Source organism: Onychostoma macrolepis, chromosome 13 (genome assembly GCF_012432095.1).
Source record: "Onychostoma macrolepis isolate SWU-2019 chromosome 13, ASM1243209v1, whole genome shotgun sequence".
Lineage (NCBI taxonomy): Eukaryota > Metazoa > Chordata > Actinopteri > Cypriniformes > Cyprinidae > Onychostoma > Onychostoma macrolepis.
In genome coordinates, this window is record NC_081167.1 from 26,674,610 (window position 1) to 26,732,708 (window position 58,099).

The following is a 58,099-nucleotide window of genomic DNA, read 5'->3' on the forward strand; positions in this document are numbered from 1 at the left end:
TAAAATCAGTCTTTATGCAGACGACATATTACTATATTTACAAGATCCCTCATCATCATTACAAGAAACAATTAAACTTATTGATTCATTTTCTCACATTTCTGAATATTCAGTCAACTGGAGTAAATCTTCTATTCTTTCATTAAATCACAATAGCTTGGATGTGACATCCCAGACATCACCTATCCCTCTATGCACCAATCACATCACATATTTAGGCATTAATATTTCCCCCAGGCTGTCAGAGCTGGTTAGTCTAAATTTCACCCCATTACTTAAAACAATAAATGATGATCTTCAACGCTGGATGAAATTACCATTATCCATTATGGGCAGAATATCAGTAATCAAAATGACTATACTCCCTAAACTAAACTATTTATTCTCAATGATCCCAACACAACCCACCCTCGCCTGGTTTAAATCTTTAGACTCAATTATTATCAATTATCATAGTGACTCCCCGCCGTCTCCCTGAGCTATCGCTTCCACTGCCACTTGCCCTGGCTGGTTCTGACTTGCATACCACACTTTTTTTAATGCACGACATATCAGCTGAAACACACACACACACACACACACACACACAAATAAATAAATAAACATAAACATATACAGGGTAAGTGTGGCGTATGGGTAGGCTGGGTCTCTGGCCTAGGCTGCACCATACGTCTCACTGTTTTAATGCATTACAAAATAGCTGAGACATATACATGATTAAAAAAAGGAAAAGGAAAGGAAGATTAAGGGAGAAAAAAAAAAAAAAAAAAAAAAAACAACATACAGGGCAAGTGGGCTGTGTGGGTGGGCCGGGTCCCTGACCTGGGCTGCACTACACATCTCACTTTTTTAATGCATCTCAAACTAGCTGAGACATATACACATCCACACATTTAAAACATAATTAATTAGAAATTAAATAAATAGACGGCTAATGGCTGATGTTTGGGGAGACGGGGGGGGGGGGATATGTCGTAGCCACGGTGGGATCGGAGGCACCCCCCAATTATTAAACATTTATTAATTTATAATCCAATATTAATATTATTATTTATACCTGCCCTCTTCGTTGTACTCCACCCCTCCCCAATTTTGATGAAATCATTATTTTTATTATTATTATTATCATTATGATTAACATTATTATAGTTATCATTGTTGCTAATAACATTTGTTGTCTCTATTATTATTATTATTATTATTATTAGTCTTTATTTATATATTCATTTGTTTTGGTTATTTTTGTTTTTTATTACTCTACTCATACCTGTTATCAATCAATTATGATGCAATCTCAGTTGTATGCTTCCATCCCCAACCCTAGATACAATGACACACACGCAGGCACGGGCGCACGCACTCACACATACATGCTCACAGACATATGAATGCAAATACAGGAGTTAATCAGAACGGACTTGTAATGTTGGCCATCAGTATGTTTGTTTGTCCAATTGGTTCTACATTTTGGCACATGCAAATATTGTCACCTTATAAACTCTATGTTTTTTTTTTTTTCCTCAGTTTTGTTTTGTTTATTTTTTCTTCTCTTTGTCTTATATGTTATATGTTTGGTATATTATGTATTTGGTACATGTAAACATTGTCACATTCTTTACTTGCATAATAAAAAAAAAAAAAAAATTAAAAAAAATTAATGTTAAATTAATTAAATATTTTATCCAGTATATTAAGACGCATTGCATAGGCTAGTCCATAAAAACTACTATAGGCCTACATGTTACCATTGCACAAAATAAAAGCTTACAATATCGCTGAGTAATAAAATACGGGATTTATGGTTTCCAACCATGGAGAAGAAAATATGAAAAATAATTAAAAATATATGGAAATATCTTCGTGAATTTATTTAGGCTGTTTCTTCATGCATGCAGTCTCAGTAAAATATTTAAAAGATGGAAAGAATTGAAACTGGAAATTCATTACGGGGACATTTTGATTGATAAACATTGACAGCCACTCCAGTCAATTAGACCTAATTACATGAATATGTATGTGATGAAAAGAGAGAGAGAAGCAGATTAAGTAAATGCAATTTATTTTCCCCAGTTTTATTGAAACCTGTCAATGTAGTTATCATGGTGTTTAATGAGAATGTTTTCATCTGAATTGATTGATTTGGTCCAGCTAATAATTCATTGCATGAGCTTCATAGCAAGTCCAGTGTGCATGAAGAAATACGATCCAATAATACATCTGATTTAATGAAGATGAAATAAAAAACAGCTGTAGACTACAGCTCTTATAGAGCCCGTTCTCTTGTAATGCCTTTGGTTTTTACTGAGTTGCACAGAGACATCTTCCTTTACTCAGAAATACAATTGAAATACAATAAATTGGCAGTGTGAGTATCTTTAAAAAAACAAACAACAAAAAAAACAAAACAAATGCAGTTAATTTTTACTTTACCTTTGTATACTATTATTTAAATATACTAGGGACATCAGCATTGATTCAATAAAGTATCAGAAAGCGTAAAGGTGAAGTGTGTCACTTCTGAACAATTAGTGGTACCAAATGGAAAAATTACCAGTTTAACCGATGATGTGGGTTTGACTGATGAAAGATGGACATGTGTTTGACAGCGATCAATATTTTTTCAATTCTGTTTAGTGCTGCCGTTGTCACAGAAATGAAACACTTGACCTTTAATTGACAGATGTTAACTGTGGAGTATGGTAGCCTACAGTAGCAAAGGGTGAATACATGGATATGTGCTAGTATGGATTAAGTCTCTTTATATGCATTACATGAACACCTGACAACAAAGACACAGACACCCAAACAGTGTAGCATCTACAATCCCTCCCTGAACCAAAAGTGATGCAAACGGAGGAGTCTTTACTGGAACAGTGAATTAAAAGGATTATAACTGCAAATTTACAAAGGTTTGGATAATCAGACCTGCATGAACATGATTTACAAAGATATGCAAGAAGAACAAAGAACAAAAAGAGGAAGACTCATTTCTGGAAGAGAGGAAATTAAAGCGACAGAGACAAAAAAAAAAAAATATATAGATTTGAGAATTTGTAGATACAGCTGAAATGTTAAGACCTTCTGTTCTTTACAGACCGACATCAAATTGCAGCATGGAGCTTCCTTCTGGCTATAATTTTAGCAAGAAATAACAGAAGAGGAGTAAACCGCTGGATGACACATCATGTGAGTGTGTGCAGATGTTGTAGATCATGGTTAGAAGAGTCTGGCTTTCTTCTTCAGTTCATTGCGTTTCCACAGAGGTAACCTGCCGAATTCCTGAATTTCCATCCCAAAGATTTCAAAGAACATCTCCGGAGCCAGATGGCGCTAGAAATGCAGGTGAAAAAGAAGAAAAACGTAATCAATCTTGTTATGATTATTAACTTGTTAACCATTCAATACAAATTCATTAAGGGTAAAATGAGAAGGGCATAGCCTCATAAAAAAAAAGAAAAGAAAAAAAAGAAGTGAACATGGTTCACGGTTGCTTGTCATACTCAGTATTGCGATATTACAATATTGCGGTTATCACGACAGCCATAATTCTGACTTCTTTTCTCGCAATTCAGAATTCTGACTTTTTGTTACATCTCCCTATTCTGACTTTTTTTCAAAACTCTCGTATTTTTCATTGCTACTTTATTACACAATTCAGATTTTTCCACTCAAAATTGTGTTTATAGAATTTACATCTCGCAATTCTGTTTTGTTTTTAAGTCAGAATTGTGAATGTAAACTCTTTTCATTTTATTATTTAAATTCACTTTTTAATTTTATTACTATTATTATTTTTTTAATCATGTGGTGGAAACAGGGTTCCATATAAAATTCATAAATGAAACAGGTAAGATTTCTGCACTAAAAAAAAAAAAAAAATCATGGCGTAGTTTATTATTAACTGTTTGTGTCTATTTGATTTTATTTAGATTAAAAAATCATATTTTCAAAATGCAATTATTGAAATTGCTTAGAATCAGCATAAATACATTTAAATTTAATTAAAATGCATGGACATCTTAAATATTTGTTTAATTATTGGGTTAAGTACTATTCCAGAGATCTTACCCCTTTGCTATCGATTTCATTTATGTATTATGTTTATTAGTTTGCTAATACTGTGTTAAAACTGTGTAATCCAAATGGGTGGAAATTTAATATGCAATTTAAATCTTAATATCTTTAGGCCAAAATATTTTTCTGGTTACATCACAATACAGTGTCTTGTTGCACAAATACTGTGAGAAATTACCTCTAATCTGGTTCTGTCCACATCTCTGGGCAGTTTTGCGCGACTGCGGCTTGTTATCATAAGCATTTCATATGGATATACCTTCAAACGACACATATCAATCAGTAAAAAAATGCTAACTCTTCACAAACTCTTTTTCATGTTTGAATTGTAGGGTCTAATAAATCAGGCCGCATAGTCACATTACATCCAAGTAATTCGCTGAATGCTGAACAGCCTAATAATTGAACTCATATTCAACATCAGATAATGTTATGCTAGTTTAATATGTTACACTTGCTTTCGGTTCCAGCATATTAGGCATAGACACTCCTCTGTCCATTCTGGTGGCTGTACGGTGGCCATCATTCATGGGCTAGAAACAAATCATTAATAAAGAGAGAACATGAAGCCAGTACTTTAAAGAGATGTCAACTGTATCTTTCAATCTGATTTCACATCATGAACAATGAATATGTATGAAGATGTATTTTAAAGAATATTACATAGTAGTTACAATAAGGATAGATGGAAACACACATCGAGTGATTTAAACAGGTAATCGTATCTACATACCTGAAACTCTGTTAAAAAGAAAATAAAAAAAGATTTTTATTTTTATATTCATACATTAAAATGGACAGTTTGAAAAAATGACGTCTCAATTTTTGCACTATATGATGCTTTAAAATTGAAAAATGCTTTATCATCTATATGCATTATACTACTCCCACAATATATATGCCTACACGTGATTACTGTTGCTCTCATTACAAATTAATATATGTAATTAAAATGCAATTAAATTAAAAACAGATAAACTAACCTCTCATCCCACCACACACGTCTCCATAACTGTTATACTGAGTGAAATCAGTCGACTGAGGCTGAAGCAAAATATACAACAGACAAAATGGGTTCAATAACATATCTTTTATTATTATATTATATTAGATTATAAGTAATATTAAATACTGAGTGACAATAATAAAGGCATCTTACCCGATGCAGTCCACTACGCCCATATCCAGGCAGTGAGCCTGTTTTAGAGGGTGAATTTCGATCTGCAAATTTTAATAACATAGTACACATTCACTATGAAAAAAATGGATTCAATAATGCACATACATAAGTAAGTGTAAAAATGTTACCATTATTCATTTTTAATGTACTTTTACAATTTATTAGACATACTGTATCATTTCATATATCTGAGAAATTATATATATATATATATATATATATATATAAATATTTAATATTTATTTAATTAAATTATGTCATCATTTACTCCCCCTCATGTATAACACAAAAGAAGATATCTTGAAGAAGTTTGTAGTCTAACAACAAAGGCAAATTTTTATCCAAACGTAAAATAAAATTCATTTATAAAACACTTTAGAGTCCCATTCTTCAAAGTATCTTCTTTTGTGTTCCACAGAAGAACAAAATGCATACAGGTTTGGAACAACATGAGAGTGAGTAAATGATGACAAATGTTTCATTTTTGGGGTGAACTACCCCTTCAAATTCAAATTACAATTGTGCATCATATTTGCTGCCTCAATTGAAATTCAGGAATTCAGCTAGTATTGTAAATTCTTAATTCTATTCTGAATGGCTCACAGCCCTGTTTCTTAATCTTGAAGAAAGTCAAGATCTAGAACATGAACGTCTAATATGCAATCTATTGTACTGAGGAGCATTACTGCTTCCGTGTTCGTAGCGCTGTGCTGACAGGCTCCGTGCGTGACGCTCTCGGATCATCTCTTTCTCAATCTCCTCTTTAAGAATCATTTTCCCCAAACCAGATTGGATCTGGAATCAGAAACAGGAATCATTTTAGCTATCATGTTGCATTGTTAAGCAGGTTGCATCATTCTTTTAGTAACAGATGTCTCCTGACCTTGTTGAGATGTTCCTCCTGGATCTGTCTGCGTTTCTGGAGCTCTTCCTCATCCTCCTCTCTTGATCTTCTCCTCCCATCTGCTCCTGAGCAGCACGACAACAGCAACAAAAACCCATTAACACACACAAACGCATGAATCAAGGATGGAGGAGGAGAGCTAATGCAAAAGCCAGTCTATGATTTTCTACCCCCTGATACTTACAGAGCTAGAGTTTACAGAATAGAAATGAAATAATCACGCGTATTAGCTACATCAAGAAAAATGATTACACAGTAACACATGGACAGAAAGACAGAAAGAAACACAAATGTTTGAAGTCAATCTCGGTATTCGCCCAGCTAACAAAATATGTTCTAAGAGCATTTTGCAACAGTAGCTTTCTCATTAACTTATGAAAACTATATTTCTGAATGGTATCTGAATCCAGTTTTTGAAACGTTTTTCTTGGTAATTTGAATGTTAAAGGAACATTCCATTTTACAGTTTTGCAAATATGGGAATGTTAGTTTTGAATGTTCTCTGAATGTTCTGAAACAAGTAGTAACATTAAAAAATGTTTGATGAACGTCCAACTAAAATGTTTCAGAAAACGTTCCATGAGTGATGTATAAATAATGTTTTTGTGCTAATGTTTTGAGAACATTATTAAAGACCAGGTAACTTTGAACAAATGTTCTATTTACATTACTGGAAGAATGTTTGGTCATAACTTTGAGAGCACCTTGCCAGAATGTTCTGAGAAGATTCTCTGTTAGCTGGGCGATTTCAACCTTTTTTAATGTTAAACTATTTTTTGTTTTTATTTAATTTTTATTTCAATTCAGCATTAGAAAGACGCTGTGTGTGTGTATTTAATGGAAAGAACAGCATAATTTAAAATAAAAGAAAAATCAATAAACAAACTCTTACAGCACTGTGAGAAAAACTACTGTATATAAGAATTTAATTTTATATTGGATATTAAACTATTAATACCTAAATCACAAATACTGTATATATACTGTATATATATATATATATATATATAAAAACATTACAGATTTACTACATAGAATCTTTGTAATTAATTGTAAAAAGTACTAGTGATTTCTGAGTGCAAATGTTTTTAGACCACATTTTTTTGTTTCAGAGCAGAAGCAGCTTAATTAACACTAGCACAAATCTGTTAATACAACTGCTTTAAATCCTCAGATCAAGGTTATAGTAATGTAAAATTAATTTTTTTTTTTTTTGGTGAAACACCTCAATTGTGTAGTAATAAAACAGAGCCTAAAAAACATGTGGGTGAGTAAATGATGGGAAATTTTTGCTTTTGGGTAAACTTGAACAAGGCAGAAGCAACGAGACTGTGGGAACAGATGCATCATGGGTGACCACAGTACCTAGGGTAGCATGGGAGATCGGGAAGGACCAGCAGTCTGTCTCTATCTTTGCTGGGTAGTCTGGACCAGGGGCGAACGCTGCGGGGAATTTGGCCGATTTGATGATGTCATCAGCAGACTTGCTCTGGGCTGCAAAGGCAGCTGAATCTAGATCAATAAACCGGGGGGAGGCTGTGGACCATCAGTGTGGCTAGACCAACATCTAACCAACAGATAGCAGAAAAAGCCTGCTACAAGCCATATGTGGCACATGGTCATGGGTTTACGGCCTTTGATAACCCACATTCACAATGAAAATGCAATATTTACTACTGGAGGCTATTGGCTGTCTGCTTGCATGCTAAACATGCATAGCTATATCATTAGCCATAGCTCATCACTCAGCCAAAATAAGCCATGCAGCAATATGACAAACCATCACTGGCGTTAGAACACACTGCGAGTGTTAATACGCAGACAGTGGGCTCCGACCTGCTGAATTCATCTACGAATAAATATAGCAACATTTAATTATCATGAAGAATCCAATTTCTCTTTGAGGTAAAAGAGTTTAATGTACTATGAAATCGCACAGTAACAGTCAGAAGAAAAATGTCCTTCATAATGAAAAAGACAATTGAAACTAAGCTGAAATAAATAAATTTACTGACATCAGACTGATTATAGACTGATATTTACATTATTTTCAGTAGTATGGATGAAGACACATTCGGCCAAACATTGTGCTGTTCCTGGCGGTGTGTAGCAGTGTTATTTTTTAATTATTTTTATATATTTTTCACATTTTGTGTTTTCTTTTTTTTCCCTTTTCTTTTTTGCATTTTCATTTTAGTAATTTTGTTGCATGTTTGTTTTTTTATATGTCTAAATAATTATTCATAACATTTTATTTAAGGTAAAACTAAATGAAAAATTTTGCTTTGGGAACAGCTAACACACACACACACACACACACACACACACACAGTTTCATTTGAGTTAACGTTTATATAATTTAATTCTTTTTTAAGTTAACTATTGCAACCCTGGTGTGTAGCACCAACAGCTCTGCAACAAGATCCCATCATTTTTATGCTGATTTTAACAGATTTAGCTGCACATGCAGATTCAGCGGAGATTATTTAGGGATGGAGTAGAACAATATGAAATCAACAGCAAACCTGCAGCTCATAAGCAAGAGCAAAAGCGTTGTATCTCATTTCACATGCGAAGAAGGCATTTACATACAAGGAACAGCAGCACAATAAATTAAAACAACAACAAAAAAATAAGAACAAAAAACAACCAATTTGATTCTAAGGGTAAGAGAGGCAGTGGAAAACTGTCAACTTATAATGTCTTGACATAGATATAATATACTAACATTACAAATAGACCCCTGGGGAAAAAATTTATAATAATACAAAATTATATGATAATGACCCCTTTAAATGTCAACAAATGTAAGATTTAGTCCATTTTATTTATTTTTTTTGAATGCTTGTTGACAAACAATAATACTAGGGTGTAATTTCTAATTATAAAATAAATAAATAAATAAATAAATATATATATATATATATATATATATATTTTTTTTTTTTTTTTTTTAAATAGCAAATATGATATTACCAGTTTTGGAAATAAGGGGTCTAAATATATTAGCAGATACTATGCATATCTAACTTTAAAAAATCTTGCAATTTTTTTGCAAGTTTTGTTATTTATGAATATGAATGAAAGCTCATAAGGCACTCATCAGGATAAGATGCTTTAATGATGATTGACTGATCAGTTTATTAATATTTATAGTGAAATGAGCTCAGTTGAGAAGACTTCAAACAATACTTACATGTTTACATTGAGGTGGTGTTTAATGGCACACAAGCAGATATTAATGAGGTGGAGGGACTCACAGTTTCCAAATAAAAACAAACAAACAAAACACAGAAATATGGTAAAATGACATACAAACCATACACAGTCATGACGTGAAATATTCTGACATACTTGACATTGACATTCATTTTCTCTCAATAAAAATCTTCTGGCTGCTAGTTTGGTAAGGTAACTTTAAAAAACCTTGGCTGTTAACTAGGTTACCAATGAACTGTTAAGTTCAATTTGTAGAAATGGTCTGTTGTTGTGAACCAAGCAGCATTAAAGAAAACATGCAGTCTTTGCACAGTATAAATTTAAAAATTTAGTGTTTTAAAAGTGATGCAGATGCTGAATAAAACTGTGCTAACTGACTTTAACAGTAAACAGAGCAGCTAGTTGTTCAACATGAGTGCTTTAATGATTGCAATGATCAATCTATATAACATTTTAAACACAACCAATAAAAAGTAATAAGTAAATACAGGCAATGATCTTAAGAACTCAATCAGATGCAGTCTTCACAATGCAATACTTATAGGAATAGTTCGCACTATGCAGATTGGTTTGTTTCTTCATCAGAACCGATTTGAAGAAATTTAGCACATCACTTGCTCACCAGTGGATCATCTGCAGTGAATGGGTGCCGTCAGAATGAGAGTCCAAACAGCTGATAAAGAAACATCACAATAATCCACAAGTAATCCACACCACTCCAAGTCCATCAATTAACATCTTGTGAAAAGCTGTTTGTTTGCAAAAAATAAATCCAATGTTAAGATGTTTTTAACTTTGAAACTGTTGCTCCCAGCTAAAATATGAATCCTCTATCGATAATATTGCTTTCTCCAGTGAAAAACTTCTCTCGTCTGTATCAGGAGAGAAATATGCACAGATCAAGCACCGTTTACATGCAAAAACAGTTCTAAACAAATATACCGGTGGATTTTGATAGATGGACACTGGAGGAAGTATTATTATGGATTATGTACTCGTATTTTGGCCAGAAGTGACAGTTTAAAGTTAAAACATCTTAATGATGGATTTGTTTCTTACAAACACAGTTATTTGCTTCATAAGACATTAACTGATGGACTGGTGTGGTGGTGTGGATTACTGTCTGGACTCTCATTCTGACGGCACCCATTCACTGCAGCGGATGAAGAAACAAACTTATCTACATCTTGGATGGCCTGAGGTTGAGTGAATTTTCAGCAAGTTTTCATTTCTAAGTGAACTATTCCTTTAAAAACAGCCATTCCCAACCAGGTGTGCATGTACCTCAGGACGTGCTTAAAAAAATTAGATTTTGCATTGTTAAAAAAAGGTGGAGTTTCTCATTAAAATTTGTATCACTGACAATGCATTTGCTGTTGTGTGATACTTCATACTTGAACCTCTATGGCATTTCAATTTCACCATACACAGAGTGAAAGTTACTTTAATTTTGACAAATGTTCTATACAGTCATCATTTTTTAAATTCAGTTACATAAAAGAGTAGACTGGTCTAATTTGAATCTGAAAATTAAGACTTGACTAACTCCAATAGGTTTTAACATAGTGCCTGGACCCAGGAGTCTCACTGAAGACAGAGGAAGCAACCTAGTTACAATGTGAATCATAATAATGAGCATTTAAAGAACTAATGATAATGCTAAATGATATCCAGTATAATTTGAGTAATACGTTTTGGTGTTAGTGACTTAATACTGAGCTGTGTAGGTACATAAGACAAAAATGGCTGGGAAACACTGCTTGTACATTATAAATCAACAGGCATGTGTCAAAATTCTAATCATCTCTTTATTGTGAAAGATAAAGCATTGAATTCAAAGATTCTGAATGACTGTACCATGCTGTTTGTAGATAGGGGGTTTTCTGTAGATGTTTACACCTTGATCTGAAAGAAAGGAAAAGTCCAATTAGTTCATTTTAGTTCTTAATATAAGAGATATTGGGTTTAAAATAGGTAAACAAAGTCGATAACACATACAAAATGCACTGATAAACAATCAAATCTGAGAAACTGACAACTGGACCACATACAGTTTGGATATACTATTACCATAGAAAATGAAAAGTGAAAGAAAATGTTAGTGGTGTTTGCTCGTGCAGCCTTTTCATTTCTGTGTGAACTGTTGCTTTAAGACAGAGAGATAACCAGACACAGAAAGTGCTATGAATGGTGAACATGTGCTTAGACACAGGGGCATGCTGGGATTGACACACAGTGGGCCGCTGGAAGACTCCAAAACAGTACCTGGCAGGTGAAAATGTTTAGGAGTCAGAAGGAGAGGAGGGGTGCTGGCCCCTGGGGAACTCCGACCACTGGACGGCTCAGTGCCTCCAATCACAAACACGGTCAAAGGTCAATAGGGAGAATAATTCAAATTAGGGCTGGGCCAAATATATATTTATTTTGGTATAAGCCATGTTTACACACTGTTTTTAATAAATGAAAATATACGGGTGCACGTTATTTTAAGGTGTCCTTGTTACAAAGTAAGAATACTGAGTAATATTAATTAACTACATGTATTTACTATATGGTTAAGGTTAGGATTAGGGTTACTTGCATGTAATTATGCATAATTTATTGTTGTTAAAATAGTAAGAACATGTAACTTGTGTAACAAGAACACCTTAAACTTTTACCAAATTAACTAAAGGCATTAATCTTAAAAAAAAAAAAAAAAATCTTAATTTTAACCAAAATCAAAAAGACAGAAGTTAGAATTTAGAAAAATTAGAATGAGAAAAAAAAACAACAACAATCTAATCTTGTATGTATGTACGTATATATATATATATATGTACACACAAACAATTTTTTTTTTTTTTAATTAATTTTTGTTTTAAATAAATAAATACAAGAAAGGCATATATATATATGCACTGATCTGGTTATTTATTACTAGGCACTGTTACATTTATCTACATATATCTTTTACTAAAACCATTTAATACATGAAAATGTCATATATGAGTGAACATTAAGTTCACAATTAATTATCACGAAAATTAAAATGAGAATACTTGCTATAACACCCAGCCCTTTTTAAAGTTTTTAGAAAAGATTTGGACCAGCTTTCTCTATTTTAAAACTAAATTTGACACTGTGGGAGCACAAAGCCATATTAGATAACTGTAAATAATCCATGGAAGGAAAAGAGAAATTGATCTGATGAAATTTTAATATTAGTATTTCGAGCACAGCAGACTGATGGACACAGCAGACAGGGCTCATAGCTCACCGGGTCTGTGGAAGTGCTGTGGTGAGCGTGACAGGGTCGGAGTGTAGTTGTGGCGGCTGTAAATGGGCGAGCCAATGGAGCCTTGACTTGTCGACCGATGGAGGATTCGTTCTCTCATCTCATAGTAACCCTGGTAAACATGGAAACATGCACCGTTAAAAAAACACTACTGTTTCATCTGAAAATATAAATGTGACCCACTTACAATACATCTTTGAATAAATTCTTGAATATTTGGAATGAAAATTAAACTGCATTTTTCCAATAAAGCACATAATAATAAATAAATAATAATATTAAATAAATAAAACTGTAAATCTGACTCACCTCAGCAGTTGGTGTGGGTGACCTGGTCTGAGACAAGAGGGGAAAAAAAATTAAATTCATATACAAAGAAAACTTTATATATATATATATATATATATATATATATATATATATTTTTTTTTTTTTTTTTTTTTTAATGTATTTATTTATTTTTATTTATGGCGGTGAACCCAAAATCAAATTTGAGAAATTATACTTTGAGAAATGAGAAATAATATTTAATATTTTTATTTATTTATGCAATGCTTTATGCATTAATTTATGCATTTTGGTCTATATATTAATGGAAATTAAATACATTATTATCATATTGAAAGCAGTGCTGCATAATATTTTTTATGGAAATGGTGATACTTTTTTTCAGAATTCTTTGATGAACAGCATTTATTTGAAACAGAAATCTTTTGTAACATTCGAAATATTTCTACTGTCACTCTTTACAAATTTAATGCATCGTTGCATGCAAATGTATTAATTTTATTATAAAAAATCAAGTATGTTGCCCAAAAATATGTACACTGCCTCAAAAAAGACTGCTTTTTAAAAATAAAGTATTTATCATTGTAGCATTATATGTGTTGTGTTGTCTTGAATTTATGATTATTTATGTATTTTCTTTATTTATTTATTAGAAACCAATGCATTACAATAATGAAACACAAAAGCATGATTGTTTTACTTTAAAAATAATCTAATGAGAGTCATCAGTGAAAATTATAGGACTTATAAAAAGTAAAGAAAAACATCTGGATGCCCTGCAGATAATTTGTGTGGCCTTAGCGTTACAAAAGAGCACTCTTGAGCATCCATCTGAATCATAAAATCAGAAATAGGACACAATACAATCTCCTAGAGTGGACTACTTCAAGACTGCTAGTCCACATCGAGTGTGGGATTTAGGACAGCACCAATAACATGAGAAAGACTGAGTGGAACAGCCTATCAGCAGACAGGTGAAAGGTCATGTGACTAACTTACTCTGTCCTCTGGCATAGGCGAACACTCTCTCCTGGAGCTCTGCAGCTGTCAACACAAAGGTGTAGCCAGGTGAACGTGAAATAAAGTACTACTGTAAGTGAATAAACATCACTTTTATACAAGCAGAAAAAAATGTATTAGTCTGTGTTCAATACCATAATGAAATCAAGAGCTCTGTTTCAAACCCTAGTTTGCAGCATTCCTGTTTAAGTGCCTTCTAAAGCAGCATCCTATAATATCATATAATAATTTCATCTGATGAATTCAATTTAAGTGCATATATGCAATGCCGCTATAGAATTTGCCTAGAATGTGGCATAATTTTGCTACCTACAGAACCAGTCTTCACATCAGGAGCATGTGACCTATAATTCTGTCTAGATAGAGAGGTCACTAGGGCTTGGAACAGAGCTTCAGTTTGACTTATTTTTACCTCTCCCACACTCTCTCTCTCCTCTGACTCATCCAGTGAGGTGGTGTAAAGTGGCTCATAGTTGATTAGATCTGGACGCTCAATGTCATAAATGGCTTTGACCTTGGGAATGGCTGCTAAATCCCTGTAATCAAGGATCTCATTGTCTACTTTTGCCTAGTGAACACAAACACACACAGGGAGTCACACAGACATCCACATTTCTACATGACAGCAGTGAAAATATAAAGTTTTATAAAAAGCCTCTTCCAGGCCAATGTAAGGGTTTGAGCAGGAGCATTTAAATATGTGACCCTAGACCACAAAACCAGTCATAAGGGTCAATTTTCTGAAATTGAGATTTGTACAGCATCTGAAAGCTTTCCATTGATGTATGGTTTGTCAGGATTAGGACGATATTTGGCTGAGATACAACTATTTGAAAATAGTAATGGAATCCGAGAGTCCAAAAAAATCGAAATATTGAGAAAGTTCTTAGCAATGCATATTACTAATCAAAAATTAAGTTTTGATATATTTACAGTAGGAAATTTACAAAATATCTTCATGGAACATAATCTTCACTTAATGTCCTAAAGATTTTTGCCATAAAAGAAAAATCTATAATTTTGACCCATACAATGTATTTTTGGCTATTGCTACAAATTTACCCCAGCAGCTTAAGACTGGTTTTGTGATCCAGGGTCACATATATAAAGAAAGCAAAAAGCGACTTGCATTACAGTGATTTTACCACAGTTATTGCTTCACAAAGCTAACATTTATATTTCAACACTGCTGTCAGGATTCACAGTGACGGGAAAGAGAGCCATCTATCAGATAGAGGACTTCTATATGTTTTAACAGCCAGAAAACTAGAAGATGTCTCGGCTAAGCCAATTTATAGCACTGTAAAGTTCAATAAAATGTATGATGGTTATAGATATTTGAGTCATTAGCTGTAAAAGCACTTACACTACCGTCAAAAAGCTTGTTTTTTACAATGCTTTTTGAAAGAAGTCTCTTGTGCTCACCAAGAGTGCTTTTATTTGATCAAAAATACAATAAAAACAGTAATATTGTGAAATGCTATTACAATTTAAAATAACTCTTTTCTATTTGAATATATTGTAAAATGTAATTTATTTCTGTGATCCAAAGCTGAATTTTCAGCATCATTACTTTCAGAAATCATTCTAATATGCTGATTTGCTGCTCAAGAAACATTTATAATCTTTATCAATGTTGAAAACAGCTGTGCTGCTTAATATGTTTGTGTAAATATATTTACACTATGATGAAGTGATGCACTTACATATATGGTGTGACCCGGTGAGCTAGGTATGCTTGAACCAGGTCTGGAACATATACTCTCGGACGACGAGCGTGTCGGCTGCGGAACAAGCAGAGGTTTAGAACCAACAACCTATGCACGACATAAGCAATAAATAAAAAACATCTGCATTTGCATGTTCAGCTAAACTGTATGTTCACCACTCACGTGATTTTTCAGTAAACCTGATAAATATTGCATTAGCCTTTACCAGAAGAGTTGCTTTACTGCGCATCACATGAGCCTAATGTTGTCTAACTTTTATACGTCAACACATTTTGTGACTGCTTGCACATGGCTGTAAAGAGATACATTATGATGTATTAAAATATTCATAGCCTACTGGCCAATCATGCTGCAGAAATTCAATCAGCTGATTAAGGCTAAGACTCATCATAAACAACAAAGAATGCACAACAAATCTGAAATGAGTGTGACAAAAATATATTATAAATAAATAAATCCTTCTTAGCATCAAAATATACATTTTGTAATATATATGTATATATATATATTCAAATATAAATGTAAGAAAACTTTAACCTGTAAACTGATATATTGTGAAGGATAGGACTAAATGATGATAGCATCCTGGAAACAAAGCTAAAAGAAATCATTCATTTGCTTTCCACATAATGAATGAGACTCGTCGATGGCAATTTCATGTTTCCGATGGCAGGAAATGCTTGAGGATCAAAATGCAAGTGCATCTGATATTACTCAGCATATTGAAATGCTGAAATGCTGAAATGCACCATGCGTGATTACAGCAGCTTAGCTTGATTTGAGGCCTGTTTGGCACAATAACAGAGGAACTGGGCTAAACTATCTGTTCTGTAGCACTAGCGTCTGTGAGATGGAATAAACCAGATATTAATGATGGTTTATGGCTAAAACTGAGAGCAGGCGGATAGAGTGCTGCAGTGTAGCTGCCAGTGAGGAGCACTGCAGCCTGCCGCCTCCAGGGGGCAGCACATGGTCATGCGATGCCATGGCGCAGCTAACAGCGAGTACAGTACCTGCCTTTCTGTTTTGCTGAGGAGAGCTAGAGACGCAGGCAATAGCTGTGGAGGAAGACACAGGGGTTTGGTTGGACATCACACAAGATTGTGAACCGCCTAGTCTATAGCGGTGTTCTGGGATGATTGAGCGACATGTCTACTAAAAACAGCCAGAGGGAGAAAGTGCAACCTCTTAGCTAACAGTATTATCTGTTTACTTTCAGAAAAGTGTTAGCAGAGAAGAACATACAGACAGCAACAACACAGGACACACATGCAAACACAGAATGACACGGAAAGGACCGTACCCGCTGTCTCTCCTCGCCTCTGGGTGAATGTTTACAGCTTGGATGCCAAACTGTTGATCCTGCATAAACAATGAAACAGATGGTAAAAAATAAGTCATGTCAATTGGGTCTTTTTTTGACAACGCATCGAAAACAGAACTGTGAACTTTTTGTTTGTTTTGTTAAGCAAGGATGCATTAAATGGAACAAAAGTGGCAGGGAAGACATCATTTGTATTAGTTCACAAAATATTTATATTTCAAATGCACTTCTTTTATCATTTCTATTCATAAAAGAATGCTGAAAATAATGTAACAAAAATATTAAGCAGCACAACTGTTTTTTAACATCGATAATAATAAGAAATGTTTCTTTAGCATCAAGTCAGCATATTAGAATGATTTCTGAAGGATCATGTGACACTGCAGACTGGAGTAATGATGCTGAAAATTCAGCTTTGCATCACAGGAATAAATTGCATTTTATAATATATTTAAAATTCTAATAATATTTTACAATATTATAGTTTTAACAGTGTTTTTGATCAAATAAATGCAGCCTAAAGGTCATTTGCACACCGAGTCCGAAATTTTCGTCCAAATTTTTTTCACGTTAAAAAAAAAAAAAAAATGACCTCACGTTGTGTCAATCACGTTTACACACTGCCTCCGAAACTTTCGGCCGTCATAAAAAAAATTCGGACCAGGTTTGATTTTATGCGTTTACGCATCCGTAACAAGCATTTTGATAGGAAAGGATGATGAATCCGAAAAAAAAAAAACGCATTTGAAAATTTCAGACTCGGTGTGCAATGACCTTAAGATAGCATAAGATACTTCTTGCAAAAACATTTTAAAAAACTTTTAAATGCTAGTGTATACATAAGACAATATAAATACATACATCATCTAAATTAAAAACAACTCTTTAGTCCCAGGCATTCAAGATTTATTTTTCAAAATCCATGTGCTCAGCTAAAACGATCCAGTGAAACTAGACAACAGAAACCTCACTGCAAACCAAAAGAATAAATACTATTTTAATTTATCTGTCAGAATATTATTTGAATTCTAAGAAATTTATTTAGTTAAACATAGTCCAGCAATTAAATAGCATTTAAAAAATATATAAATACATATTTATGACATTGACATTAATTAAATATTGACATCACAAAGATAAAATTCATGTGTTAAAAAAGTTCAGTCCACCTTAACAAACTCGGACCAGTCAAATCCAGAGCCATATGTCAAGCACAGCTGTGATGAAATTGTCTACAATTATTTACAGTGAATTTACATGATTAAACTTCATTATAGTGCTGGTCACAATAGTTGACCAGGCCTGTTAAATCATAAAAAAAGGGTTTTGACGTTCTGTTTAAGTAAAATTACAAAGGTTCAAGCATTCTGCAGAATAATTATTGTATATTATATGCGACCCTGGACCACAAAACCAGTCTTAAGTGTCAATTTTTTTTGTTGTTGTTGTTAGGATCGGACAATATTTGGCCGAGATACGACTATTTGAATATCTGGAATCTGAGGGTGCAAAAAAATCAAAATATTGAGAAAATCGCCTTTAAAGTTATCCAAATGAAGTTCTTAGCAATGCATTTTACTAATCAAAAATTAAGTTTTTATACATTTACGGTAAGACATTTACAAAATATCTTCATGGAACATGATCTTTACTTAATATCCTAATGATTTTTGGCATAAAAGAAAAATGTATAATTTTGACCCATACAATGTATTTTTGCCTATTGCTACAAATATACCCCAGCGACTTAAGACTGGATTTGTGGTCCAGGGTCACATATGTGGTGTCTGTAAAGGCTGAGACTCACCTTGCAGGTACATCTCTTCTCCTTCAGTAAACATCTGGTTACACCTGCTACAGCGAGCACAGCTGGGGTGGTAGTGCTTGTCCCCAGCCTGTGGAGAAACACACACTCAAAAGTTAAACTGTATAACAGCTATTACAGATAACACAAACAGACTGTTACAGAGAAGCTGATGTTTTGCATGTGTATCATGTGAAACCACACACATTTTATTCAAATGACCAGAACCAACGAGCTTATCAAATATAATACAGAAATGTTCTGTGTTCGCAGAGTCTCTTTAAATAACTGTAAATAAAACAAAGATTACTGGAGTACATTTTACAAAAAATTACTATTTTAGTTTTTCTACTTCAAAATTTCACATTTAAATCAATGCTTAACAATTTAATGATTAATGCACAATCGATGATTATTTCATGTTTAATTCACTTGCTGCTTCTGTAATTATTTCTGAAATTTACTAGTATTTTTTAACACAATTGTATGATTTATTTTATATTCATTAACAAAAACCAGTCTTGAGAGAGACTTACAGGTCCTGTGCAGTATCTTGTGACCTGAAACTACTCAAAGTAATTCATACAGGGTCCATTTCACTCCTGAGCAGCGATGCACAAACACATTCCATTATAACAAACAGGAAAACAGTCACAAGTGTGATAAGAAAGGGCAACTGTCTCTCTCACAGCCAATCAGATTCAATTAGCTGGATGAAACTTCCTGTTGCAATACTGTGGAGTCTGCTGTGAGCCTGTTGTGAAACTCTAGAGACAGTTATCTGTGAGAGATCAGAAGTGTGTAACATGCTTTTGTGCTGCAGGTCTGTGTCACAATCAGTGTGTTCTGTTGTGGGACATACAGGAGTATGATTTCATTGTGCTATCATAAATATACTGTTAATCTAAAAACAGCGATTCGTAAATGGTGGGTTAGGATTCCAAAATGGGTCACATGTCTGTTCTGAAAAATCTTAAAAAAGAAAAATAAGGAAATATGACCCAGACTACATTAAATGCATAGATAAACATAGTTTGTACTGACCAGAACGTTTAATGCAGGGAACGTTTTAAGCAACTGAATATGATATAAACAAAACCTTTCAGTACTGTGTTGGGTTGTGACTTGATGGCTCATTCGATGAATGCAATGTTCTTTCCCGTGTTGACATATTTCCTATTCAAACAGGAAGTTGGACATATTCTGACAGGGTGCTAAAGTGTCTAAATGTTAGGCTATCAAATTATTTGCTTAAGATTTTACGCTACTTTCTGCTTAATGTTAATGCATTAGATTGGATGCAGGTCAGGGTCAGAAATAAACTTTTCTATTAAGAAAATAACCTCTATGATGTTGACAGATGTACATTCTGATTTAAGTGAATTGCATTTAGTTACTCAACACTGCAAAAATGCATTAAAAGACATCTGATGCAACATGAGATCAATGTCGACACTTTGCATTTCATTTTCATTTTTGACTTTATTTGCAACAGCTGAAATAGATTTGCTTTAATTGTGAAGGATCATTTTTTAAAAAAAAAAATTTTTTATTTCTGGAGCATTTTTTCCTCAAGCCTCTGTTAATGTCCCCCTTTTTATTGTAATAGATACTCCAGTAATGTTTCATTTATAACTTCAAAGCTGTTTTTTTTTTTTTACACTGTAGATGACCTCAAAGCCAGTGTTATTTTAATATTATTTATATAATATTATAAGACTTATTTAATTAGCTTTTATTTGCAAAGTGCATTTCCAGTTTTAGTTTTAGTAATGCATTTTCAGAACTTCAACTTACTTATTTCAGTTAGCTGCCAAGTTTTTCATTTAACATTTATATTTTATTTTATTTCAATTCTAAAAACTTTTTTAATAGTTTTAACTTTAACACTGCTCAAAACTAGACACGAACTAAAAGCCACAAAAAAAGTATTTCAAGGTGTCAGTTTGTTATCAGTCCAGAACTCTCTCTGTGTGTGTGTGTGTGTGTGTGTGTGTGTGTGTGTGTTTCTGTACCTCCAGGACTTTCCCGGTGATGAACTGCTGACATGCTTCACACTGCACTCCAAACAAGACCTGATAATCGTGCTCACAGTAGGGGGCGCCATCTCTGCACACATACAGAAAACAAACCAATGCATACCGTCATCCGTCATTTTGGATGGAATGCATGGATTTTGTGTATAAATGTGTCTTACTTGCTGATGTATTCTCCAGTCAATACTTTGGCACAGGCCTTACATTTAAAACAGCCCAAATGCCACTGACTCTCTAGAGCCAACAGAGCCTGACCGTTCTTAATATCTCTGCCACAGCCCGCGCAACCTGAAATACACACACACACAGAAAAACTCGATTGATGCTTTTTCCTGTAAAAAAAAAAAAACATCTTTGAATTCTGAGGTTTCGCACAAACAACTCAGTTTGGGCTATTATTTTTGTGCAAAGACATTCAAACCATTTTTTAGACTTGATCAGTATTTTGTGAACACAACTTTGGGATCTAAGGGTCTTGATCTATTACATCAGGACACTATTGACTCACACAGTGGCATGTATCAACAACATTGCTGTATTAACTCCATTAGTGATATCTGCCTGGTGTTTTTTCTTCACATTTTACTTTATACCTTTAGTAGTCAAGCTTAAAGGTTTAAGTGGAAATTAATATTAATTATTTATTATAGTAGGTGGATCCTGGCCAAAAAGCCCCAAATGCACGGAAAAGGGAACAAAGGGAGATGGAGGGTCTGAATAATTTACCGTTTCACATGTATATCCATGCCAGAGGATCTCTAAGTGGCTTTACAGGATTTTATACAATCACTTTCTTTCCCATTAAGTTACTGTGTGGATGTGGCAGTTTGTACTTTAACTAAAGTTAATGTACGCTGACAGTATGTTTTATTTCTTTAATAGTTTAAATGTGCATTAAGGAAGTTGTGATTAAATAATCTGATTTATAATGCTTATGCATCAAAATTAAATAATGAGAAATGTTAGTATGATGAAATGTGGAAACTACTTCTTTATTCCTTCTGGCTAGACACTTTTGGTTTTAAATTGAGTAAGATTTTGCCTAAATAAAATAAATAAAAAAAAAAGTGAAAAAAATGTTTGTGTGAAAAATAAATCTTTTTTGCATTGTGATATTTTTGAGTTCATATTCTTTACGTTTGATTTTTGGTGATGGTGATTTACGGTAACATTATTTCTACTTAAATATCGCTAAATGTTGGTGCTAATGAATTCAAAAATAATGCAACAATTCAAGGTAGCATAGCAAAATCTACCATGATGTGTAAATATTTTAAATAATATGACATTTTCTCATATTTCACTAATGGAAATGAGCTTTTTGTTGATTTGGCTGGAAATGTGTTTAATTTATTACTGATTTTCTGTCTTTTTGATCAAATAAACGCAGCATATATGGTTATATAATTATATAAAATACACACACACACACACACACACATATATATATATATATATATATATAAAAATGATTTAAAAATGTAAAATATAAATACAATATCAAATAATTATATTCAATATAAATATATCAATAAATGTAACGTATTCAAAAAGTCATAAATGGTGCAAAAATCAAATGTATAAATACTTATTTACATATTTCAGTAATGGGAATAAGCTTTTTTATTAATCTGGTTGGAAATGTTTTTAACTGTCATGAATAAAACTAGTTATTTTATCTAGATTTTGGGTTGAAATATGACCCTGAATATGAACTTGACCGGTTATGTGACATTCACTCATATGGAGGTTTAGATGTGCACTCACTGCTGGGTCCAACAACATCTTTGGTGGGTCCTGGAGACATGGGCTCTGCGCAGAACTGACACAGACAGTCCTTGCCATTGAACGTCACTCTGTCTCCAGCAGGAAATGGTCTCCTTTAGGTCATAAAATATACAATCACTGTTAAAACTCCTCTCAGTGTTGAACTTACCATAAACCACAATGACAATGTCCTGTGTGTGTGTCTATAGGCTCTTACTTGAAGATTGGTGTATGTGTGTGTGTGTCCATAAGCTCTTACTTGCAGATTGTGCACACAAAGCATGTTGGGTGGTAGGTCTTGCCGAGCGCAGTCACCACCTCCCCCTCCACAAACTCCCCACAGATGTTACAGCGGGTGCCGTGGATGTGCTGGTAGTCCAGAGTGCACAGATATTCTCCATTCTTCATGAAGAATCCTCCCTGAGCCAGATCGCATCCACATACTAAAGCAAAACACAAACAAATGCATGATGATCAAAATGTTACAAGGGTGTAGAATTTAGTAGGGATGCTAGGGACATCCTACCAATATCCAGCGACTATAGTCACACTTTATTTGCATTTCTGGTTTAAACTTCAGTAGCCAAATTGGCAGAGGAAATAAATGTGAATTTGAATAGTGTGCAGTATTGATGAAAATTGTTTACTAAAGTTCCGGTGTGGCATTTTTTGTTGCAATAAAATGTTTAATTAAAATACATGTAAGTAAATACTGCTGTTTATTACTATATACTGATATACTGAACTATATACTGAAATTTGGTAAAATATAGGTAAAATATTCAGGGCATACAGAGTATTTTAGTTCTTACATGAAAACTTTTAAACGCAATTGCTGTTTAGCCAAAATTATGGTTTCTATAAATTTATAAAAAGCACGCTTTGAAGCTGGTTCAGTGCACAAATATCAAACTACATAAATATAGAGATACAGCTTAATGATACCTACTGTATCTCTCTCTCTCTCTCTCTCTCTCTCTATATATATATATATATATATATATATTTATTTATATATTTTAGCTATATAGCCCAGTCGTGTTGGAGCTCAATATAGCCCCAGTCCTAATTCATTTTTCAAAAATATTTTGTAAAAAAGTCACAAAGACTTGAAACAAAAGCCGGTGAACAAATTATGACAAAAATCTGGGGGTGAACCTTGATTTTGCAAAGAATATAATGGTTTCTTTATCATGTATTTCTGTTCTTGTAACAGGATAATGCAGCATAATTGGCGCACTAGAAATAGCAACTGTAAAAATAAACCTCGGTGGAGGACAATCGCCAAACCATGATCTTGAGAAAACATAATAGTCAGTAAACCTTGACATGTCTAATCTGAAACATATTTAGAGCTCATTGTGTTTCATTTTAAGCCACTTTCTGTTTGGAGTCTGGTTTTACAAAACACAAACACAAAAACAATACTGACAAGGTAACCATCTTTCATGGCTTTCCGCACCTCATTCTGGGTCCCTGTGGGGAGACTCGAGGCCGTGACTAATGCAGCGTGTGAGATTTACAGAGAGAACGAGCAGGTTGAAGTATAATAGACGTGTACAATGTGTACGTAGTATGCAGGAGAGCTCTGCAGTGCTGTTATGTAACTCACTCCAGTGTTTCTCATAGCCTTCTACACCATCCGCTCCGATCAAATGAGTTTATGCACTGAGAAACTTCTGCAGGGGCCGTATGAGGACAACTCAACCCCATGGTAGTTTCACAGATCATGTGAGAGAATTATGAATTGAAATATGCAAATTAAATGTATTATTTTAATACTAAAATTGAATAACATACTATTTACTATGGAAAAGTAAATTTTTTATGCAGCTTTAACACAAGTAAAAGGGTCTAAGAGCAAAAAAAGACACAAAAATATTAATCCCAGCATCCCTAAATTAACCTGAACCAAAAAAAGCACCACATCAGTCTATTAGGGAATAAACAATATGACAGCATGTCCTTTGAAAATGTGGAAATCATCACTAAATCATTTGATCTGATGAATAAATGAATAAGTAATAGACTTGGTAACAACGCCCTCTGACACATTTCCTACAAGCTGACTTTCATCTCTGGACGACCCAGACACAAAAGAATTCATTAACTCCAAGATCCAGATTTTAAACTTTTATTCATTCTGAGCTGATAGGTTTAGTATTAACTTTAAAATTACATGCATTTGCATGTGTTTAAGAGATTTAAGAATGATGTAAAAAATTATCTAAATATATACTTTTAAAAATAGATATGCAATTGGAAAACTGAAATATGTTCATGTGTTAAAAAAATGTTTAAAATGAACTTTTTTTTCTTCAGGAACCACTTTCTTAAAGGAAAAGTTCACCCAAAAATGAAAATTTTCTGAAAGTTCACTCACCCTCAGGCCATCCAAGATGAAAATGAGTTTATTTTGTCATTTGAACAGATTTGGAGAAATGAAGCAATACATCACTTGTTATTGTGATGTTTTTATCAGCTGTTTGGACTCTCATTCTGACGGCACCCATTCACTGCAGAGGATCCATTGGTGAGCAAGTGATGTAACACTAAATTTCTCCAAATCTGTTGTTATTATAAAAATAAACATCTTGAATGGCCTAAAGGTGAGTCAATTTTAAGCAAATTTTCATTTTGGGTAAATTATTCCTTTAATACACATTGGTTTTATTGTACATAATTTGTCACGTTATGGAAGTAAAGCAGGTTGTGTGCCAACAAATGAAGAAAAGAATGATCTAGTCATCTTTATGCTGCTCTGAAGTGATTAGATGATTAGATAAACTGATTATTATTACACAGACTTACAAGTAAGGGTAGCATAATCCCTGAGGGTGTTGAACACAAAGTAGATGATTAGCTCTTACACTGATTATCTGCTCAGATTACTACAGGTCATGTTCAAATTCAACTCCAATTTCAGTGTAGTCTGATCAAGAGTTGGCACAAAAGATTTTAATATCTCATTCTCATTATCACCTTGCATATTTATAATTTAAGAACTGTTAAATCCCTAGTTCAAAAATAGGTCTGCTGAGTCACTCTTTCTATCTTTTCCTCAGTCAATGTCATTGTCTCTGTCTGTGATTTATTTAGAGGCCAGTGAGGTCAAAGGTCATAGAATGACATGAACTCAGTCCTGTGTGAGGAAAAAAGGGCTGGCTGAGGTTTAAATATTCAACATACTGTAAATTTTAGATCTTTCTGTCTAGCTGAAGCTAAAGAAACACAACAAAACCAACAAACGACGACAAATCAGGATTTTTTAGTCCTAAAAATGACCATATGTGTAATATGTTACTTTTTAAGTAAAGCAATTATTTAAGTGATACACTACTTTTAAAAGTAGCTTTTTAAAAGTGTTCCCCCGAAACACTAACATTGTCATGTGCTTCAGTGTGACAGAAAGAAAGTATTTATCAATTTAAAATAACACAGAGAGTCATGTTTTCATGTTTCAGCATGTATAATTTAGCCCTGTGGCTGTAAAAATAAATAAATAATAAATTACTACTACAGGCCAATGTAATGTATACTTCCAAAATAAAAGTTTGGACACACTTCACAGAAATATGTTTCTCATTATCTTAAAATAATTTTAATTTAAAAAAAATTGCAAATTAGTTTTGTAGAAAACTTCAATTATATTTTATTTTATTTGAGTTGGAGCAGTGCAGGAACAACTGTCCAGCATACATGTGAACTTCATATTGTGTTATTTCATAGTTTTGATGATGATTAATCTAAAATGTGAAAAAATTGTAACAATAAATGTACAAACTTCGACCTGTAGTGTATATATGTACAAGGCTCTTTCCATTAATTAATCCCCAAAAATGGTCATGTGCCACATAGATGTGACTGTGTCAGTCAGCTTTGCTTGTTCTCACAGAGCACATCTTACATCATAATGCTGCTCTCTTGAAGTGGGACAGCGGGACAGAGGGAAAGTCTCTGGGTTAATTGGATCACAGCTCAGGCACGACAGGATTTACTTCACAATGTGGGACTGTATTATATCCAGGTCTATATGTGACTCAAGTGTTGCTGACAAAATAGTCAATAATCTTGAGTGTTTTGTTAAAAGCAGATGGATTTGTTGGGGTTACTATAGTGACGTGGTAAATCAGACACTATGTCAGTAAGTTCAGCACAAAGCATTGTAGCAAGTAAGGTAGTCTGAACGTCACCTAATGACCCTTGTCTTAAAAAAAAAAAGTTATGTTAAAAATATATAGAAATTTCAGTCATATGAGCCTTATTACATGAGATTAGCATTACACAATGATTTCAGTAGTCCATAAAAAGTTCATTAAAATACACTTTTTTTTGTTAATATAAAACTTTTAGGTAAAAATGTACATAAAAAGTGTATACTGTACGTTCTAGTTTTTTATTTTATCATTCAACAAATTAACCCTCTAAAAAATATAATAATTACAATGTTTTCAACAAAAAAAATCAAGTTCATGTTATCTATTGCCATTTAAAGTGTAACTCACTGTTGCTGGTAACCTCACCTGTTCATATAGAGGTATTGCTATATTGACTACAAATTCAAGTGGGTCAGGTATATTTGTAAGATTTATCGTAGACTCTGAGAAACACATGCTAAATAGGTCAAGCTGGAGCTCATCTATAACAGTTACACAGTGATCCTGAATTCTGGCAGGAGAGATGAGTCATATGAGACGCACACAAGAGGTGTTAGACAGCTTTCAGAAACATTTATAGGAAAAACTCATCAAACCAGAACTTACAGACTCTCAGACAGGGAGGATTTCACTTTGAATATGCAACCAAATTCACAAAACTTGTCAAAAACTGTCTACTTAACATTTTTCTGTAAAAACAAAAGAACATTTCTTATGCTTTTCTTTTGATTTTGGCCATGGTAAAATATGACCCAGACATGTTATTAGATTGTCGTGCTCTCAGTTTAAGAGCTATAAAATAGACAACAGTAAAAGTCCAGTATACACCTCCCCTTTTCTGAAGACTAATAAATTCTGTCTCTGAATATTTCATACATACACTCTCAGAAATAAAGGTGCAAAAGCTGTCACTGGGGCGGTACCTTTTCAAAAGGTACATGTTTGTACCTAAAGAGTCCATTTTGGTACCTTAAAGGAACATATTAGTACTTAAAGTGTACATATTAGAACCTAATAGGTACAAAAGTGTACCTTTTGAAAAGGTACCGCCCCAGTGACAGCTTTTGTACCTTTATTTATGAGAGTGTATCATAATTCTAATTTACATCTCTTCCTCATTCAGCATTTGGCTTCATGGCACTGAATGTCTCCATTGCATGTAACAGGGACTGACCGTTTGTATATGTGAATAAGACATTTATTCACTCACCTTTGCATGTGAAGCACTTGATGTGGAAGTGTTTGGCCTGCACTCGTAACACCTCTCCCTTGCACACCTCCCCACATTTAGCACAGCGTATCAAAGGCTTCTCCGTCTGGTGGTGAGTTTCCTGTGTATGGGCCACTGTACAGAAAGAACACAAGATTTGTCACTGTCTATACTAGTACTTACAGAGCGACAGCGCAAGTATGTGTGGAATATGAGATGCTTGTGCAGAGCTACTGAATGTGAAATACAATATTACATTCAGTAACATAGTCCACTTTGACCTGCATTACAAAGTCAAGCTTAAGTACACTACTGTGCAAAGGCATAAGGTCAGATTTTTTCTTCTTCTTTTTTTCTGGAAAAGATGCATTAAAAAGATGAAAAGTGGCAGGAAAGACATTTATAATGATTTCAACTAAATGTACTTATGAACTTTCTATTCACCAAAGAATACTGAAGAAAAAAAAAAAAACACACAGTTTCCACAAAAATATTAAGCAGCACAACTGTATCCAATATTGATAATATTTAGAAAGGTGTCTTGAGCGGCAAATCAGCATATTATAATGATTTCTGAAGGATCATGTGACTCTGAAGCCTGGAGTATCGATGCAGAAAATTCAGCTTTGCATCACAGGAATAAATTACATTAAAAATGTATATTTAAATAGAAAACAGTTATTTGAAATTGTAATTATATTTCACAATATTACTGTTTTTACTGTATTTTTGATCAAATAAATGCAGCCTTGGTCAGCAAGAGAAACATTTCAAAAACATAAAAAAAATAATCTTAACACAAACTTCTGGATGGTAGTGTGTCTAAAATAAAAATACAAAAATAAAAAGTATCACTGCACCTTAAAATCATGGCTGTAAACTGGATATTTGACAAGAAATCAAATTGCAAGCAGTGCTGAAAACATAAAAAAGTCACAAGAAAGACTGTATAAATGCATGTCTCTGCCTCCAATAAAATCCACACAGCAGATCCTGTACCGTGAAATATCCCTTTCAAAAATACCACCACATCACCTCAGATGCCAACAAAACCTGATTATCAATTGTGCATTGAGACATACTGCATGATTCCTCATTCCCCTGGAGAAAGTGTTCAACACAGACTGAAACGCACAAAGCTTTTACTATTATTGATCTGCATTAGTTTTGAGCATCACCCAAAACATCCTCTACTATTGCGATCCTCTATTTGTCAGCGTTCTTCATTGGCATTGATGGTTTCATGAAGAACCTTTAAGATCCATGGAATCTTTCCATTCCACAAAATGTTCTTTATATTCGAAAAAGGTTCTTCAGATTGTTAAAATGCTCTTAACACTAAGAAAATAGTGGTTATTTTAAGAACAGTTCACTGAAAGGTTATTTGGGGAGCCCAAAATGGTTCTTCTTACACTGACCCCCCCCCCTTTGGAGGCTTTGTTTTTAAGTGTACTCCATTCTAACCCATCATTCCCTCTCTCAGCTATGTCTACACTAATCCAGGAGGAGCGGCTGATTCTGTCCCAGAGTGTCGAGCATCAAACACAGACAGTCCCTGTGCTGCCGAATCACCATCACAGGAAGGGCTGGATGTGTGTGCATGTGTTGGATTGTACGAGTCTTGTGGGACATTCATTTCACAGACGCAGACTTTTTTCATACATATTTATGAGGCGACCCTCTTTCCCTGCCCCCTTTCCACACCCTCCCGTCCCAGGCCAAACAAAGCACTGGAAAGTGGGATCAGAGCCGTATCTCTCACTGCCAGAGCTAAAGCACCATTATCCTCCAAACACATTAAGTATTCATGAAAATATCAGTGAAATTACATTTAAAAACATGAAAAAGGGGAACAAGTAGAGTGAGATAAAATGTAAATGAACCAGTGTCAATTGTTTCCTTGCTTTTATGAGATTAAAACAAGATTTGAATGGTGCTTGCTCATGCAAAATTTACTGACATGATGCTATGGTGTTGTGGATGGTTGCTAGGGCATTTCTTTTATTTATTTATTTGATTATATTAGTAGGACAGTGTAGAAGTGACAGGAAGCGAAGTGGGAGAGAGAGAGAGAGAGAGAGAGAGAGAGTGAGAGTGGGCGGGATCAGGAAATGTCCTCGAACTGGGATTCGAACTCGGGACGCCCATAGTGCAACGCTATATGTTGCCGCTGCCCACAAGGCTATCGGCATCAACTGCTATGGAATTTCTCATAGTTTTCGAGGTTGTTCTGGGATGTTTCTTATTTGCCACCAAAAAATAAATAAAATTAAACTAATTAAATTAAATTCAGAAGTATAAAAACTGAAAGAGTATTTTCTTGTATAACTGACTTCAATAATCTGCAGGGCTCGACAATAAGGAGTGCCCGATGGCCCGGGGCCAGTGTGAAGGAGGCTTGGGACAGCAGACGGATTTGTCACTTGCCCGATCGGGCCACTGCAGCATCCTCATGTAAGTTTGTAATTTGCATGTGTTTTTAAGCCTTGTTAATTTAAAAGTTCAAGTGATTAAAAAGCATTCGGGCGAAAGACTACTCGCGCGCTGTTTTCTGTTTGAACAGAATATCTTTGGTCAGTTAGGAGAAATAAGATATCCGAAATGAACATTCCTATTTCCTATAAATGTTAATGAGAAAAATAATAATAATACAACTGCACCCGTTTATGATTATTGCTTGATGATCAAGTAGCTAAATCTATAACAATGTACAAAAACCCCCCCAAAAAACTCATGACACTAAAAATAATTTTATGTAGGCCTATACAATTTAATAATAGGCTGTTTTGTTTCAAATAAATTGTTCCCGCATATTCTCTTTGTCGATAACAAAACAGCGCAAAAACTGGATGGAAACTTGGCTAATGATTAATCTATATTTAATTTATACATTTTTGTTTTATTTCGGACTATCTTCTGTTCCGTGCTTGCACACAAACTGCACTGCAATCATTTTCCAAAATGCCATTTGTGTGGAAATATTACGTTATTATTATAATTAGTCTGTAAAGGCCATCGATATCTTTCCCAATTCTTCCATTTACAAAATTAATGTTTAAATTACGACACATATCTAAAAGACACAACCAAATTTATTAACAACCTTATCTTTTGATTTTCTATACTCTTCAAAATGATCATTACTATAATAACTACCACATGCAATATATTAATTTACATTTATGTCAGCAGCTGGATGTAGTGTGATTGATTATTTTATTATATCCAGTGAACTCTTTAGATATTTCTGATCACTTCTCACTATCATACACCATGAGGTTAAGTAGTGTTGAATCAAGGACAAAAATGTCAAAAAACCACAGAGATGTAAGAACCTGGACAAGATTTAAATGGGGAACTAATGGTGAGAGGCAGTTTTTGCAAAGACTCTCTTATTCACTGATTGGAAACTTTTTAGGTGGCTTTTCTACTGCAGTGGAAGAAGATACTAATATAGCAGCTAAGATGTTGACAGACTGTTTACAGTAAGCAGGTAGATTCCTAATTAAAAAGCCTATATTTAAAGTTAAACAACCACAGTGGTGGGATGAAGTTTGTTCATTTCAGAAATCTGTAAAATATAGTGTTTTAAAACAATTCAGAAGAACAGGGAAAGTGGGGACTATGAACAATTATATTCTTGAGAAACGAAAATGAAAAAAAAAAAACACACGTATATATATATATTATCGTCAATTGGTTAACGATAAGATCCCTTACCCTATATGGTGAAAAAAAGTGAAATAACCAGTAGTTAACTAAAAAATACAGTAGCAACATTTTAAGTTTTACAGACTTTACCTAAATTTACAGTTAGAAATATTAACCCTAATGTAATCTAATGAGAATTCTGGGAACATCAATTTACAGTTTTCACTGTAAATAATAAAACACTTTCTTTTTTTTTTTACTTCCTGAAACTGAACATTTAACAGTATTTTATTGTAAAATTACACAAAAGTTATTATTATTAAACATTTCTTGTTATTATCAGTTTAAAAGCATTTGTGCTGATTTAGGGAAACAAGTAACTTTTTTTCAGGATTCTTTGATGAATAGAAAGTTCAAAAGAACATCATTTATTTGAAATAGAAATTGAACATTATGTCTTTACTGTCACTTTTGATCAATTTAATGCATCCTTGTGAATAAAAAGTACTAATTTCTTAAAAAGACTCTTAAAATTCTACTAGAAAAAAGCTGTAAACAGTTAACGGTAGTTCCCTTATGCTGTATGGTGAAAAGCTGTAGCTGACCTAATGTAATTTTACAGTAAAATATTGTTAAATGTAAAATTTTTGGAAGTGAAAATGTGATGATCCAGTGTGTGTTCCCAAAAAAACAGGTCATCTTATAATTTACACATAGATATTCTGGTGTCTAGATATGAACCAGGTCCTTATGGAAGCCTGTAAAAAAAGTAATTAAAAAAAGGTAGTTGTGACTTAATATCTTACAATTGCAAGCATATTTTTCTCATATAACAGTTCTCACAGTTTACAAGCCATATAAATGATTCACTAATGTAAAAAAAAAAAAAAAACTGCACTGACGGGTCCCATGTTTAGTAGTAATAATGTAGGGGAGTAGATGACAGCTACTGTACTTTCACTACCTCATTCAAATTCTTAGTGAAGCTTTATAGACCACTTCCTCCACACAAGCAGGCATTTATGCTGATTAAGCTCTGAAGTGGCACAAGATTAAGTGGGCTGGTCAGAAGAGCTAACCTCCAGCTCTGAGAGCACAGCATTACTGATATTACATCAGCATCACAGACACTACAGCCCGACTGACTCGCTCTACTGACTACAGACAGCTTGCCTTCACTGGGATGAAACGAGATTAGTGTATGATAGGGAATGCAATTCATTTCAAAAAGTGTTTTGCACTAGCATTTTGCTAAACTAACAACACAATACTCTAATAACTAGAGGAATACACAGAACACAAAACAATGGAGTACATTTTTATCAAAACTTACAACATTTGCCAGATTCATCTATCATTTTAGATTCATTTGCTTCCCTGCAAGCTCAGTACAGTTCTTGATTGACTTCTCATGAAGGGTACATGCAATTCCATTTTAGGAATACAAAAATACCATGCCATTAACATTAAATTTACCATATTTTTGTGCCTTAAATTCCAAAGTACACTACCCTTCAAACGTTTTTGGTAAGAATTTAATGTTTTTGAAAAAAAATCTTGTATGCTCACCAAGGAAGGCTATATATTTATTTAAACAAAATCCTATATAAACAGCAGTACTGAGAAATGGCTTATTTCTATTTTAATATAATTTAAAATCTAATTTAATCCTGTGATGCAAAGCTGAATTTTCAGCATCATTACTCCAGTCTTCAGTGTCACATGATCCTTCAGAAACCATTCTAATATGCTGATTATCAATGTTGAAAGAACAGCATTTATTTATTTTTATTTTTAATCGATGTAATGCATCCCACAAAAAACAAACAAAAAATATAATGATGACTGCTTATATATAATTATGCATATTATAATTACTGCTGATTATATAAGCGTGGAGATGTTTTGTTTGTTGTGTATCAAACTTGGTAGAAACTAACCAAATTAAATGCCACCGTGGGCACCAAGTGCAAAATAAAATAATTATAAATAACATATTACTTTTACATGGTGATTTTATATGACAATTTTAGCACAGTGTTTGCTTGTCACTTTATGTATAAAAATATAAATCCCTAAGCATAAGCACTTGGCAAGATATTTTTATGCCAGCAACCCAATACTATAGTATCATATTATTACATATTATCAAATTACCTTTGATTTTAATGAGTTAAAAGGAAAGAGCTGAATATATTCTCAAATAAATCAGTAACAAAAGTCTATAAGGATATAAATCTATAAGGACAAATCTTAAAATAATTAACTTGGTTATATGAGTACATTTTTAATTCAAGTGTACCTACATGTGTATGCATACAAATATAAATTTTACACTTGCAGTCTGCAGTATTGAAAAAGACTGTAATAAATGTCCCATTTATATTCATTAGTCAGTGCTGGAAATGAACCTAAACACTGCGTCTCTGCAGATGAACTGCAGCAGGGATGAGACGTCTTTACAGAGACACCCTAAAAGCGAAAGAGGCCACTGCAGGCGAGACAAAACAATGGCCTCTACCTTCCTGTGAGCGTTGCTATGGCGACGGCTGCGGGCTGCGCGTGTCTACCTCACGCTTCTGCATCCCATTTAAAGCTGCAACACTGCCGAAACAACAGAGACGTGCCGTAAACTCAGATTAAACAATCCCACAACCGACCGTCAGCTCCGATCCAATGACCTGCAGACCTGACAGGTACGACTGCAGCACACAGCGACTCTTTCTCTTATATAACAGTTCCTGTGATTCAGAAAGCACACAGTGCAACCTGGACATAAACTAAGAATATCAACCACTGTTGAACCAATACAGCATCAGAATCACCTTAAATAAGTAGGATCAATCCAGCATCCCTGCAGATGACGAACAGCATGTGATCATCAAGATTCATTTCTGATAAACCTCTTGAAATGTATAAAAGTGACTATTTACTCTTAAAAGTCTGCATCGTGACCACACTGAGATATATAGATGGTCAGTAACTCTCACCAAAACACACACACACACACACACACTGTCAATTACCTTTCTTCTTGACCATGACCATCAGAGATAAGTGCAGATGAATCAATAATCAGCAGCGGTAGAGTCGTATCCAGTGAGATGAGAAATGCAGCATCCAAATAGCTGAGCAAAAAATCTAATACGGATGAATAAGAGGAAAACGTGAATGACAGAAAGCTGAACGCTTCCTATAACAACAGAGGCAGGCGGGCGCGTGCATGCGTGCCTGCTCCCCTGTACCCCTGTCTCCTCCTCCTGACACCCCCACCCTCCATCCATCCCTCCGTCCGTCTGTCCCATCCCCCTTTCTGTCTCATTAATCTGAGGACTCGCCCATCTTCCTCTGCAGTCTAGAAGTTCCCGGCTCTGCCAAGCAGTAGCTGCCAGTTTGGCTTGATTAAACTAAAAACAAGCATTAAACAAGTCAAGTGGTTCAGGGTTAATATATATATATATATATATATATATAAGCTGATGAAAAGGGGTAAAACCTATTGTTTTGAAGGATAATAGCACAGATTGGTAAATATTTATTTATTTTTCTATAAATTGTGGTAAAAATGTATGTTAATAGCTATTTTTTGCTTAGAAAAAAAATAAATTAACCAGGACATATGCTAATGTACAGATTTAAAAATAAATAAATAAATAAAGCTGTATTAAACTTTTATTGGTTTGATGCTTGTAAATACCCTTTTGGTCTTTGACCCACACACACACACATACACACACATAAAATAAAAAATATTTAAAAATTAATCGAAAACTGAATAAAAATCACACTCTTCACCTTTAAATGTTCATTTTAAAATGTATTCTAAAATACTACACACAAAATGTCATACTCTGACTGATATATCAGATAAAACAGAAAAAAATAAAATAAAGGACAAAAACAGCTCTAAACACTATGAAAAGCAAATAAAAATAAAATAAACATCTAAAGAATAGAACAGGCCTAAAATATATAAATGTAAATAAAATATAGAAATGGCAATAAATAAATACATATTTCAAAATTGAAATAAAAATATTAAAATACATTAAAAAAAAAAATACAAATATTCTTCACTACAAAAATCATTTGGCCAACATGTAGTCAGAATAACTAAACTGCCAAGTCAGCGACTGTGCTGAGACAGACCGGCCGTGCTGTCTTCACCTGATGTATCCTTACAGATCACACAGGCTTGTCTGGATCATGAGAGCAGACATGACATGATCTGGTTTTAATCCACCATGAATATCCCTGTGATTAAGCTGTGACGATCCTATTAGCCTCATCACAGTACAACAGTCTGAGTGACACTCAACATTAGCAAAAAGAACGTATGACGAAACAAAACATTCTGCAAAAAACATATACATTTTTATTATAGTAAAAGTTTCATTAGTGACTGTTTTTTAGAGGGCTCTTAAAAGCACAAAATTGACGTTCTCTGTCTGCTGGCGTTCATTTTGTTCAGGCCGTTTTGAGCGGCACAGCATAGAAACAACTGCAACTGCAATCAACTGAATCAGTATTGATTCACAAGAAGCTATACTGAAAATACAGAAATGCCTGTAGCCAGAATTTCTGTCTGTTAAAATTAGTACAATAATTTCACAAGCATAAACCAAAAGCAAAGCAGAATGCACTTTTCTGATTGTAAATATCTGGTTAATTTGCTTAAAAGTGCCAAAAAACAAAGAGTCAAAGATTTGATATCGCTACCCTGGAAAACTGTAACAAATTAAATCATTATTTCTTCTTCAAAAGTGCTATTCAAGACTGTAAAGGTTCCAGGTTTACTGGTGCAAAAAGCAATGGAGATTTCAGACAGCTTTTTCTGTACAATACGCATCAGGTGGTGAGCGAATGGGCGATCTGTTGGTGTGCCATTTAAGGTTGAGGCTAGATCAGAGGGAACTTGAGGATCATCAACCTGAGAAGGCTGCTTGACCTCAGAACACTTCCAGTTCCTTCGCATGCCTAGAAGCATCAATGGACGCCTTTCCATAAGCAAAAACATATTTTACCTCTTCACGAGTTCACACTTACATATATTTAGCACGAGTAACGTAATGCGTATAGTGTGGTGAGAACTTAGTGGTAATGGTGGAGAAGGGGTGGTGGAGGGATGCTGATTAACCGTCAAATGAGTAGAGGTATGTCAGCTGTATTTATATCTGTGCATTGATTACTTGATTGCGTGCCACTTGTGTCTAATTAGGCTAAGTATCTGACGTGCTCCTCCCGAACTTTGTTAATAAAACATCATATCATAGACTGATTTAGTGCATTGCTAACACATTTCTTCTTGTGAAAATAATTTGGAAACATTTGATTTGGTACACTAACAAGATGACATGCAGTTCCAAATCCAATTTAGATCTCAAAATTGTTTCCCATGCGTCAAACTCATATCAATTTGTTCAAATGACTATGCAAAAGCACTGCACTATTAAATAATTATGACTCACTGTTATTTACATAAGAGCATTTTCATTGATTTGTCATTCCATTAACTTTCCCAATAACACTGCTGCAAGACTCCACACTTACAGTGTGTCTCTGCCCTTCTCAGATGACCCTGTAAAAGCTCTTAGTTCTCCACTGTATGTCAGGAAGTAAACTCCTCTTATTGGGCCAAGCAGATCTATACGGTAGATTCTGGAAAGCAAGGCTGAGGAAAATGCAATTTGAAAATAAATCGACAAATATGTAGTTACAGGCCTTTTGCACAGGATGAGTTCTGGCTAGATGAGCGCAATGCAATGAAAGAAATAGATGCTTTTCGACTACTTTTAAGTTGACTTTAAAATGTAAAAAAAGAAATGTAGATTTAACTAAGCGCCTGTTGTTGTTTCATTATCCAAATTATTATGACAATAGGAACAGACAGTTAAAATGTTTGGGGTTGGTAAGATTTTTTAATGTTTTTGAAAGAAGTCTTATGCTTTTCAAGGCTGCATTTATTTGATCAAAAATACAGTAAAACTGTAATATTTACAATTGTATTATTACCATATGAAATGATGGTTTTCTTTTGAATATATTTTAAAATGTAATTGATTCCTGTGATGCAAAGCTGAATTTTCAGCATGATTACTCCAGTCTCATGATTTTTCAGAAATCATTATAATATGCTAATTTTATTTTCATTTATTTTATCTTTTATTTTCTCAATGTTGAAAACTGTTGTGTTGTGAAAATATTTTTGTCGAAACTGATGCATGTTTTTACTTTTAATTTTATTCAGGATTCTCTGATGAATTAAAAATCTTAAGAACTGCATTTATTTAAAATAGAAACCTTTTGCATTATAAATGTCATTACTGTCACTTTTGATCAATTTAATGCATCCTTACTGAATAACAGTATTCTTTTAAATAATACAAATAAATAAATAAAAAACATCTTGAGCACCCCCAAATTTTGAACACAGCAGAATAAGTAAAAAAATATCTTCCTTAAGAAAATCAAAATGAAGTTCCGTTTCCACAGGCCACTGATCAGTATGTGTAAATCTTTACCAAAACAACAGCAAATCCCAATAAATCCAAAGACTGAGGAAATCTGACATGCTGGATTTGACTGATGGTTCTCTTGTAATATTAAAGCCTTTTTGGTTGCCTCAAGCATGCTTGAAGAAGTTTACAGTTACATAAAACTTAAACTCATTTTCATCAGCAGTAACTATCCTTTTTGACATCCGTGTAGTGATTAATGCATTGCATAATGCACTATCCTCTTCATACATACACCCACAAAAGTTTTGTGTGTCAAGATGTTTCCTGGCACTATAGATGGGAACTACCTCTTGATTAGCATAATTAATTACTTCCATCCCATTAACAGCATGCAATCCCTTTTTAGCAATAGAGACATTCACTTTCATAATCTGCTTTAGCACACTTACAACCAGTGGAAACTCACAGCACAGAGCACCACTAACACGAGCAAAGCATTTCTAGCGTTTGGACAGGATGATCTCATTTGCATGCATATGCAAATTGTTCATTGTGCATTTTTGAACATTCAGAAAGACAATGACAAGTACAATGCCTGTATGTATTGTATTGACAGTATCTAAAATGTATAGCCTTTCACATTTGAATAACTTTTAAAATTCTGTCAGAGTCAAGACCTTTTTATGAGGAAATCCAGATGGAAATTGTAAAAGTTGGTGGCACTGTTTGTAGAGATTATCGACTATCTTCTCTATTGCGGTTACATGCTCTCGTGATGTAGCTGTGCTATGTGGTCACGAAAACGTGTAATTTCCATGCATACTTAAGCATTGTGGTTTTAAAACAAGTGATTTTAAGCAGTTGAAATGCAATCAGCAGTGAAAGAGAATTCATTTTGGAGTATTTGGAGCACATATTGAACATACTGAGTTATTTTTGCCGGTATATAGGCCTTGAACGGTTAAGTATACACACTTGTATGTGTCGAAATGCCTGTTTTTGCAAGTATCCTCGTAAAGACAGTAATTTAGGTATCAAGTGAAAGGAAACAGCTGAGAAAGAAAACACATGCAACAGTATTTTGGATCTGGGCAGCTCTTAAAGTGACAGACAGGTATCTAATATACCTGCCGTCCGTCATTCATGTTAATCAAACAACAAAAGAGAGAAAATCTCTCACTGCTCTTGACTAAATCACTTTTGTAACTTTAATAAGAAATATATATTTATATATTAGTTTATACAATGTGTGTAGCATTTCTTATTTGTTTGTTCTACTTAATTTTTTTTGTCCTATTGCTTGTAATTAGTTTCTTATACTTATTTATTCGCTGACTGTTTACTTGTCTTCAGTGAGCTTTTTTTATTTTGTTTTTTAAATTTAACCTTTTGTGATATTGACACTGGTGACAAGAATTCTGAAATTTGTATGGTAACAAAAATTTTGATATCATAAAGAACCTATTTAAAGCAAAAATAATTATATTGTGATATAAGATTTTGGTCATATTGCTCACCCATATGTAAACATATATAAGATTCACTGTGCATGCCAATGTATTTGTGCTAGAAATACACTTTACATGCAAATATATGAATACTAATGAAATCATGTTGGAGGCAAAGACACAACATAACTAGGACGCACTAAGTTTCTTATAAATGCACCACTAAACTGGACAATTACCATCGCTCAGTTGATCATTGGACTATATACTGTATGACCGATTTCTGGAGCAAAACAGATTGAAATGATATTCAGCTATTTCCATAACTGTTCATACCAGGTGATAGGCTCTCAGTCAGGTAATAGTCTTCAGGGTTGATGAACGGCAGCTGTTGCATCACAGACTCTTTCGGGACGAGGTACAGCACTTCTGCCACACGTCCATCCTCTATGACAGATATGCGTTTGACAGAGTTTGTGCGTTTGATCCGGGTGCGATCCACTTGCTGACTGCGTCCAGATCCGCAGAGTTTCCCCAGGCTGTTCAAAGTGGGAAGGGAAGGCATGGCGACGGGACCTCCGAATATTCAATTAGTCCTCAAAACAACGACAAAAACGCTTTAGGAATTTGTCTTCTCCACAACAGACTCAATATCCAGGCTATATGATGACCAGTGATCTCCCAGAATGCCCTTTGACCCAGTGGTCAGAGGTCACGTACCAGCAGGTGAGTCTGCAGAGAGGGCTAAACTCCAACCAAAAGACCTCTGATCTTCAGATTAACAAATCTTAAATCTTCAACCAAATGCTCGCTCGTCCTGATTAAGCGATTGCCAGATGTAATGCTCCTCACCTGAAAATGATACGTCTTACCTCTGCTTCAGGTGAAGACCACAGGTGAACCCCATGCCAGACTGGAGAGTAAGAAGTGGCTCGAATAGCTCCTTGCCTTTGCCTAAGCGGATTAACCCTGACGTCTACTCTGTGATTATCTCTTGGACGGGGCCAAGCAATGCCACCATAGTGTCTGCAATGGTACAAGCTCCTTGGTGAGAGGTTTACCAACACAACTAAAAATACTGTGCTCTATATCCAAATCAAGAATGGTCAGCTTTTAGACAATTCTCAAGCAAAGGCCGCTTTCTATTAATACACATGTAAAAATAAAGGTTCTTTTTTTGGCATTTATGGTTCCATGAAGAACATTTAATATCCACAGAACCCTTCCATTGCAGGTTCTTTATGGTGAAAAAAGGTTCTTTAGAATATTAGAATAATAAAAAGTCCTTTTAAGAACCATTCACTGAAAACTTCAATTGGGGAACCCTTCTATGGCATTGCTGCAAAAAACCCAAAAAACCCAAAATATTTTAAGAGTGTACAACTGATATGTAATGCACAAGATTAGCTGGAAACACATCTGTGCCGATTCTAATAGATGTAGATCAATAATAATGCTTAAATTAAATCTTTAAATCACAGAAAATCTAATTTCCAAAGAAAAACCATGAGAATGAAACAATCAGATGTAACAACAACAAAGAGACTATATTGCAGAAATAATTAAAATGTTATTTTTTTCCATACTTTAAACTATTGTAGTCCAAATAATGTCTTGCAAATCTTAAATGAGATTAGAGACGCCACAACCATTGCAAATTCATGAGTCCCACCCACACCTCACCAGTTGTTCCTGTGCCCCTGGAGAAAATAGGTGAGAACATATGGTCATAAATTAACGCAGGGACTTGACTCTCCAAAAAAAAAAAAAAATACAGTTTATGCTATTGGGGATTGTCTCTTAAACATACAGTATGTCTCTTCTGTTACACAGTCATTGCAATCAGCTTTTCATTTATTTTTTATCTTCATTTAATATTGAAACTACAGCAAAATTTCCTGTTGTGCTGCCTGGTCGACCTTCATTATGGGTTTTAAACCTTACTGCCAACTTTCTGGGCAGAATAACAGTTGGTGGCAAGTAGTGATTGCATCCAGCCAATGTAAAATAAATAAATAAATAAATAACATAACTAAAAAATATATATAAAAGGAAACGTATATATATATATATATATATATATATATAACATATAATTGTAATAATTAAAATAAATTATAAAATATATTAATATAAAGATATAATTCTAAAATAATTATATAATCATTTATTATATATAAAATAATAAAGTAAATAAATTATATTATAATATTTAATAATACAACATGCTTGCATCCAAACAAGATCTGATAAAAACTTGTTTGGTAAATAACACTGATATTAGTCATTATAATTCAAACATTGTTTAGGAAAATAACACTGTCCATATAGTGCTTTAGTCACTGTCATTGACTGACTGAGATAATTCACCAAATGCTAATAAATCCTGGAGAAAAGCACCAACCCACAGCCTTAATGAAATTACATGGTGAAGAATCAGATTTAAGAACAGATGTGTGGTGCTCTGATAGACCTCGCGAAGGGTCTTTCTGCACTCAGATGCATTGGAGAGAGGATGTGGATCAGCAGTTTATGCTTATTAAACAGACACAGGCTGTGTTCCAAAACCTACAGAAATGCCTACATAAGCAGCATTTAAAGAAAGGTTGTTCAAAAGGGCAATTATCTTGCTTTAAAATAACTTCTTTTGACCAAACTGCTGCATCATGTTTACCCTTGACGGATAAGGTAACTCCATATTACAATACAACAACTTTTGCTGAAAAATCTGGATGAAGGACACACACACGTTTATGATACATATTTGTATACATATTTGTGTGTAGACATTGCGATTTATTTAATAACAAATTGCATAATAACAAATTGCATTTAATCTATTTGAAATTTGAATATTATGTTCAGTTTTTGTGTCATATTTAATATTTTCTACTTTAAAACACTGTAGCACTAGGTTTTTAAAAAGAGCCTCAAAGGGTTTTGCAGATGCTGCAGATTTTATAGCAGACTGAGGAGGATTAGTATTATGCATGTAATCTTTAAACTGTCAAATGTTGAACATAATTTACATGTCAACTGAAAATTAGATTTTAAAGGGAGGGGAAAAGAGAGATGTAACGAGATGGATTTAGCGTGATTGAGATGGAAGAAGTTTAGAGAGAGAGAGAGAAAGAGGGATGAACTTGCATTTCTCGTGATGTTTCTCTGCTTCTGAGTGATATAGGGCTTCATGAATAATACAGCTCTTCTGTCTCCGTTATATGAAGCTCTCTTCCGATCTCTCTCAAGGCCTTTCACATGACTCATGCACTGCTTTGACCTCAACATGAAAAGCATTTCAAAAAATGTTATGAAAAGGAGAAAATAAATGTACCGATAAATACTGAAAACATTTGTGCTTAGAACAGAAATGTTCCTATAATTCCTTTGATACAACGCAAAAAGGTAAGGAAGGACTCGCTGAATATTAACCTTTACAGCCTCTGGTTGCTCATGGTGAATTTAAATGAGTTCAAATGCACTGGACAATGTTGATGCTAAAATGTTAAAAGTTAAAATGCCTCAGGCTAAGGTGGTTGACCGATAGGGGTTTTCAGTAGCTGCACAGAGCGTATTTAGCCAATCAGAAACTCTGCTTGTCTATCATTTTGTGTATTTTGGACTGCTGGCATCAGATTTGGCATGTCGGTGTTTTGGAAAGAGGTTAGAAAAATAGCTAAATCCCTTTAATAACAGTAAGACAGATATTGTTTTTGGTGAATATCCAAAGGAAAACTAAAAAAAACAACACATGGGAATGCTTCTGTTAATCAATCATGTATGTATACATGTATAAAACATAAAAATATCTTACATATAAATAAATTACAATTATATATATATATATATATATATATATATATATACACACGTATAAACTAGATAGATAGATAGATAGATAGATAGATAGATAGATAGATAGATAGATAGATAGATAGATAGATAGATAGATCAGTGCAGTATTACTCTAAAACTGCACAATATTTGCTGTAATCCTAAAAAATGGCAAGTGACTTCCAGCTGTTTTTGTTTGATTGCAACGAATGCCAAAAATGCTACATCATCTTAAACTCTACTCATATGATACTCGAGCTCTAACATCTTAAACATGCCTTGAACTTGAACAGCAAATAGACTGAAGAGTTCAACATGCTCTCGAGCACTGAAATCATTCATCCACTGATATCAGTTCAGTATCTGAGCAAAGCAACACTGGCACCACAGAGCACCAAAGTCAATGGATGGGCAGGACAACATGTCCTACTCATGTATGTTTTAGACGGCACGCCAAGCTCTCCCATCTACGTTAATCTTTATCTTTCAGATTTATATTTTTCTCTTCACTCACTTCCATCTTCCCTTTATGGAGGAGTTTCTTCTGTGAAGTGGAGCGTACAGCAAATTAGCTCCAACTAAACACAGCACATTAAAGGCAGAGGTAGAGTGAGAACAAATCTTTCTGCAGCACAGCAAACCGCCCCGTTTCTCCTTACAAAAACCAGTCCAGCTTCAGCGCACATATCAGAGACAACTCCCTTGCCAAGGAAAACAATGCAACATGAACACAAACCGAGTGCAAACACAAAGAAAACAAGCCTCCTATAGAGATAAACACATAAATCATGTGCAAAACTGTGCTTACCATCCAACCCGAAGCAGGATGTAATTTTTTGGGCGTAGTTGCACAGTCCATCGTAAGGAGGCTGTTTTTGCTGGTGCACTGCACTCTTCTCCCCCATCTCTACTGACAGACATAAACACACTCACACCCTTCCAACCTCACACACTCACAGGACGGCCTGGCAGGATCTTCTGAGGCTGCGTCCTCATCAATAATTCACATTCGCACGCGGCCACGTGCACACACGCGCACACACACTCACGAAAGTGCTGAGGCGGTGTGTCCTCGCTGCATGCGTTCTGGTGTCCGGACTGGGAGGAAGTGGAGGAGGAGACTCGGGTTACCGCGGTACCGGTTGCCAAGGATAGGCCAGTGATGCCGCAGTCTAACAGGTAGAGGTCTGCTGCCCTGGTGCAGAGGCAGGGCGGGGCATTTACGGGATGAGCAGCGCTACTGTCAGACAAAAAGATGAAAGAGCACACACACACGTCTGGTTTGCTATCCTTGTGGGACTCTCCATAGGCGTAATGCTTTTTCTACTGTACAGACCGTATATTTTATTGCCCTACACCAGCCCTACACCTAAACCTACCCCTTACAGGAAACTTTCTGCATTTTTAGATTTTCAAAAAACTTGATTTATTAGTTTGTTTACCGTGACACAAGTCCCCATGAGTCTGTGTGTATTCAGGTTTAAGTCCCCACCTGGATAGAAAAACAGGTACACACACACACACACACACCAATCCAGTCTATTGTTAAAGAAATGCTCCTTCCTAGTTGTCCACTGTGTCTGGTATGGAAGCCGGTTTCTGTCACAGTTGATTGAAGTCATTAATATGAGCTTGTATCTCATTATATTAAAAAAGTTTCTCATTATTAGCATATATTAAGTCATGATGTTTATAATCATTATTATAAAATAAGTCATTGTAATATCATTATATCCTATTATTATTTTCTACAGAACCATACTGTTTAACTGTTAAGAGACCCAGCTTTCATGGTTTGCAATAATGATCAACTGATAATGTTTTTTTCATTTTTGATGCTGATATCTAGGGTGGAAGGTGGCCAGTTTAATGATAATACAGACTATCGTTTAGCCATTATGATTTTAAATGATTTTTTAACAAAATTATTTTTTTTTAAGCATGGATGCATTCAATTGATCAAAACTGACAGCAAAGAGTTTTACCTTATTACAAAAATTATATTTTGAATAAATGCTGTTCTTTTTAACTTTCTGTTCATAAAAGAATTCTGAAAAAAAAAAAATTAAATCACAAATTCCACAAACATAAGCAGCACAACTGTTTTCAACATTGATAATAAGAAAAGTTTCTTTAGCAGGAAATCAGCGCATAAGAATGATTTTTGAAGAATCAAGTGACACTGAAGACTGAATGATGCTGAAAATTCATCATACATCACAGGATAAAATTACATTTTAAAATATTAAAATCTAAAACAGTTATTTTAAATTGTAATATTTAAAAAAATATTACTGTTTTTATGATCAAATAAATACAACTCTGGTGAACATAAGATACATTTGACATTAACATTTTTTATTTATTTTTTTAATCTGAAAAAATTTACACTTTTATCTAGTGTACATATAATAATTTAATTTAAAGATTGCTAATGAGATGTATTCAGGTTACAGTTTCACAGCCCAAAAAGGCTTCCAATAAAGCAGTGAAAAAAACAGTAGGACTAGATTAAAGTTTAAACAATTGCTTCAGATAAGATCACAATGATGTTTTGTTAATTTAAAGATCAAAAAAAAAATTTTTTTTTGATTATGGGCTTTCCAATAGATGCTAATAAAGTATAATAAGGTGATTTCATGTCTCAGGATGTTGCTCAGACGTGCAGTAGCTAGTGGTGCTGCTTCACAGAGTTCACTCACTGAACATGAGAACATGGCCGTTGCTCAATAACACATAGGGTCTACTGATATATTGATTTACCTAAGAGCATCAGCAGTAAAACGATAAAATGCTGAGTTGTGGGATACGAAACCACTTGGACATTCCGCAAACCTCAGTTGCACTTAACATTGCACCATTAATATACTATGTGTATTTAACAGTTACATGTCTTTGCCTAATGATCATCACAGCCAAGAATGTTTAGAAACAAGTACATCTAATAGCATACAGTATGTGTAGAAACTGAAGACATGGCTTTAGGGTGGCACAATGATCCACCTGCTGAGCATTCATTGATGCAACAGAAACAAAAAATACACTTCTTATAGGCCACAAATGTGCTAACCGTAATCTAAACACAATTTAAAGATTTAATAACACACCATTGAGACTGACGGTCATGTCCCTGGTAAAAAAATGAAATAAAAAAAATTCTAAAATCTGTCGACAATGATCACATTTAAGGTCCTGGCTTGCACAACGAGTCCGAAATTTTCGTATGCGTTTTTTTTTTTTTCGTATTCGTCATCCTTTCCTATCAAAATGCATGCTACGGATGCGAAAACGCAGAAAATCGAACCTGATCCGAATTTTTTTTTTTTTTATGACAGACGAAAGTTTCGGAGGCAGTGTGTAAACGTGAGGTCGTATTTATTTTTTAACTTGCGAAAATTTCGGACTCAGTGTGCAAAGACCTTTAGTCCAACAGACCTTGAACGTGGAAAGGAAAACGATAGACTTATAATCTTTAAAATTATTTTTCAAACTTTCAAAGCTATTGGAGTTTTTGTCTACTGGAAAACTTTCCGCGCGGTTTTATGGAGTTTGTGTGTACTGGAATACAGAAAGATGTTTCATTGTTAAATAACAGCATAATCCATTGAATTCTCGCACTGTACTTCAGTTCCTCCTTCACAGCCTCGTTTTCATTCCTGTCAAAAATTAAACATGGTGCTAGCCTGACTAAGAGTCCATCAAAAAAAAAAAAAAAAAATACGCTATAGATTGACTAGCCTATATGTGCATTTTGTGGCCAAGCCTATACCTTATGCATCTACAGCAATCAACTTTTAGGCATAAACGCACTCAGAGAAATTATTACTTTAGGAAAGAGGTGTGACAACTAGCCCCGGTCTGCTATATTGTGGTGAGCTCTACTCTGGCGCCATCTGTTGGTTAGCTGAAGTGTTACAATATTACTTGTGTTGCGATACAATTTTTGAACCAATGCAATTAGTTATTTTTTACATCTTCACAAAGAATAAAGAAAAAACAACAATAAAAAATAAAAACTATAGCCTATTCTGACACACTGTCATTAAATTATGTTACATATCTTACATTCCCTTATTGAGTTAAGTGCGATCTATTGAGTAATCGATATGTTATATTATGGATGAGAGTTCCTGAGATGAAAATAGATTTTCATACCGCATATTCACGACGAGCCTGATAATAAGCGCTCAATTTCTGCAGCATGAGCAGGTAAGGCCGATGACTGGAGTTACTGGACATGGCAGGTGTTGTCAAGTCTGGGCTGCTGATGATTATGATGATGATGATGATGATGATAATAATGCATAAACGCGTGTTCCACTCACCGCGCACAAACATGCCTGATAACACCGCGTCCGGTCCGGACTCCGGATGAAAGTGATCCGTATCGGTTCCTTTCGGTTTTGTCAGAGAATGACGCGCACGGATCTGATCCAGCCAAGGTTTAGAATTTAGGGGCGCTAGAAGCCTAATATACAGCGACCTGCCTAAGTAATTTTCCATAGCAACAATTTTGATCAAACAATTAAATATAAGTATGTTACTACCGTTGTTGTAATTTCGGGCGCATCTGAAATAGCTGGTCATACCCCTGATATTACCTGAGAAGTAGCCTAAATACGCATGGGACATACAAGAACATACAATAGCCGAAGTTATTAAAACATATGTGCACAGTTCAGCTGAATGATAAAGTTTTCCCCTTTTTAACTTTGTTGTTATGCTGTTTTGTATTCATCTGCTTCTTGTTCTTTTTACATTGACTATATAGACCAATACAATCAGATAGCCTACAACAATAATATCTCAAATATATTACAATATTTAGGCTATACTGATAAATGTAACATTCACTTCAATGGTATGAGATGACTGGATGCTTTAAACTGATATCCCACTGAACTGTCACCAACTGAATTGCAGTGGTAAAACTATTTAAAATATATTGAGTTAAGCTACAGACTCGATCATAATGCACAGCTGTTTCCATAACATGCATTATGGAGTTTTCACTATTTAGCAGTAAACCATTTATCTCACCTGAATATGTTCGTAGATTTGTGTTGGATGTTGGAATTATATGTATATTTTATTTATAAACATCATACTTTTTCGCTTATTTCAGTTTGTCATAAAACTGGCGAGCTAAGCCAGTAGACTGAGTACATTTGAGACATGTGTACAGTTGAAACACCTTAAATAACTTGCATACACAAGAACCCCGAGCCGTGAGTTTTGCTCCACACATGTGTATTAGTGTTCTCTTTGATCGTGGGAAATTTGAAATGTGTGTCTTTCCACTCCGAAGATATTGGCAAAAGTTTTTTTTTTTCCAAGGTGAGATTTTCATTTCACCATGTCCCTTCCATAATGAATAGCTTAAAACAGACATTTTCAACCTGTCTCTTGCCCAAGCAGCCGTACCAACATGCTTTAAATGCACTTCCATTGTGCCAGTGCCAAAACACTCTAGTCCGAGGTGCCCTAATGACTACCGCCCTGTAGCACTCACACCCATCGTCATGAAGTGCTTTGAGCGGCTGGTCCTGGAACACCTAAAAGACTCTCTACCATCCACATTGGACTCACACCAGTTTGCCTACCGTAGCAATAGGAGCACAGAGGATGCAGTTTCCATGGCACTGCACTCTGTGCTCACTCACCTGGACAATAAGAACACTTATGCACGTATGCTGTTTGTTGACTTCAGCTCAGCATTCAACACTGTCATCCCAACCAAGTTAATAGCCAAACTTGGAGACCTGGGCATCAATACCTCAATGTGTAACTGGATTTTGGACTTCCTGACCAACAGACCCCAGAATGTTCCATCAGGATTCACCTGCTCCACATCCATCACACTTAACACTGGTGTACCACAGGGCTGTGTGCTAAGCCCGTTTCTCTACTCCCTCTTCACCTCCGACTGCAAGCCTGTGTATGGATCTAATTCCATCGTCAAGTTTGCAGACGACACCACAGTGATTGGCCTCATCAGTAACAACGATGAGACTGCCTATAGGGAGGAGATCCAGCACCTGGCCACATGGTGCACTGAAAATAACCTGCTCCTCAACACCACCAAAACGAAGGAGCTCATCGTGGACTTCAGGAAGGAGTCAAGAGGCACATACGACACCATCCACATCAATGGAATGGCTGTTGAGCGTGTCTCCAGTTTCAAGTTCCTGGGGATCCACATCTCGGCGGACATGTTGTGGAAAACCAACACCTCCAGCCTGGTCAAGAAGGCTCACCAGCGCCTCTTCTTTCTGAGGACACTGAGGAAGAATCAGCTCTCCTCTGCTATCCTGGTGAACTTCTATCGCTGCGCAATAGAAAGCATCCTGACCAACTGTGTCACAGTATGGTATGGGAGCTGCTCTGTTGCGGAGCGCAAGGCACTGCAGCAGGTGGTGAAAACTGCCCAGCGCATCACAGGGACTCCACTACCTGCCATCGAACACATCCAGAGGAAACGCTGTCTGCATCGAGCTCGCAGCATCCTTAAGGACTCCTCTCACCCAGCCCACAGACTGTTTTCTCTCCTGCCCTCCGGCAGGCGTTTCAGGTGCCTCCGGACCAGGACCAGCAGACTAAAGAACAGTTTCTTCCCCAGAGCTGTCTCTTTACTGAACTCTAACCCCCGTTGATCCACTCCCTCATATATTATTAACTCTTCTCTCCTACCTCACATCTGCCTTATTTGCACTACTGAATGTAAATTTTATTACAGTAACAACTGTTTACTTTTGTATCTTGCACTACCATACCTAAATTGGACTATGCTCATTTGCACTGCCGACTGTTGTTTACATTATCAATGTTTACATTAACATTTTGCACCGTATGTCTAATTGTAATATGCAATCACTTCCACTGCACTTTTACACCTGTTTATAGTAATAGTCATCTGTATATATATATTATATTGATAGTACATATCACCTGTAAATTCTGTTTATAGTAATAGCCATCTGTATATTTATTCACTATACATATTCACCTGTAAATTCTGTTTATATTAATAACCATCTTTCTATATATATTTATACATGTATTCAGTACATATCCTTGTCCTGCACTTATTCAACCATTGTATATACTGCACTTGCTGCTATTGCACTTCTGGTTAGACCTAAACTGCATTTCGTTGCCCTGTACCTGTACTTGTGTAATGACAACAAAGTTGAATCTAATCTAATCTAATCTAATTCTTTTATGATTGTTAAATTTAACATATATCTTTGCAAACGTTACTCTGTGCTCTAAAAATAGACATATTTCATGATGTTGTGCCATGCAAGGCCTTTTCATAATCTAGAGAAATGTGTGAGCATGTCAGTGGGGTACGGTTGAGACACAGTGTATCAACTGTACCCGGATTGGTCTCCTATTGCTTCACATGCTGTTTAGTTGTACAGTGTTATGATAATAGGATAAAAGTCATATTTAACATATGCTATGCAAATTCTGTTAAAAAATGATATTTGTGATATTTCAACTATCTATTATTAATGGACATATTTTCTAACATGATTGTTAAAAGGATTACATAGCATTTTAAGAAATATACAAGGTGGTAAAGTGGTTACAGTTGAGACACTCTTTATAGGTTGCTATGTACTCTATACAGTAACAGTTCAATCAAAATAAAATGCTTACAAAGGCTGTGTGTGTTTGTGTACTGCTATTACCTACATTATGGGGACCAAATGTCACCACAAGTATAGTAATACCAGTAAATTCTAACCTTATGGGAATATTTTTTTAGGTCCCCATGATGAAACAAGCTTATACATCATACTGAATGATTGAAAATGTAAAAATGCAGAAAGTTTTGAGTGATGCGTAGGTTTAGGGGTATAGTGTTATAGAATATACGGGTATGTATATTGTTATTTTTACTGTTATGTTTACATTTGCACTGTTTGCTATGTATTTCCTAGTGTTAAATATGTGTTCCTGTTTTGTTTAACTGAATCTGAATTAAATAAAACAAATAAATAAATGTATTTTTAAACTGTAATTATTTAAAACTGTAATTTTGTAATTTATTACATTTGCTATAAATGGTTAGCCAGCTTTAGAGCATTAAGAATGGGTGTCTCAACCGTACCATGCTACTGTTTAATCTGTACACCATATGGGTACAGTTGAGACAAAAATGCACCTCATGTTTATGAGCTAATTGTGGAAAATATAAACTACTTATGGCTATTACCAATTCATGACATTTTAGTACACAAGCAAAAGAAATATCATGTGAAAAATCACTTCATTTCAGCATCTAGTTTTTGTGTAGTGATGAAAAAAGCAGAAAGTGTCTCTACTGTACTCAGTCTATTCTAGTACTGACAGTGTCCTAAACATGGCAGAAGACACGGAAAGTTAAGGAACAGAACAGACAAACCGATTCAATTGAGCAAGTCGTTTACGCTGGAAACGCTCCGATTGATGCACACTCGTGACTTCAATCATTCCGTTCAAGCGATTCACTGAAAAAAAAAAAAAAAAACAGATCAAAGTTCATTTTCGAATTTCCACATCACTTGTAATGATTTTAAAAAGCACGTGGAATGGCTTTGCGAAAACTCCACCTTAAAAATGGCATACTAGGGGCACTTTAAAGCTGCAGTCCGTAACTTTTTTTTTTGGTTAAAAATGATCCGAAATCAATATTTGAGCAAGTACATAACCAGCCAGTGTTCAAAACTATCACCTTACTTTAGCCCGATTCACAACGGTTAGTTTATAATAATGTTTTCTAATTTGAGTGGTATGGGTAGATTTTCGCGGGAAATTCGAGCATGGCACTGAGTCATTACGTCACGTCTGTAAACATAAAGAAGTTGTCCCGGGGCCTGTACCATGAAGTTTAGTTTGCACCAATCCTGGGTTTTAGGCACCATGAAAGTGGCTTGGCTTTTAGCTGCGTTCATTGCCATAGTAACTTACCCTCCGGGGCAGGTTATGTTCTGAGTTAGAGATCTCAAACTGAAATTGGACCAATCAGATGTGAGCAAAGTGACACATGTCTGACACTCCCCCAGTTTCTCTTGCTCCAGATTAAAGGTCCGGCCAAAAAAAATTTGTCTGGCCAAAACCAAAAATGTAGTTATTTTATGTGATTTATATAATTATGATTTATATAATATTAATCCACACAAAAGCAATTTTAGTTTAACAGTTATTACAAATCATTTATTTTAAATGAATGTTAATATATACAGATCATATATAATATAAATAAGTTGTAGAATCAATAGATAATGCTTTAAAAATGACTACATTTGACCTTACATGTTCGAGTCTCTATCGCTGTATATTTCCAACTATATAAACTATCAGTGCAGTTCCAAGTGAAACTTGTTAAATTCAAGCAAGATAATTTATTTTATTTGTCCTCTGTCATGAACAAGTACTTTTTCATTGTAAATGCATTTAAATTCATCATATTCTTCAATCTCTTAACCTTTAGCAAAACCTTTAACCTTTAACCAAGGCTCGTGATTGGCTGATCGCCAGTGATGTCACACATTCATGTGCACGTACTCCATTAACTCAGGATCAAGCCTGAGTTGACAAAGAAAGTTGATGATCAGCTTCATGGTACCAACAAAGCCGGATTGGAGTGGTTTGGTTGTGTCAACTCGAAACTAATCCTGTAACTCTGAGTTTGTTCATCTACCATCATGGTACAGGCCCCTGGTTACTTGGCTATCGCATGTGAGGATCCTGCAGGTGGTGGAACGTTTAGCCTTTTCTCACAGCAGCTGGAATTATTAAATGTATCATTTTGATGGCGGGTTGTAATCCAGAAAGGATTATGTGTTTATGAAACACATGTGAATGAAATGAAATTATATTACAGTTTTAAATATGCTTCTGATTACAGATAGTCTGGGATTACACAAGATTTGTATTTTAAAGAAAACCAGTTCGAAGGGAGCATATAGTTGGTTTTTGGGTTAAAATAATTTCTTAACATGAAATTCGAATGGTATGACAATTAGATATTAGACTGTACAGAAATTTAAATCTACAGCTAATACACACTATAATCATAGTCACGCAATGCTTATGTTGTTAACTACAGTGGCCGAGAGAGCTCAACGCGCTGCAACTTCAGAAAACACATGCAAATAGAAAAAGCACCAGCAAATCAAGAAAAAGTCTTCATCAGATTGACAGCAGGGGAGTATTCCCAAAAGCAGGTTATGTGACATACCTGGGTATGTTTGAGGATAAGTGAGCGGATAACCTCAGCTTTCGGTTCCAAAATCAGAAGTTACTTTCAGGATAAGTAAGTAACCATAGCAACTTGCTCTCTGAAGATAACCTGCTCCGGAGCAGGTTATGTTCCAGGGTTAGTTCACTTCAGCACTGTCAGAGCATGTACAGGTGCATCTCAATAAATTAGAATGTCGTGGAAAAGTTAATTTATTTCAGTAATTCAACTCAAATTGTGAAACTTGTGTATTAAATAAATTCAATGCACACAGACTGAAGTAGTTTAAGTCTTTGGTTCTTTTAATTGTGATGATTTTGGCTCACATTTAACAAATATCCACCAATTCACTATCTCAACAAATTAGAATACTTCATAAGACCAATAAAAAAAACATTTTTAGTGAATTGTTGGCCTTCTGGAAAGTATGTTAATTTACTATACATGTACTCAATACTTGGAAGGGGCTCCTTTTGCTTTAATTACTGCCTCAATTCGGCGTGGTATGGAGGTGATCAGTTTGTGGCACTGCTGAGGTGGTATATAAGCCCAGGTTTCTTTGACAGTGGCCTTCAGGTCATCTGCATTGTTGGGTCTGGTGTCTCTCATCTTCCTCTTGACAATACCCCATAGATTCTCTATGGGGTTCAGGTCTGGTAAGTTTGCCGGCCAATCAAGCACACCAATACCATGGTCATTGAACCAGCTTTTGGTACCTTTGGCAGTGTGGGCAGGTGCCAAGTCCTGCTGGAAAATGAAATCAGCATCTCCATAAAGCTTGTCAGCAGAAGGAAGCATGAAGTGCTCTAAAATTTCCTGGTAGAAGGCTGCGTTGACTGTGGATTTCAGAAAACACAGTGGACCAACACCAGCAGATGACATGGCAACCCAAATCATCACAGACTGTGGAAACTTCACACTGGACTTCAAACAACATGGATTCTGTGCCTCTCCAGTCTTCCTCCAGACTCCAGACCTTGATTTCCAAATGAAATGCAAAATTTACTTTCATCTGAAAAGAGGACTTTGGACCACTGAGCAACAGTCCAGTTCTTTTTCTCCACAGCCCAGGTAAGATGCTTCTGACGTTGTCTCTGGTTCTGAAGTGGATTGGTAGCCCTTTTCCCGAAGACGTCTGAGCATGGTGACTCTTGATGCACTGACTCCAGCGTCAGGCCACTCCTTGCGAAGCTCTCCCAAGTGTTTGAATCAGCTTTGCTTGACTGTATTCTCAAGCTTGCGGTCATCCCTGTTGCTTGTGCACCTTTTCCTACCCAAATTCTTCCTTCCAGTCAACTTTGCATTTAATATGCTTTGATACAGCACTCTGTAAACAGCCACACCTTTCAGTAATGACCTTCTGTGACTTACCCTCTTTGTGGAGGGTGTCAATGTTCGTCTTCTGGATCATTGCCAAGTCAGCAGTCTTCCCCATTATTGTGGTTTCAAAGAACAAGAGATACCCAGAATTTATACTGTAGGGATGGTCCTTTATTGAAACTCAAATGTAAATATTCTAATATTTTGAGATACAGATTTTTGACTTTCATGAGCTGTAAGCTCTAATCATCAAAATTAAAACAAACAAACAAAAAAAAACTTTTGAAATGTTTTACTTTACATGTAATGAATCTAAAATATATGAAAGTTTCACTTTTTGAAATAAGTTACAAGAAAAAATGAACTTTTTCACGACATTCTAATTTATTGAGATGCATCTGTATGATCTGCTGATGAGCCTTCAGTGGGCGTGACAGATAGTGCACAGTATTATATATTATTACAATACAGTCATGTATATAGCCTACTATATATATATATATACACACACACACATTATCATTAAAATAGCATACAACTATCTATATATATATATATTAGCCTATATATTATATTTTATATTATCATCTCACACATGGATCGGCATTTTCTTTAATATATTTCTATAATAAAAATACATATCTGATATGACTTAATATATAATTAGCATCAAACAAACAATATGATTCTTATTCTCAAGGATTAAAGATTAAATGGAAAAAAAATAATAAAAATGATTGAAAAACCATCAATTAGGTGCATAACTGTATTGTAATAATAATTCACAGCCATATCACCGGTTGCCCATGGAAGCTAAGCAGGGCTGAGCCTGGTCAGTACCTGGATGGGAGACCTCCTGGTAAAACTAGGTTGCTGTTGGAAGAGGTGTTAGTGAGGCCAGCAGGGGGTGCTCACCCTGCAGTCTGTGTGGGTCCTAACACCCCAGTATAGTGACGGGGACACTATACTGTAAAAAAGCACCGTCTTTAGGATGAGACGTTAAAACCGAGGTCTAATGGGTCTAACCGAGGTTAAAACTCTCTGTGGTCATTAAAAATCCCATGACACTCATCGTAAAGAGTAGGGGTGTAACCCCGGTGTCCTGGCCAAATTCCCTCCACTGGCCCTTGTCAATCATGGCTTCCCAATAATCCCCATCCACTTGCTGGCCATGAAGCCGGATTAGCTGGCTAGCCAGGTAAGTTTCAGTTTAGTTTGCCCCAACTCTGGGTTTTAGGTACCATGAAAGTGGTTTGGCTTTTAGCAGTGTTCATCGCCATAGTAACTTATGCTCCACAGCTAACCTGCTCAGGGGCAGGTTATGTTCTGGTTTAGAGAGCTCAAACCGAAATTTGACCAATCAGCTTCCAGCAAAGTGACGCAATAAAGCCACTCCTCCAGTTTCTCTTACTCCAAATTAAAGGACGCTACATAATAAAACATTTTTAAAGATAAAATCATCAGATTTTTTAGAGATGATTATTTTTAATAATTATATTATATTATTTATATAATTATTATACCCTTAATTCATTACACAAGCCAGCTTAGTTTAATAGTAATTATTAAGCTTTTATTTAAAATCAATGTAAACATATAGATAACATGCAATATAAATAAGTTTTAGAATCAACATCTTTAAGCATGACTACATATGAGCTTCAATTTTTAAGTGTTTTTATACCTATAAACATTATCAACTCTATAAACTAACTTTACAACTTTTACTTGCATTTATATGGTAAGATGTTTTCTTTAAGTTTTCCTCATTCATGGATAGATCATTGCTGTGTAAATGTGTTAAAATTTTTCATATTGTTCAATCTTTTAATCTTCACACTGACTCTCTCACAAGAAGTGAATCACAGTTTTAAGGCATGTGATTGGCTGCTCATTACTGATGTCACACTTTCATGTGCACGTGCTCCATTAACTCAGGATAAAGCCCGAGTTGACAGAGAAAGTTGATGATCAGCTTCATGGTACCAACAAAGCCGGATTGGACTGGTTTGGTTTTGTCAACTCAAAACTAATCCTGTAACCCTGAGTTTGTTTAGCCACCATCATGGTACGGCCCCCAGGTGGTGCAAATGCTCACAACGCAAACAAATAAAGAAACGCGTTTCTTTGTTTGGTTATGTTGTGAGCATTTGCAGCGTGTGTGTTTCCGTGTATCATCTGATCATTCCTTTTTTGATTTAATATTGATAGTAGAAAAACGAGAAAACGGCGCCTATTTTCGTTTTTTCATTTGTTCAAAAAAAGGAGAAAACGAGAATTCAGCTTAATTTTTCGTTTTTCGTTCAGGCATAGAAAAATGAATAAACAGCTTAAATATTCGATGTCTACACGTGGGGGGGAATTAAACGCCCCTTTCTGCTGATTGGTCAGCCAAAGATCAACCGTGCAGTCATCAGTACTTCTGCAGTTCCGCGCTGCAGAATAGTAGTCCTCCGCTGCTGCAGGTGTACTGATTTATAACCGTTTTATTGCAACTACATTTCCTCTTTTTCTCATCAAACAAGCAGACTAATGAATAGCTCGACACAACTCGTGCCGAGGCAGTCTCTAGACAAGGCTTTTTTCTGTGTAGACCAGCGGTTCTTAAAGTGATCCGCGAAATAATTTGCTATAGCCTACCATATTTTTCAGACTGTAAAGGCACTTTTTTTTTTTTTTTTTATCATGATACATACAGTGATTTTTTCCCAAAGTGACTTATATGATGCATTTAAGGCCAAATAATCTAAATGTAGACTTAAAAGTAGGCGCGTCAAGTATCACTGTGGATTGGTTCCTGTGGTGGCATGCGGCAGAAAGATGTTCAGGGAGACTAAGACGCGCCAAAAGTGTTGCATGCTGTTTTTTTCTTTATTTTTCAAAGGCATGACATTTTGTAGTTATTTTGACTGTACACAAAAAAACAAACAAAAAAAAGTATTTAGTTATTTCCCCTGTTGAGGAAAAAAAATACAAGTGAACATAAATTAATACTCAATATTAATTAAATAAACTGCTTTAAAATGACTGCTGCATATTTCCTGTGCATTACTGGTCTGTGCTTGACTGTAGTCCCGTGTCGTGTCTGCTTATTGATTTAACCCATCGCAGTGTATTGGAACTGTGTGAACTAGGGCAACTCACCTGTTCTAAAGGCTATAGCTACC

General features: G+C 34.9%; 1 protein-coding gene across 12 annotated transcripts; it reads right to left on the minus strand.

Annotated features, from left to right (window-relative positions):
• Positions 1-2,051: 2,051 nt before the first annotated feature.
• On the minus strand, positions 2,052-50,087 carry ablim1a (actin binding LIM protein 1a). 12 transcript variants are annotated; one of them, XM_058796150.1, is made up of 24 exons: positions 39,884-40,623; positions 27,991-28,125; positions 22,883-23,066; positions 22,624-22,736; positions 21,018-21,144; positions 20,836-20,929; positions 18,824-18,911; positions 16,996-17,054; positions 15,669-15,746; positions 14,375-14,530; positions 13,942-13,986; positions 12,964-12,990; positions 12,637-12,766; positions 11,643-11,726; positions 11,235-11,282; positions 7,524-7,652; positions 6,138-6,223; positions 5,941-6,049; positions 5,234-5,295; positions 5,058-5,118; positions 4,808-4,815; positions 4,533-4,607; positions 4,253-4,333; positions 2,052-3,330 (listed from the first exon to the last, which is right to left on the minus strand). In XM_058796150.1, the coding sequence occupies exons 1-24, from the start codon at positions 40,110-40,112 to the stop codon at positions 3,217-3,219; spliced, it is 2,322 nt and encodes a 773-aa protein (XP_058652133.1). In that variant the 5' UTR covers positions 40,113-40,623; the 3' UTR covers positions 2,052-3,216. The 12 variants fall into 12 exon arrangements, 9 of the variants coding, with proteins under 9 accessions (XP_058652133.1, XP_058652128.1, XP_058652124.1 ...); XR_009273954.1 differs by lacking the exons at positions 2,052-3,330; positions 4,808-4,815; positions 39,884-40,623 and adding an exon at positions 47,707-47,972 and having other exon boundaries at positions 4,297-4,333; XM_058796145.1 differs by lacking the exons at positions 2,052-3,330; positions 4,253-4,333; positions 39,884-40,623 and adding an exon at positions 49,835-50,087 and having other exon boundaries at positions 4,534-4,815.
• Between the last annotated feature and the right edge of the window lie 8,012 nt (positions 50,088-58,099).

What these genes read in the sequence shown, in the direction of transcription:
- ablim1a (XM_058796150.1), bottom strand. Translation starts at nt 40,112, where the DNA reads ATGCCTTCCCTTCCCACTTTGAACAGCCTGGGGAAACTCTGCGGATCT. An exon ending in AGAAGAGATGTACCTGCAAG is followed by an intron (nt 17,055 to 18,823) that starts GTGAGTCTCAGC and finishes TTGTTTATGCAG; the next exon opens with GATCAACAGTTTGGCATCCA. An exon ending in GGCGTAGTGGACTGCATCGG is followed by an intron (nt 5,119 to 5,233) that starts GTAAGATGCCTT and finishes ATTTTGCTTCAG; the next exon opens with CCTCAGTCGACTGATTTCAC.